This window comes from Camellia sinensis, chromosome 3, assembly GCF_055761805.1.
Source record: "Camellia sinensis isolate YWXY chromosome 3, ASM5576180v1, whole genome shotgun sequence".
NCBI lineage: Eukaryota > Viridiplantae > Streptophyta > Magnoliopsida > Ericales > Theaceae > Camellia > Camellia sinensis.
Window position 1 is genome coordinate 31,770,752 of NC_138963.1, and position 72,089 is coordinate 31,842,840.

Genomic DNA, 72,089 nt, shown 5'->3' on the forward strand with positions numbered 1-72,089 from the left:
ATTACTTTAGTTGTGTTCATGAAAAAAAAAATGTATTAAACTTACAAGTATTTAACTTAACACAAGTATTTAATATTTTGTTATAAAAAAAAATTGTACCATTCAAATGTAAAAAAAAAAAAAAATTGTACCATTCTAAAAAGACTTGGCATTTTAACATTTATATGTAATATGGCAAGAGAGTTTATGTTCCTTTTTTTATCCCACCTTTTTAAGGGAGTATAATTGAATATGTTGCATTTCAAAAATTCTGGTCAATGCATATGTGTGTATTACTTTATTGCTTATAAAATGGCTTTCTTATGTGGTGATTTTTTATTTTTTTTGGCATAAATTTATGTTTGGAGTTTCCAAGTCATAAATGGTGAACTTGAAAATATTTATGATTATAATGGGTTTTAATTTTGGTTTTAATTTCATCTCTATAAAATTGAAGTCAGTTAAGAAAGAGAAAAGTTCAAATTCGGACAATTATTGTGCTCTAGTTTTAATTTATCATTTTAATGTGATTGTTAAAAAACATCTATTCTAAATGCTAGGTTGACTCAGAAAATGTGAGTTTGATTATGGGTTTCTCAAAGAATGTAGGGAGAGAGAGAGAGAGAGATATAGAGATAGGTTATTACGGTAAGGAACTATTTGTTTGGAGCTATTTAAAAAAAAATTAAGGGTGATTTATTTAGTTGATCTTCCTGCAACAAAAAAACTAAACTCATACTCAAAAAAAAATTATTTAACATTTTATTTGCTGTGTAATATATTTATTTGGTTGTACCATTCAAATGTAATATATTTGTTGTGTGATTTTGGTTTTAATTTCATATTTATAAAATTGAAGTCAGTTAACAAAGAGAAAAGTTCAAATTTAGACCATTTTATTGTGCTCCAGTTTTAATTTATCATTTTAATGTAACAGTTAAAAAACATCTATTCTAAATGCTGGTTTGACTCAGAAAATGTGAGTTTGATTATGGGTTTCGCAAAGAATGTAGAGAGAGAGAGGGGGAGGGGGAAGGGACTGTTTGTTTGGAGCTATTTAAAAAGAAAGTAATGGTGATTTATTTAGTTGATCTTCCTGCAACAAAAAAATTAAATTGACACTCAGAAAATTTTATTTAACATTTTATTTGTTGTGTAATATATTTATTTAGTTGTACCATTCAAATGTAATATTTATTTGCTGTGTGATTCTAATGTATAGATGATAAATATTTTTCATTTAATTTTTTTGTGAATATCTAGAGTTCCTAATTAAAAGAAAAATTTGAAAGACTTGGCATTTTAACATTTATGTGTAATATGGCGAGAGAGTTTATTTATTTATTTATTTTTTTGGCACCGTTTTATGGGAGTATAGTATTTTATGTTGGTATAAACTCAACATAATATTCTTCATGAACACAACATAGAATATTCTATGTGTAATATTCTATTTTTCATTTAACATTCTATGTTTTTTTTTTTTTGACACCTTTTTAAGGGAATATAATTTTGGTCAATCCTTATGTGTGTGCGTATTACTTTAGTTGTTTTCATGAAGAAAAAAAATGTATTAAACTTACAAGTATTTAACTTAACGCAAGTATTTAACATAAGGATTTTTGTTTTGAATCAAATTCACCGAGTATTTAACTTAACCCAAACAAATGTATTTAACATTTTGTTATAAAAAAAATTTTAAAAAAAAATTGTACCCTTCTAAATAGAGAAGGCACGTGCCTCTGGTATCTGTTGACCTTTTTCTTTTTCTTAGAAGTTTATTTTTATTTTTGCTCTTATTGTACCCTTCTAAATTCACCAAGTATTTTTATTTTTCTAAATAGAGAAGGCACGTACCTTTTTCTAAATTGTACCCTTCTAATTTTGCTCTTATTTTTTTTTTTTTTTTCTTGATTGTAACCCGTTAAGTATTTTCTATTCATGGCAGTTATTTATTTAAATAAAATTTTGAATTTTATTATTCGATTTGGTAGCAACATATTTGGAAATAACATTTCATTGCCAATGAAATCCATGTTAACTTTTATTATTGCTATTTTTTTGTTTCTTTGTGTCTAAAATTTTTAGGTTGAAGTACAACAGTTATGAACAATATCACTATTTTTGGTCAAGTAAGTTTTTTTTCTTCTTTTTTCTCTTCATATAAATTCAAGTACCTCTCTAATAAATTTAAGTACAACAGTTATGGACAACATCACTATTCTAATTATTTTTTTTCCTCATGCTTTATAGGTGGATGGGGACTTACACCGAACCGTAATATCTCCTCCCTTTACTAATTTTCTTATTTATGTGTATAAAGTTTTATTTATTACTCTAAAGTTTTTGTATGTATAGGTTCGATTTCTTCAAGAAAGAAATGTTAATGTTGTTATTTGTGATGAGCGTGACCTTAATACTATTCGCATTCATGAGGTAAGCATAAAAGTCACTTGAACATTGGACATGTATTTTTTTTATCATTTTAAAAATAATTTATAAATATATTCTACTTATTTTTTACAGGCAAAGGCAAAGGAAAAAGACAAAGCAATATCAAAGCAAACAAAAAAAGCTATTCCTTATGGCAAAGGAAAGGAAAATGCACATCCCATGGTATGGTTTCTCAACAATTTTTAAAAGTTTATTGAATGTGAAATGTTTTTCTGAAGCATGTTAAAGTAAGCATTTGTACAACATGCTAATGCATTTGTATGAACATTAATTTGAATTTTTAATATGTTTGTCTATTTGTATGATAAAAATATGTTGCATTTGTACAATATGTTGCATCTACAACATAGCATAATAAAAATATAATAGAAGAAAACGAAAAAGGAAAATAAGAAGAAAGAACAAATATGTGATGAAAAGGAAACTACATAATATAATTTTTTTTAATTTTTATTTTTCTTATAAGAAGTTCTTAAGGAAAGAAGAAAAAGACAAAAATGTATTTTAATATAATAGAAACAACAAGAAGAGAGAAAAGGAAAGTATAAGACATTACACGCTAATATTCACATTTTATGTACCCAATGATCTAATATTTACCTTTTCAACCTACATTTTGTAAAGAGATGGGTAGTGTCTTAAAACCAATAAGTGCGTGCATAGTGAGTTTGCAGTTTTGTGTGCTTAATGTGTTTTCAAATTATTTTTCCCTTCCTTTTTAAATTACATAAATACATGCATTGGTTCTTATATGACCAACAACTTAACCGAGTGAAGAGGAAAAGTTAGTTAAAAGGAAGAAAAAATACATGATGAAAGGGAAGCAAGTTAGTTAATCTTCACATTTTATGCACCTTCTTATATAATATTCTCATTTTAGGCACACAATGATAATGTGTTATCAAAAGCTGCATTGGCCCAACGTGCACGGCGAGAACGTGAAAAAAATCAAAAGCCATGTTCTGCATACCAATTGGGACAACGCCTGCGACGAGAACGAGAAAGAGAAAGATCGAAGGAATGTATTAACCCAAGACAACCTTCTTTAACACCAAATTGGTAAAAATAAAAAGAATTTTTTACCCAAGACAGTCTTAAATTTTTTACTCTTACTATTACCACTTTATTATATAGATTTTAATTTGTTCACAATCTATTTCTGTAGGCCTCCTCCTACAATTCCATGTAGAAATGTTGGTGTGGTCATCCGTGATGAGCACGACCTTAATGTTATCCGTGTTCGTGTGGTAAGTACAAAATCAAGTCAAACATTATATGTATTTTATTTATATAAGATTTTTTTAATCTTTTCAATATTTTATTTATATTTGTTAGGCAAAAGATAAAGAAAATGTCAACCCAATGTCTAAAGGAAAAGAAAAGATGGCTCCTTCCGGCAAGAGAATGACAAATGCATGTCATGTGGTATATATTCTTTTTTAAAAATATGATGCAAAACTAATCAAAATTTTGAATAGTTAAAATATATGAGTGTATAAAATGAATTTATTGTATTATGTTGTTTTTGTAGAATGATTGTAATATGTTTTCCTGTAACTTGCTATTATTTGTATGTGTTTTTCAAATTTATTTATTCTTATTTTGCATGGATACATGTGCATTTATAATCTACCGTCCATAAGTTGCTACTTATATAAAGAAAATAGGAAAAAAGAAACGAAGAAATAAAGAAAAAATATATAAAGAAAGGAGAAACTAAATAAGATAGGTTTTTAATTCTTATTTAATATATAAAATAGAAAACAAAGAAAGGGAAAGGGAAAGGGAAAGGGAAAGGGAAAGGGGAGAAATAAAAAAGATAGAAAGGGAAGAAATAAGAAATAAAGAAATAAAGATAACACTATTAAAGGTATAAAACAAATAAAATAGAAAACAAAATTAAGAGAAAGGGAAGAAATAAGAAGATAGAAAGGGAAGAAATAAGAAAAAAAGAAATAAAGATAACACTATTAAAGGTATAAAACAAATAAAATAGAAAGCAAAATTAAGAGAAAGGGAAGAAATAAGAAGATAGTTTCATTTTAAGCACAAAATATTCACATCTTTTGCTTCAATGATAAAATATTTTCTTTTTAGGCACAAAATGATAATGTAATATCAAAAGCTGCATTGGCCCAATGGGCACGGCGAGAGCGTGAAAAAATTGAATTTCAATGCTTGCAACGAGAGCAAGAGGGGTTAGAAGAATGTGTTCAACTAAGACAACATTCTTTAACACCAATTCGTCGCGATCGCACTCACTTGGAGTGGGAAACAATAACTGAAGATTCTCAGTCGGCACAAAAACGAACAATGGTTACCCATCATTCTACATGCTCGTTTTCTATGCCAAGCACATCTTCAAATTCACAAAGGAATCAGTAAACTACTATGTCTAATCTTGAAATACATACTTTTACTCATACCGTTTTGTTTTACAAAATCTTATTTATACACAAATATTCGTAGGTCTACTCTTACAAATCGATTTTTTCAACAAGATCTATGTACTGATGATGAATTAGAAGATTTGCCTACGAGTATATCAATTGAGGCCCGGGCACACAAAGATTCTTGCCGCCATTATCTTGGCAAGATGAATGTATTATGTCCTTATTATTCAGCCTTACATTGGATGGATGAAAAATTGACAGAATCATCTATAAAGCGTCCCTTATTCGGAACTTGCTGTTTGGAAGGAAAGATTAGGCTACCTTTACTTATTACACCCCCTCCACTACTTCAGGCATTGTATGATGGGAATAATGATCAATCAAAATCTTTTCGAAGTTATACTCGAGTGTACAATGCAGCCAATGCTTTTATGAGTCTTGGTGCTACATTAGATCCTAGAGTACTCAGTGGAAGGGGCCCTACATCATTCACAATTCATGGGGAATTGCGACATCGAACAGGATCACTACAACCACAACCAGGGCAGGATGCGAGTTATGCTTAGCTGTATATCTATGACCCTTATTCAGCTTTAGAAATTCGTAATCGTAGAAATCCTAACTTGAGAAGGGATATTCTCAAAACTATTCAGGATAGTTTGTTGCAAGTCAATGCATTTGTAGATAAATATCGCCAGGCTCATGCCATTTTATATCAATTAGACTCGGCAGGACACAATCTACCTGCTCATCTTCATTACAGTTCAACAACTGATCGACGTCGGTATAACCTACCAACTACAGATGAGATTGCAATTGTAATACCAGGTGATGGAACAGAGGTAAATGGAATGAGAGATATTATTTTACATTTCCGAGGAAATAATGAGTTGATGCAAATTAATGAATGTCACCCAGCATACTTGCCATTACATTATGTTCTATTATTTCCATATAGTGAGCTTGGATGGGAACCTAAGTTGAAATTGTGGAATGTTCAGTATGATCGACCTTCAACTGATCGACTTACTCAAATGAATTTTTATAGTTATCGTTTGTTTGAACGACCCACAGAGTATTCAACAATTTTGCGAGGTGGGAAACTATTTCAAGAGTTTTTGGTAGATGCTTGGGCTGCAACTGAGCAAAATCGATTGACATACTACAAGCTTAATCAAGGGAAACTTCGAGCTGAGCTTTACCAAGAGTTGTCAGATATGGATCCAGATTATGTGCAACCTGGACAAATTGGTCAAATGTTTGTTTTGCCATCTTCATTTACTGGTAGTCCTAGACATATGTTTGAAATCTTTCAAGATTCAATGGCTATCACACGATACAACCAACACCCAGATATTTTTCTTACCATGACTGCAAATCCCAATTGGCCAGAAATTACTTCAGCATTATTACCATATCAAAAACCTATTGATCATCCTGATTTAATTGCCCGTGTTTTTGAGTTGAAGAGAAAATGTTTGATGAAGGAGATAAAAACAAATAAAGTGTTTGGAAATAAAGTTGCACATGTTTTTACAATTGAATTTCAAAAACGAGGCCTCCCTCATATGCATGCACTTTTATTTCTCAAGAGTCCAGACAAAATTCGGACATGTGCTCAAGTAGACAAATTAGTCTGTGCAGAATTTCCAGACCCAAAAGATGATCCTATGCTTTTTGAAACTACCAAATGTTGTATGGTACATGGACCATGTGGTGCTCGAAATCCGCAACCACCATGTATGGAAAATGGTAGATGCACTAAGAGATACTCTCGAGCTTTCACAGAAACAACAACTATAGATCAAGATGGATACCCTATCTATCGTCGTCGCAATAATGGTCAAGTACATACTGTGAGAGGGCAAGAAGTTGATAACAGGGATGTCGTACCATACAATGCATATCTTTCAAAACTTTTCAACTGTCATATAAATGTGGAAGTTTGTGTCGGAATGAGATGTGTCAAGTACATACATAAGTACATTTATAAGGGTTATGATCGTACAACGATGGTGTTAGGAATGATAAATGAGATTCAAAAATATCTCGATGCAAGGTATATTGGACCTCCAGAAGCTGCTTGGCGAATATTTGGTCATCCTTTGCATGCAGAGATGCCAACAGTTGTACGATTGGCACTTCATTTACCTGGAATGCATCGTGTTGTTTTTAACCCAGAAGAGTCATTACAAACGATTCAATCTAGAGCTGGTCAACAAATGTCAACTCTTACTGGCTTCTTTGCATATTGTGCTGCCAGTGAAGATGAATGTCCATTCACTTATCAAGAATTTCCACAACATTTTGTTTGGCTCAAGTCAGAAAAGAGATGGAAATCAAGAGAAAGGGGATATGCAATTGGTAGAATGTACTTTGCAAGCCCTAATTGTGGCGAAAGATTTTATCTACGTTTGTTACTAACCGTTGTCAAAGGACCAAAGTCGTTTCAGTCTTTATGCACGGTCGATAATGTTGTGCATGATACATTTAAATTAGCATGTGTTGTAAGGGGGCTTTTAGAAGATGATGAAGAATGGATACAATGCTTGAAAGAGGCTGCAGTCATAAAAACTGGATATCAATTGAGGAGATTGTTTAGTATTATTCTCACCCAGTGTTCTCCACTAAATCCATGTGCATTATGGAATCAATTTTCAACGCATATATGTGATGATCTTGCACATAAGATTTGTACATTGTTTGTCATTTCTAAACCAACTGAGGCTCAAATTGAAGATTATGGTCTCCATCTTTTGAATCAAATGCTTCATGAATCAGGCAAAAGTTTAATTGACTTCCCACCCATGCCACAACCTACCGCAAATTGGAGTGCAGTAGTTGGTAATCGATTGATAGTTGAACACCAACAACTGCAGAGTAAGGCACAACATGAAGATCCACAAATTACTATTGATTGTCTCAATAATGGACAGCGGAATGCTTATAATACAATCACTTCTTCAGTTTTCCAAAATAAAAGAATTGTTTTCTTTCTGAATGTGGGTGCAGGAACAGGGAAAACATTTCTATACAATACGATTGCATTAAAATGTCGTAGCCTTGGGCATATCGTTGTTACTGTGGCTTCGTCTGGAATTGCATCACTGTTACTGGTAGGAGGTCGCACTGCACATTCAACATTTTCCATTCCGTTAGATGTATTGGAAAATTCACTTTGTGGATTTAGCAAACAATCATTACAAGCTGAGTTATTTAGAGAAACAAAACTCATAATTTGGGATGAAGTTCCTATGCAACACAGACATTGTGTTGAGGCGGTTGATCGTATATTGAGGGATATTTGTGATAGTGAAAAGCCATTTGGGGGTATTACTGTTGTTCTTAGAGGAGACTTTCGACAAATCTTACCAGTTATACCCAAAGGAGTTCGTGAGCAAATTGCGAATGCATCATTAAGACACTCTGTTCTATGGAAGCATATATATATATCTTGACTTTGGATTTGAATATGCGCTTGAATCATGAAGGCCATGAAAATGCTAATTTTGCAAATTTCTTGATGGAGGTAACACTACTTTAACCTGTATTATATAGATTATTTTAAATTAATAAATTGTGTTTACACTTACTTTTTTTATTGATTTCACTTTTTTTTAGATTGGGACCAATCCTCAAGAAATCGTTAACCTTCCATCAACAATACACAAATGTCAAGATTTGAATGAATTACTCTCTACAGTTTATCCACAATTGAATATGATAGAGACGTCAACCCCAACATTTTTAACTGAACGCACAATTCTGTCTGCGCGTAACGATGATGTTAGTGACATTAATACTACTGCGTTGAATATCTTTCCAGGGAGATTATATACTTATCTTGCAGCAGATAAAATGTCCGAAGATAATGAAATTGATCCTACCATTACAAATAGATATCCTAATGAATATTTAAATTTATTGGATCCTCCTGGGTTGCCAACTTTTAAGTTAGAGTTGAAAGTGGGTTGTCCTATAATATTGTTGAGAAACATTGCACCGAAAGATAGACTATGTAATGGTACAAGATTGATGGTTACTAGGTGCGGCACTCGCATAATTGAAGCTCAAATTTTAACTGGAGAAAAGTTTGGCAATTTGGCATTTATACCAAGGATATCTTTGACACCATCTTCTTCAGAAATGCCTTTCCAAATGACAAGACGTCAATTTTCAGTCCGATTGGCATATACCTTGACCATTAATAAATCTCAAGGACAATCTGTGAAATTTGTTGGGGTTGATTTGCGTATACCAGTGTTTAGCCATGGGCAATTATATGTGGCATTCTCTAGATGTACATTCTTTGATCGTATAAGTATTTTCCTCCCTAAAGATAATTTGGATTCTACTACAAATATTGTTTATCCTGAAGTATTGCTGTAGTATTCTATACAGATTAAATGACGTTTTTTTAGAAGGTAACCACGTAGATTTATTTCTGTTGATTATATAACTTTTTAAAAAATTTCAATTTAATAATAATTTGAAATTTGGACTTTTGTAGGATTGGACCGAAAAATCCATGGAGCTTAAAAGGAGAAATACGACTACCTTGCTTCGATGGGGATGTAATAAGGTAATTTCAATCTGAAATATTTTTACATGTATATTTCCAACAAATGTACTAATTTATATTTTTTTTTGTTTCCACAAATTACCAGATTGTTGTGCATATTCCTCATTGGGGATACATAAAAGTTGATACAAAGACTTTTTGGAAAGTAATGTGGAGGAAGTTTGGGCAAACGCATATTTGAAGACATGTTATTGACACATCTTTTGTAAAGCATACATATTTTTGGTGTATGACAATATAATTTTTGGTGTATGACATCTTAGTGACACATCTTTTGTAAGGCATACATCTTTTGTAAAGCTTTAACCCACTTTTTGTAAAGTTTTAACCTACCCTTTTGGTGTATGACAGTATAACTTTATTTCTGTTTTTTATTCAGTGTTTACACTTTTTTTTACTGCCTTTTATATTTTGATATGCAATATAACTTTAAATCTTATATGTTTGTTTCTTAATTTGCATTAAGATTAGGGAGAGTTGTTATTTTATTTGAGTTTTGTAGAGCGTGTAATACAAGCAAAATTGTTATAAGTGTTGGACAATCTTCACTGTATTTAATTAAGTTAAATTCTGTTGTGTACAAAACAACAACAAGAATATAAAGAAATAAAGAAAAGGAGAGAATTTGTTTGATTACAAAAATCAAACTCGAAATAATAAATAAATAAATAAAACCACAGATTTTATTTTGTTACAAAAATAAAAATAAAATCTGATTAAATAAACAAATAAAAACAAAATAAACTTAAACAACTTACTTGGTTAATTTATCTGAATAACTTTTCTGATCAAGTCCAGTGTTTAACACTGTGTCCTTAAGACAGATTCGTCCTCTCCACGGTGCTTTCAGAATTTGGACGTCTATCTCCCAGGATAAAATGATCTACTACAAACAATAGCAGCACTACAAATTGTTTGCCTAACGAACACACTAAGTGTTTATACTCTCTCTAACAAAAAAATAATGCAGCAAAATGAAGAGGATGTTTGCAGAATTATGAAGGACGAAAATTAGAGTTACAAAATCCAAATGAGGGTTGTCCTATTTATAGATGTAAATGTGGCTCTTGGTTTTAAATTGAACGGGTATGATACCTGTTGGTTTTGAATTCAAACAGATTTAATAATTCAAACAGATAGCAAAAAACGGGAAGGGCCCTGTTTGGGTGTGCACTAATTCCAAACTAGTTTATTTCTGTTTGAAAACGGGAAGGGCCCTGTTTGGATGTACAGAAAATCCAAATCAGTTTAATTTGAATTCTGGATTTTATTTTACCAAAAATAAAATTAAATTGAAATGTTTTTGGCCCAAAAAAATTAGAAGCCCAATCGGACGGCGGCGGCGGCGCGCGTGTGTGGTGATTTTTGGGCTCCCTCTAAAACACTTGGGTACCCCTTGGGGCACACCCCAAGTATCTAACCCAAGCTTTATAAACCCTTTCAAAACTTCCCACCAAATCAATGTGGGACAAGCCAATTTACAACCTTAAGGAATTTCCACCAAAACTCAATTTCTACGGAGCACACTTTGGCTTCAATTTCCCATTCACTCGGTAATGGTTTTGAGCAACCAAATATACCACGTGAATCACAACGCGGCATAGAACGCGTTACCACTTTGACCCGTGAAAATCGACGCATGGGACCCACCTAAAAAATACACCGAACTTAGAAAAAATTCTGATTTTACCCATAATTTATAACCATTTCCAACAATAAGTTCTTTAAGAAGAAAAATATTTCAATATATTTTTTCAGTATCTTTAACAAAAAATGAAACAAACTTTATAAATCTTAACATAATACGTATAAATTATAACTACATTTTAATGTTAAAATTATTTACACCGTGCCTTTAGGTACGGGCATACGTTAGTATATATATATAAGAAAGTAGTTATATTATGAGAGTATGGTTCAATCCTTCACATGTAAATTAATTGTTGGTGAGTAATAGCAGGTGTCAATGGTAACCTTATATCACCGTGATATTAAATTTTTAATCTGTTTGAAATAGTTTTGAAAAATAATTTTTGAATCTTTTGTTTTTTGTGTTGCTTGACTTTGGTGAATATTTTAAATATTATAACTGGTGTTTTTTTTTTTTTTTTTTAACTTTTTAGATTCACTTAATTTAGATACATTTACAAAGTATAATATTTGTCATTTTTTAAATTTTTACTGAATATAAAAAAATATAAAAATTCAATATATTTTTCACAAATATTTTTATTTTTTAGGTGCATTTTAAAAAAATATTAAAATATAAAAAAATCAATAAAAGACAACAAAATCAAAAAAATTATTTTTAAAATTTCAAAACTAAACAAAATAAATATTGATTAGTTTAACAGATTTTTATTTTTAAAATTTATAAAACTCAACTTTATAAAGAGACCATTATGTGTAAAAATTTCTAGAGTAGCTACCATGCATTTTGGGAGAGGTTAATTCCATTGCTACTGAGTTTGTGGACCCCATTTTAGGTCACACATCTAGCATGTGAACCACACACTCCTTTGAGATCTATGGCCGGTTTGTTTTTCTTTGTCACAGTTCACTCCGAATTGTGAATGACGGATAGTAAAAATGCTTCATATTTATTTTAGTTTTGGAGTTTCGGGTTCATAATACCCTTTGGACTGCGATAGGCCTTGGTTAGAGTATTGTTAGTCTCGATGAGGAGGTAATACTAAAAAATAATCCATTGGACTTAAGATGTTACCGGTCGTCTACCCAGACTTCTGGTCAGTCAACCGGACAACTGTAATTTTTTTTTTTTTTATATGTATGTTGGGTATTTTTTTTAACATTAATGCTTTATGTTTTTATATTTTTTGTTAAGTAAAAATCATAATTTAATTTGTTTTATTATTTTATATTTATTTAATCTAACAATCCCTGTACTAACGACTATCACCAAAACAAACACAATTTTACTAAACCCTCACTATCAATCTTCTCATTATTAATCTCTTTTATTCTACCTCTAAAAGAAACCGGACCCTATGTATATAATATATTTCCTTTCTGGAGCACCCAAAAAAAAAAAAAGAGTATATAAAAATTGTAATTATATAATTTTATTAAATTTAATTTGTAAAAGAAAATAATTTATTTCAAATTTAGATTATCATTTTATTTTGTAAGATATATCTGATTAAATTATGTAGCCACGATTAATACTCCACTTTTTTTTCCTTCTATGTTTATGATATACACAAGGATCTAAACTAATAAATTATTCAAATCGTAAAATCAGTCCCATAGGACTAGCCCTCTTTGAGCTTCTTGGAATTAAGCCTCAGGTCAAAGGTTTAAGGGTTGGTACTAAAAAAAAAAAAAAGAAAGAAAGAAAATTAAAAAAAGAAAGTTCCCATAGGCTACAGTGGACTGAAAGTCAGATTGGTAGATAAATGTGTAATTGGATTGATAGGCATTTATAAATAAATTATATATCCATGATTTATGAATTATTTAGTTTTATAAATACTCTTATAAATTCATAAGTCTTATCTTATTATATTAAAATGTCCCAAATAAAGCATATCTACATTTAGAAATGTAACAATAACAAGACAATACTATACACTTTAGAATGATGTCACATTGTTACATTTTAAGAGTCACACATTTGACAAAAGTCTAATAAGATAATAATATACAAATGTCCCATTGTCACCTTTTAAGAAGAATGACACATTTCACAAAAGTTTAATAGCACAATAGTACACACATTATAATGATATCCCATTGTTACATTTTACGAATGTCATAATTGACAAAAATTTAACAACCATGCTACGTAGCTCGAAACCGCGGCTCGACACCAAAACGACGTCGTTTTGGTGTCGAATTTTTTTTTTTTTTTTTTTTTCTGTCTTTCTTCCCTGGTTTTTTTACAGAACGAAGAAGAAGAAGAAGAAGGGAGAAGAAGAGAAGGGAGGAGGAGGAAGGAGGGGAGGAGGAGGAGGAGGGGAGGGGAGGGGGCCATAAAAACCGGTTGGAGGAGGAGGGGAGGCTGGGCAGATGACGGTGGTGCTGCGACGTCGGCGGGGTTGGACAGATGACCGGGGCTGGGCGAGGCGACGGTTTGCTGCGACGATCGGCGACGACCCACGGCGACGAGCCCTCTCCTCTCTCTTTCTCCCTCTCTCCTCCTCCTCCCTCTCTTTCTCCCCTCTTCTTCCATTTTCGAGCCGTTTCGAGCTCGACCCTTTCGAGCTACGAGACATTTTCGAAAATTTAATAAGACAATAGTACGCAAATGAAACATATATTTGGAATATTCAGGAAATATAGTGAAAGGAGTTCACTGTGTACATTTTCAAATTCAGTGGACTTAATAGTCTATAAAAAAAATTATGAGATTTTTCGGTACATACTTTTCGGGGATGAGACTTTTTCTTGGTAAATTTCTCTTGGACTATTTTCTTATAAATCTCTTAATTTTGTAATAATATTTTACAATTGACCCGGATCATAAATATTTGTAGTAATATAATCGGATATTTTAGTGATTTATTCATTTTTTTAATTTTCTTCTAAATCATTTCTATGTTCTTCTCTTCATTCAAAAAATATTAGATTGCATTTATGACAATTATTATGAATATCTTGGCTATACGCCAGTTACAATATTTAAAATTAAGAATTCTTTATTTAAAATTCTTTATTATTATATTTTAATTTACTCGCAGCTATTGGATTATATAAAAATTTTGAGATACAAAACATGATACAAGGATGTGAGTTATATGAAACCAAAAAACAAAAAAGGAGAAGAAGAAAAAGGATTTTTGAAACAGAAGGTGAACCCACATTTATGTTATACTTCCTTTAAATAAATTGTTAAATTTTCACCTAATCCAATTGTAATAGAGTGAATAAAATATGCTCATTTTTGAGGATGCACACAGCAACTCTGGTCTTTAATGGTGTAGCCTACCATGGACATGATATGAATAAACTATGCCCCTTCAATTCATCACCCATGTCCGTATTTTGCTCTTTCTTATTCAGAGTTTGGATAGGTTGATTCTATGTTTGGGTTGTTTATGGATCCGATTAAAGAAGATCAGATTGGTTATTGAGAAAGGCCCATATCTCTGTCTCTCTCTCTCTCTCTCTCTCTCTCTCTCTCTCTCTCTCTCTCTCTCTCTCTCTTCTAGTTTTGCTTTGGGCTTTCCTTCTTTTGTTGGATAGTGGAGATGTGATCTGAAAAATGGGAGAGTCTGAAAAATGAAAAATGTGATCTGAAAAACACATGATCAATTTTGTGTTTACCCTTTTGACAGATAAATTGGACAAATAAAAATTACCAAGGCAAAAATTTCAACAGATAGAAATTATAGATAGAAATTTCACAGAAACAGAATTTTAACAGATACGAAATTTACACCAAAAGAATAAAAATTTCAGCCGACAAGGGAAAAAAATAAAACAAATAGATAGTAAAAAAAAGTTAACAGATAAATTAAAGAGTAAAATTGAAAATAAAATATTCTTTAAAACAATAAAATGTCTCGATATAATGTTTTACAAATGATGAATTTCTCACTAAAGAAAAATAATCATAAGACCTAATGCCTTGTACCCTCTCTAAATTGAACTTCTCAATAATTTTCTCTTAAATAAATGCAATCTAACCCATTTATGAAGTGACAAAAATTATCTGCTGAAGTTCAAAATAATTTGCTACTTACTCCTAGTGCAAAACAATTTAAATTTATCTTTTCAAAACTTTTCAATATATTAATATTTGACAAAAATAAAAATAAAAATAAAAATAAAAATAAAAAAACTAATCGTTGAATTACGTATTTTGTCCCATGCTAAACATGCACACCAAGCTCAGGCCCATCATCAGCAATTGAAAACTATCTCAACCATATATTCACAATTTATTTTTATAATATAACATATTTTAGACGCTCTTTGATATCTAATTGACCTAAATATTGGTATGCTATGTTATCATATAATTAGTTTTGTAAAATATGATATTACAAATATATATATATATATATATATATGATATTTATCCTAACCACTAAAAAGTATTATTGTTTTCAAAATAGCGCGTTGTTGTGTATGCAACCAATAGTATTTTGTTTTTTATATATTTTTTTATTTTTTTTAAACCAGGTAAGTACCAAAAAAAAATTATATTAGGTAGGGGTATAAATGAACCAAAAGCTCGAGCTCGACTCGTGTTCGGTTTGTTAAAAATTCGTTCAAACTTAGTTTGTTAAATAAACAAGTCAAGTTTGAACACATTTTAGAACTCGTTAAAATTTTCAAATCAAGCTTGAACAATCAATTGATTATTCGACTCGGTTTAATAAGCCTAAAATTATATAAAATATCAAATTCCTTGAACTTGACCTGATTCGTCTGAAATCGACTCAAAAGTTTAATGAATCCAGTTTAAATAAGTTTTAAAACTCGTTAAAATTATTAAACCAAACTTGAAGAGTTAACTGTTCAGTTCGTTCAGTTGATTTATCACCCATTATGGGGGACACTGCAGTTCCAGAAAACTAGATAATCATTCCAAAATAATAGTAAACTCTAGGCTCAGCCCGATCTAGCCCATGAAGTAAAATAGTAACTCACGTACATAAGATATAAGGTATATATCATCGATTTTTATCACTTTGTTATTACACTACCCAACAAGATATAATATGCCTCCTCCTTTTTTAGCAATGCTACATTCATACAAAATTCTCACTCACAAATCCTCCTCCCCCTTAATAACGGGACAAGATTGACTGGAAGATTTTGAAAAAAGAAAGGAGTGTAAAAACTTGAGTCATTAATTTATCTTTTTATTATCACATCATTCAGGATTAAGGGTCACTGCTGTGCTAAAGACACAGCACCCTTAATCCCATCATTCAAGGGGGATTGTGGGAGAGAAATTGTGTAGATGAAACTTTTTTTTCTTTGTATAATTACTTCCAAATATGAAACCAATCACAAGCATTTAATTAGGTGGTGACATAACAAAAATCCATTGACATAAAAACAAATTTGTTCCTTTTTTTATTTAGCTGACTAGAATATAGAAGATAAAAAAGAATGAAAACTATTTAAGATTAACATGCAAGGCAAGCAACCGAAATGGCATTATTTGATATTTATATCATTTTCTATATATATATATATATCGACTTTTAACAATTATTTTTTAATAAAAAAAATGAGAATAGTAAGTTAAAAACTCGTCAGTATTCGTAGAGCTTGAAACAAAAAATATGATACAATATAAAAGTAACTTGTGAATGATATCAATGTATTCTATTTTGATATGTATATACGTATATCTAATAGAAGTTGTGGCACATACTATATGTGTGCAGAAACTAAAAGCAGTTGTAATCGTCATATGAAATGTGAGCTTTGCTTAGTTAATCGTATTAGGAGCGGATATTACAAGATTATCCTCATTTGATAAAGAAAAACAAATGCGATCAAATCTTTTATAGAGAACAAAAAAAAGCGTGACAAAAGTTCAAAAAAGGGTTCACACCAAATTGATGTGTTGACATAATTATATGTACAACTTCGAAAATGAAAGGAAAAGCCTCCACAAAGAGAGGAGTCGAACCCCTTAACCTAATAATGAGATACAAGTATTCTTGGCCATCTGAACTAATCATACAATTGTTGCCTTCTCCTGTATTTCAATCAACTTACAATCCATCCTGAAAATTTCCTTTGGGTGAATTAGACATGAACTTATAGTCAAGAAGGTACCTCACAGCCAATGAAGCATGCAATGCAGCACCATATGAAAGCACATCTTCAATCACTGTGAAGAATGGGGTCGAAGCATATCTTTAGCGACATTGAAGTAGTATTTGAATTTAATGGTTGCATTGCATCTTTGTACAGCTGCTTGTCCTCTCATAACCCGACACTTGCATGAGATTTTAACATACTCAATGTAAGCCCGAATGATTTTGATTTTTGGAAATTTTGCGCGGTTTTACCTCTTCAATTCAATGTTTAAGTTGTGCCAAACTTTCTTTTGAACATGCCCTGAAAGTGCTGCCTTCGAACTTGGCCACTGACACTACCTGCAAGATCATGATATTCTAATCATAAATTTTTACGAAAGAAACAAATATCCACTAATGTAATGGTTTAAATTTCAACAAAAATGACAAGCACAAACCATGCTGTGAGCGAGAGTGTTGTGTACTGAGTACAGCCATTTTTAACACAAATGATAAGCACAAAGTCATCTCTGATGCAAGAAAATTATGCAAACTGCAATATTTCTTACCATATGCCAGCTATAATAACGACATATACCCATCAAAAAAGCTTTGAAACTTTAACTGTGTAAACCTTACACTACAAGAAATGTCATTTTTGGCTACCAAAATATTGATCGCCAAAAGTCCAAAATTTGGTCGCCGAAACCATTTAGCGACCAAAATTTTTTGTTGCTAAGCTCGTTGCCTTTACCCTGTCGGCGATAGTATTGGCGACTAAAATTTATTTGGTCGCCGAAAGTGTACACATTTGGCTACTAATCTTAGTTTAGTCGGGAAAAGGTATGTTTCTGCCACTAAAGTATTAGTCGCCGAATGTGACTTTTGGCTACTAACATTCATTTGGTCGGCGAATGTGTTACTTTTTGCTACGAAAGAATTAGTCACCGAAAGTTAACATTTGGTTACGAATCCATACTTAGTCGGCAATAGTGACATTTCGGCTACTAATTTTTTAGTCACTAAAAGTTCTACATGAAAATTTTAACCAACTATTCATTACTTTTTGCTACCAAATGTTTTAGTCGCCAAATGTTTTTGCTACTAAATTATTAGTAGCCAAATAATTCCAACTATGTATTTGGCTACCAAAATATTTGGTGGCCAAATATTTTCTGTTTTTTTTTTTTTTTTTTTTTTCCAAAAAAATTCTAAACAACCTACATCCATGTTTAATACAACCTGTACGTACATAACACAGGATTCAATATAACCCAATATAACCCATCAAAGTTAAATATATTATCAAGCATTCAACAACGTGCACACATTCTAGTTCCAACCATCCAAAACATTAAAAATAAACGTCCAATTCTATATATAATACAAATTCCATACGAACCAAGTCTAATCTAACGTCAATAATTTCATTTCATACATAATACAGGACTAACCAAATTAATTTCCAAAAAAGACAAATGTACCACAACATGTCCTAATACATATTTTAAGAAGATTATATGAAGGCTTATAAATACTAGACTAGGCACAAGTGCAAAAAAATAGTGAATGTTTCGATTTCTCCCAGCATTATCAAACCAAAGAATCTTTCTGAATCATGGCAGTGCAGCCATCATTGTCCGTTTTGCAGCCTCACGCTTCATCTCTGCTGCTTTGCCACTGCCACGGAAGTACATGTAAACATCCTGCATAATATAAATAAAATGAAAAAATAATAAGATTAATACCAAGTGTCCATGAAAATAAAATTAAAAAAATAGCCATTCAATTCTAGGTAAAACATAGTCGGTGAATCCCCTGTTTTTGGCGACTAAAATTTTGGTCGCCAAAGGTATTTTATAATATTTTTATTTTCATTCGGCTACCAAACTATTTAGTAGCCAAAAGTAGTCCTTTGGCGACTAAAACGTAATTTAGTCGGTGAATCCCCTGTTTTTGGCGACCAAAATTTTGGTCGCCAAAGTTATTTTATAATTTTTTTTATTTTCATTCGGCTACCAAACTATTTAGTAGCCAAAAGTAGTCCTTTGGCGACTAAAACGTAATTTAGTCGGTGAATCCCCTGTTTTTGGCGACCAAAATTTTGGTCGCCAAAGTTATTTTATAATTTTTTTATTTTCATTCGGCTACCAAACTATTTAGTAGCCAAAAGTAGGTCTTTGGCGACTAAAAATTCTTTTAGTCACCAATTGTGATATGTTTAGCTACTAAAAAATTTTTTAGTCGCCAATTGTATTTTTTTTAGCTACTAAATTTTTTTTAGTCGCCAATAATCAACATGCCCCTACTAAAAAAAATTAGTAGCTAAAATGTTGACTTTTGCCGACTAAAATTAATTTTGGTAGCCAATTCCCACACTTTTGGCGACTAAATTTGTTTTGGTAGCCAAAAATGATCAACAAAAATGTATTTTCTTGTAGTGATAAAAGATTTGATCGCATTTGTTTTTCTTTATCAAATGAGGATAATCTTGTAATATCCGCTCCTAATACGATTAACTAAGCAAAGCTCACATTTCATATGACGATTACAACTGCTTTCAGTTTCTGCACACATAGAGTATGTGCCACAACTTCTATTAGATATACATATATACATATAAAAATAGAATACATTGATATCATTCACAAGTTACTTTTATATTGTATCATATTTTTTGTTTCAAGCTCTACGAATACTGACGAGTTTTTAACTTACTATTCTCATTTTTTTATTAAAAAATAATTGTTAAAAGTCGATATATATATATATATATATAGAAAATGATATAAATATCAAATAATGCCATTTCGGTTGCTTGCCTTGCATGTTAATCTTAAATAGTTTTCATTCTTTTTTATCTTCTATATTCTAGTCAGCTAAATAAAAAAGGAACAAATTTGTTTTTATGTCAATGGATTTTTGTTATGTCACCACCTAATTAAATGCTTATGATTGGTTTCATATTTGGAAGTAATTATACAAAGAAAAAAAAGTTTCATCTACACAATTTCTCTCCCACAATCCCCCTTGAATGATGGGATTAAGGGTGCTGTGTCTTTAGTACAGCAGTGACCCTTAATCCTGAATGATGTGATAATAAAAAGATAAATTAATGACTCAAGTTTTTACACTCCTTTCTTTTTTCAAAATCTTCCAGTCAATCTTGTCACATTATTAAGGGGGAGGAGGATTTGTGAGTGAGAATTTTGTATGAATGTAGCATTGCTAAAAAAGGAGGCATATTATATCTTGTTGGGTAGTGTAATAACAAAGTGATAAAAATCGATGATATATACCTTATATCTTATGTACGTGAGTTACTATTTTACTTCATGGGCTAGATCGGGCTGAGCCTAGAGTTTACTATTATTTTGGAATGATTATCTAGTTTTCTGAAACTGCAGTGTCCCCCATAATGGATGATAAATTAACTGAACGAACTGAACAGTTAACTCTTCAAGTTTGATTTAATAATTTTAACGAGTTTTAAAACTTATTTAAATTGGATTCGTTAAACTTTTGAGTCGATTTCGGATGAATCAGGTCAAGTTCAAGGAATTTGATATTTTATATAATTTTAGGCTTATTAAACCGAGTCGAATAATCAATTGATTGTTCAAGCTTGGTTTGAAAATTTTAACAAGTTCTAAAATGTGTTCAAACTTGACTTGTTTATTTAACAAACTAAGTTTGAACGAATTTTTAACAAACCGAACACGAGTCGAGCTCGAGCTTTTGGTTCATTTATACCCCTACCTAATATAATTTTTTTTTGGTACTTACATGGTTTAAAAAAAATAAAAAAATATATAAAAAAGAAAATACTATTGGTTGCATACACAACCACGTGCTATTTTGAAAACAATAATACTTTTTAGTGGTTAGGATAAATATCATATATATATATATATATATATTTGTAATATCATATTTTACAAAACTAATTATATGATAACATAGCATACCAATATTTAGGTCAATTAGATATCAAAGAGCGTCTAAAATATGTTATATTATAAAAATAAATTGTGAATATATGGTTGAGATAGTTTTCAATTGCTGATGATGGGCCTGAACTTGGTGTGCATGTTTAGCATGGGACAAAATACGTAATTCAACGATTAGTTTTTTTTTTTTTTTTTTTTTTTTATTTTTGTCCAATATTAATATATTGAAAAGTTTTGAAAAGATAAATTTAAATTGTTTTGCACTAGGAGTAAGTAGCAAATTATTTTGAATTTCAGCAGATAATTTTTGTCACTTCATAAATGGGTTAGATTGCATTTATTTAAGAGAAAATTATTGAGAAATTCAATTTAGAGAGAGTACAATGCATTAGGTCTTATGATTATTTTTCTTTAGTGAGAAATTTATCATTTGTAAAACATTATAACGAGACATTTTATTGTTTTAAAAAATATTTTGTTTTCAATTTTACTTATTAATTTATCTGTTAACCTTTTTTTACTATCTATTTGTTTTATTTTTTTCCCTTGTCGGCTGAAATTTTTATTCTTTTGGTGTAAATTTCGTATCTGTTAAAATTCTGTTTCTGTGAAATTTCTATCTATAATTTCTATCTGTTGAAATTTTTGCCTTGGTAATTTTTATTTGTCCAATTTATCTATCAAAAGGGTAAACACAAAATTGATCATGTGTTTTTCAGATCACATTTTTCATTTTTCAGACTCTCCCATTTTTCAGATCACATCTCCACTATCCAACCTAGATTAACAACAAAGAAGGAAAGCCCAAAGCAAAACTAGAAGAGAGAGAGAGAGAGAGAGAGAGAGAGAGAGAGAGAGAGAGAGAGAGAGAGAGAGATATGGGCCTTTCTCAACAACCAATCTGATCTTCTTTAATCGGATCCATAAACAACCCAAACATAGAATCAACCTATCCAAACTCTGAATAAGAAACAGCAAAATACGGACATGGGTGATGAATTGAAGAGGTGGAGCGAGATACTTTAACCGAATCAAAACCCACAAGGAGTCAAACATGCCCAGAACAGATAGGTAATCTATATGAAGATTTGGGGCACCGAAATGCCAACCCTTGTAATACGCAGCAACCTCAAACCCTAGTAACAAAACAGAGATCGATAGAAAGGCGGATGCGATGGATAGGCTAAGATAGATCAGAGAAACGGAGCCTTAAGATCCATCATTCGTCCGCGGTGGAGTCGAGCATGGAGGACACCTCGCAAACTCTAGCAAACCCTCAATTTTCGAACAACATGAATAGGAACCATCGTCGAATTGAAGATGACGACAACGATGAAGAATCCAAAGGCAAAAAGGGTAGAGACAGATCATGCGAGGGACAGTGGTGGGAGATCTGGCGACGACGGTGACCTAGAGTTTTTATCCTAGCTTTCCTGATCGAAAATTAGTCATGGTGTAGATAGAGAAGACGATGTTAAGGAAATGGAGAAGAAGTTCCTGGATTGAAGGAGAGCGGAGATGGTGGTGGTGGTGGTGGTGGTGGTGGTAGTGGGAAACGAATCACCGGATCTCGATCTCGCGGCGGCGGCGGCGGTGCATCTGGATCTAGATTTCAACGCCAGTTATGGTGAAGCTACGAATCCGGATCTCGCGGCAACGGAGAAGCAACGGTTGAGAAGCAAAGACGGAGGAGAGAGTGGCGTTTGACAAGAAGGTACATTCCCTATTTAGGTGCTGTTTGGCAACTGGGTTTGGGATTTTTTTTTTGGTTTTTTTTACTAAAAGACAAATTTTTTACAAAATAAAAAAAAAATGCATTCAAATAAAATATCACATCCAACTCCATAATCATTTCACTTTTTTTCTCACAAACATTACATTCAATCACAAAAAAATTCAACTATCTTCTCAAATACCAAATTTTTTTTATTTAATAATATCCTACAACTAAAAAAACCTACATAAAAACTGACTTTCCAAACATCCACTTAGCAATAGGCTCAAATTATCATTATTTTTTTATTTGTTTTTCTTCTTTCAATTTTAGTAATAAAGTCATATTTTATATAAGTTTTTAATGGTACTTATTTTTTTAATTTTATTTCATTCTTAAAAATTCATAAAATCAAAATTTTCTCAAAAATCAAAATTCCCAAATGTTTTGTTGATTTTCGATATTTTAGATTTTCTTTCGGATCGATAGCGCTGTTTGTTTACTTCTGCTGGATCAATAGTATTGCTCATTGATTTTTTAGACATTTTTTTTCTCTTTCATAATAACTTATATATAGATTCAAATATTTTGAAAGATCTTATGAGAATATTCCTTTTATATGATTTTTTTGGTATAAATGTATCAGTATCATTCTGATCTTTTTAGTCTTTTATAGTTTTTGCAGTTTGGTCAATAATCATAAAAGAAGTTCCAAATCTTTTAATAAAATTTTATTTTTAATTTGTAAGAGAAATTTCTTTTATTCTCTTAATTCTTTAGATATTTCAATAATTATAATATAATATTTTGATTTGTGTAAATATTTTTTAAAAAATTACTCACATCCATTAAATTATTTAATAGTCTTGTGATTTCAAATTTACTATTTCCGTTATCAAGATATATAAAATTTTTTACATCTATTATATCTTGTATTAAACATTGAATTTCCATGTCTAAAATTTTTCATAAATTCGATTTGTAGGCTACACTACAACAAATTACATTTTTGGTAACCAAAAAAAATTTAAAAGTTGTGAAATTGGAGATCAAAAATTATATTAGTTGGAAAAAGTACAATATTTAGTTATTAATTTTTTTAATCAGGATATATTGATTATTGACTACTAAAAAAAAATTTATTCTCTAAAAATGCCACAATTGGCAACTAAAAAAAAATTTTTAATCGCTATATAGTTAGTCTTGGCTATCAAAATTATTTAGTTGTCTAATGAAAAACAAAAATTTACTTTTTATCTTTGGTTGCCAAAAATTTATTTTCAAAAACTAAAAAATATTGGTCGCTAAAAATTTTAGTTTTAGCTACTAAAGTTATTTAGTTGCCGAATGAAAAAAAAAATTACTTTTTTTATCTTTGGCGACCAAAAAATTGGTCACCAAAATTTATTTTCAGAGATTAAAAAAATTTTAATCACCAAAGAATTAAAATATTTAAAGGAAGATATTTCAAATTTTAAAAGGATTTATAAAATTAATTGACGACCAAAATATTTAGTCGCCAAGCCATATATATATATATATATATTTTGTTTTCAAACCAAACCCTAAACAAATCACTCTCTCTCTCTCTCTCTCTCTCTCTCTCTCTCTCTCTCTCTCTCTCTCTCTCTCCACTGCTCCTCTCTCACCACCGCTGCACTAGCCACGGAATAGATCTCCTCCGCCTCTCTTCTTCGCGTCCGTCGACAATTGGAGCACCGATTTGCCTCCTTGTTGGCAACCGGAACAACTTTCTTCATAGTGTACACTATTTGGTTTGGAACTCTAACAGCGTTGCCCCTTCGTGTCCCTCTCTCGCACAGTCGATCACGAGCAGCGCCGATCGTGACCCTCTCTCTGGTTGCTGCCCTCTGCCCTCTCTCTGTTGTTCGATTTTTAAGCTGTGGACTTGCATTCTAGCATCGAGCACCTACGCTACTTCTCCTACTCCTCTCTTCCTCACGACCTCGTCTTTGTCTCCGGCCTCTTTCTCGCTTCCTCTCAGCTTCGCGATCCATTTTCCTCCTCCGGCTCCATCCTCTACTCTCACCACTCATACACATACAAACATCTATATATATATAATATGAAGTTAAATTATTTGATAAAACATTTCTTAAAACTCTATTACACATAATTGTGGGCTTTGAATCTAACCTGCTTGATAAAACACTTCTTATAACTCCAAAACACATAACTGTAAGATTTGATTTGATGGTGAAAGAAATAAGAGTGATATTAAGAGAGTAAGAGAAACTCTTGTATATTGAATATCTGAAGTTGTAAGAAGGGACTCAATTTATAGGAGTTGTGTGATACAACATTATGATGAAAGTGGAGCATAAAATAAAATAAAGTAGCCGAAAGCAGCCGAAAGTGAGGCACTGCTCTGGCATCCTATAACTATGTATGATTAATATATGCATTACATTAGTATAATATATATATGCTAATATAATATAATATTATGATACATACATATTAATATAATACATTAACAGCCCCCCTCAAACTCAAGGAGGACAAACATCAACCAACTGGAGTTTGGAGACAAGTTCAACGAAGCGGCTAGGAGAATGAGCTTTGGTGAAGATATCAGCAGGTTGATCAACAGAAGAAATCGGATAGAGATGGACTGTACCACGAGCGACGTGTTGACGAATAAAATGGCAGTCAATCTCAATGTGCTTGGTGCGATCATAAAAAACATCATTGTGAGCAATTTGAAGAGCACTGTGATTGTCACAAAAGAGGTCAGTAGCACCAGAGGGGGTAACACCCATGTCAGCGAGAAGCCAACGAAGCCAGAGAAGTTCTTGAGTAGCATCAGCAAGAGCACGGTATTCGGCCTCCTTCACCATCTTCCCCACAGAAGACACCTATCTGCAACTACTGTCAAAACCGCAGTCTTCCATCGACTCATCTTCTGGTTAATTGTCCAGTTCGTCTTTGTCGGTTTTGCAACAAGACTGGTCCTGGTCATCTCCAGCATGATTGCTTCCGCAACCCTGCCCGTGCCTCTCGCAATGGTCCCTCCCCCGGGCATTTTTCCCGCAACAACTCTCACCGTTCTGGGCCTCCGTCTAAACCAATGCCTGCTCCACGCACTGCTGCTACTGCCTCCGAGGATTTACCTGCCTCTGTCCCTATAGATCCTTCCACTCCAGTCTTCTCTCACACAGATGTCGACGCCATGTTTCACAATTGGCAGAATTTTGGTACTCCTCCATCTCCTGCTTTGTCTGTCACCGCAGGTAACACTTCCTGGTACTTTGACTCCGCTTATTGTAATCACATGACCTTTGACCCTACTATTTTTACTCCTCTCTCTTCTACTTCTCCTGTTCCTTCTATCCATACTGCTGATGGGTCTCTTCTATCTGTAAGTCATGTTGGTTCTGTTTCCACCTCTCACTTATCTTTATCTCATGTCTATCTTATGCCTGCTCTCACTTTAAATCTTATATCCATTAGTCAATTATGTGAGCATGGTCTAACTATTACCTTTTCCCCTTCTGGTTGTTTGGTGCAGGACCCTCGGACGGGGCAAACTCTTGGGATCGGCCGTAAGCATGGACGTCTCTACGAACTTATCCATCTTCATGTTCCGGATTCCTCTCAGATCACAGCTCCTACCACTGCCACCACTGCTCCTCCTTTATCTCCTTTTCAGCTTTGGCACTGTCGTTTAGGCCATCTTTCTGTTAGTCGTTTAAAATCTTTAATTTCTCGTGGTCATTTAGGTCCTGTAAGTTCTGATGCTTTAGATTGTGTGTCCTGTCAACTTGCCAAACAACCTGCTTTGTCGTTTAATAAAAGTGACTCTGTTTCTCTTGCACCATTTGATCTCATCCATTCTGATATTTGGGGACCCTCTCCTACTCCCACTATGGGCGGCGCCCGCTATTTTGTTGTTTTTGTAGATGATTTTTCTCGTTTTACATGGTTGTTTCTTATGAAAAATCGATCTGAGCTCAAACAGCTTTATTACAATTTTTCTGTAATGGTTAAAACACAATTTTCTAAAACTATTAAACTTTTTCGTTCCGACAATGCCATGGAATATAAAGATTTTGACTTTCTTTCTTTTCTTTAGAGTCATGGTACTCAACCTCATCGATCCTGTCCCGGCACGTCTCAACAAAATGGACGTGCTGAACGGAAACATCGGCATATTCTCGACACTACTCGCGCTCTTCTTTTGTCTTCCTCTTGTCCGGAACATTTTTGGGGAGAGGCAACTCTCACTGCTGCTTACACTATCAATTGTATCCCTACCCCTGTCATTCAGAATCACACTCCTTATGAGCGTCTGCATGGCACCCGTCCTCCCTACACCAACCTTAGAGTCTTTGGCTCTGCCTGTTTTGTTCTTCTCCAACCTCATGAACGTACCAAACTTGAACCTCGTTCCCGCCTTTGTTGCTTCTTGGGGTATGGTATTGAACATAAGGGGTATCGTTGTTGGGATCCTCTCTCCCAACGACTTCGTATCTCTCGACATGTGGTCTTTTGGGAACACAAAATGTTTTCCTCTCTCTCTCTCTCTTCCGTTTGTCCGTTCCCTCACCCTCTCTTTTTTTTACTGACCCTTCCACAGATTTTTTTTCTGATGACCTTTTCTCCACCACCCTTGCCACCCTCTCTCGAGTTTTCTGATCTGTTTGCTCCACCGCCCCTGCCATCCTCTCTCGAGATCGCCTTGCCTACCGGTTTGTCCCCTGCACCTGCTCCCTCTGATGGTCCTGCTCTTGCTCCATCGGGATCCTCCTCTCCTACTGAGTCTCTTCCTCTGGCTCCTCCTCCCTCTGCTCGACCACATCGGGTAACCCAACCTTCTACTCGTCTTCGTGACTTTATTGTTGGTTCTACTGCTTTTTCTACTTATGAACCGACCTCCTATCGTGAGGCTCGCTCTAATCCTCTTTGGCAGCAAGCCATGACTGATGAATTGCAGGCTTTAGACAAAACTCATACATGGGACATTGTTGATCTTCCTCCTGGCAAGACTGCCATTGGCTGCAAATGGGTATACAAAATCAAGACTTGTTCTGATGGATCTATTGAGCGTTACAAAGCCCGCCTTGTTGCAAAAGGCTTCAATCAAGAATATGGTATTGATTATGAGGAGACCTTTGCTCCTGTTGCTCGTCTCACCTCTGTTCGCAGCTTGATTGCTGTTGCTACCGCTCGCCAATGGGATCTTTATCAACTGGACGTGAAAAATGCTTTTCTTAATGGTGTTCTTCTCGAGGAGGTCTACATGCAACCTCCCCCTGGGTCTGCTTATCTCCCGCATCAAGTCTGCAAAATTCGGCGTGCTTTATATGGTCTCAAACAAGCTCCCCGTGCTTGGTTTGCCAAGTTCAGCTCCACTATTCAGAAATGTGGTTTCACCTCCAGCTCTTATGATATTGCTCTTTTTATCCGAAAAACAGCTCAAGGGACCACCCTGCTTTTACTTTATGTAGATGACATGATTATCACCGGTGATGATATCGATGGTATTCTTCGCCTTAAACAGTTTCTTAGCCATCATTTCGAGATGAAAGATCTTGGTCCTCTCAGCTATTTCTTGGGTCTTGAAATCTTCCATGATTCTACGGGTTCTTTTCTCTCTCAGGCTAAGTATACCTCTGATTTTCTTACACGTGCTGGTCTTACGGATTGCAAGACTGCCTCTACTCCCCTGGAACCTCAGAGTCGTCTTACACCTCTTGATGGCACTCTTCTCTCTGATGCTACACTCTATCGTCAGCTGGTTGGCAGTCTTGTCTATCTCACAGTTACTCGTCTTGATATTGCCTATGCCGTTCATATTGTCAGCCAGTTTATGTCAGCTCCTCGTACCCCTCATTATGCTGCCTTGCTTCGTATCCTTCGGTATCTCAAAGGCACCCTGTTTCATGGTCTTCATTATTCCGCCCGCTCATCTCTTCAGCTTCGTGCTTTCTCAGATGCTGATTGGGCTGGCGATCCTACTGACCGGCGCTCTACTACTGGGTTCTGCTTTTTTCTGGGTGATTCTCTTATTTCTTGGCGCAGCAAGAAACAATCTCTTACTGCTCGTTCCAGTACCGAGGCCGAATACCGTGCTCTTGCTGATGCTACTCAAGAACTTCTCTGGCTTCGTTGGCTCCTCCCTGACATGGGTGTTACCCCCTCTGGTGCTACTGTACTCTTTTGTGACAATCACAGTGCTCTTCAAATTGCTCACAATGATGTTTTTCATGATCGCACCAAGCACATTGAGATTGACTGCCATTTTATTCGTCAACACGTCGCTCGTGGTACAGTCCATCTCCATCCGATTTCTTTTGTTGATCAACCTGCTGATATCTTCACCAAAGCTCATTCTCCTGGCCGCTTCGTTGAACTTGTCTCCAAACTCCAGTTGGTTGATGTTTGTCCTCCTTGAGTTTGAGGGGGGCTGTTAATGTATTATATTAATATGTATGTATCATAATATTATATTATATTAGCATGTATATATTATACTAATGTAATGCATAAATTAATCATACATAGTTATAGGATGCCAGAGCAGTGCCTCACTTTCGGCTGCTTTCGGCTACTTTATTTTATTTTATGCTCCACTTTCATCATAATGTTGTATCACACAACTCCTATAAATGGAGTCCCTTCTTACAACTTCAGATATTCAATATACAAGAGTTTCTCTTACTCTCTTAATATCACTCTTATTTCTTTCATGTTAATGTATTATATTAATATGTATGTATCATAATATTATATTATATTATATTAGCATGTATATATTATACTAATGTAATGCATATATTAATCATACATAGTTATAGGATGCCAGAGCAGTGCCTCACTTTCGGCTACTTTTGGCTATTTTATTTTATTTTATGCTCCACTTTCATCATAATGTTGTATCACACAACTCCTATAAATGGAGTCCCTTCTTACAACTTCAGATATTCAATATACAAGAGTTTCTCTTACTCTCTTAATATCACTCTTATTTCTTTCATGGTATCAGAGCACAGGTGTATTGCCTAGTCTCTTCTGCATCGCATTTTTATCTTGAGCAAATTGTTGCATATTTCGTCCTTATCTGAATTACAGATTGGACCACACCAAAACCTTCGTCTCCTCACGACGAATCCAACGCCACCAGATTCATCATCATCCGACGTTCCACGCGCCGCCAGAACTTTCATCCACGCGCCTCCTCGCCTTTCAGACGCGTTCTACGCGCCTCACACTTGCCCTGTGCTATCGTGCGCCACGGCCTCATCTGCTAACGTGAGCCGCGTGTTTTTGACGTCAGCTGACGTCAGCCCTGGCTGCTTCCGTGCGCCGTTTGCTTCCTTTGCTATCGTGCGCCGCGCCTGTCTGTGCTAACGTGCGCCGCGCCTGTGACACGGCAGTGACGTCATCTTGACCAGATTGTGACGTCATCTTTGACCAAAATTGTTGACCAAGTTTGACCAGCCAATTTAGTGCCTTCTGGTCATCTTTTTTTTGGTCCGTTCACTAATTTCCCACTAATTTCAGCCCTCTGAATTCACTGGTACCCTCAGATTTTTCAGATTCGGCTTCGATAATACTACTTTTTCCTCATGGATCGCTTGGACTCCTCCAACCACGCTATTTCCGTTGTTCTTGACGGAACTAACTATGTCTTATGGGCACAAGCTATGTCTGGGTTCCTCAAAGGCAAGAAACTTTGGCGCATCATCACTGGGGATGTGTGCAAACCCATCCCAGCCACCACAGAATCCGCTGCCACCACGGACTCCGTTGCCAAATATGCTGACCGTCTGGAGGATTAGGATAGCAAAAACTATCAGATCATCACTTGGCTCCGTAATACTTCTATTACTTCTATCAACCTTCAGTTTGGTCGGTTCCAACTTGACTCTGCTTCCTCTCCAGCCAAAGCCATCTGGGATTTTTTACAAGAACGCTACCAGACTACTGGCCTTGCTCACCAATATCAGCTTTTGAGTCAACTTCACCGTATGCGCCAAGACACAACTCAAACCATTAATGATTTCCTCTCACAAATGTATTATGTTTGGGATCAGCTCGCTCTCTCTGAACCTCCCTGGGATTGTACTAAGGATGCTGCCTTGTTCACTACTTACCGTGACCAACAACGCTTGGTTCAGTTTCTCATGGCTCTCACTCCCCGTTTTGAGCCAGTCCGCGCATCTCTCCTTCATCGCACTCCTTTACCCACTCTTGAGCAACCAATTTCTGAACTACTGTCAGAGAAAACCAGGTTTGGTACTCTCCATCCACACCCTGTGGACTCTGTTCTTGCTACTCCCCAGATTCGAAGTTCTCCTTCACCATCTTCCCCACAGAAGACACCTATCTGCAACTACTGTCAAAACCGCAGTCTTCCATCGACTCATCTTCTGGTTAATTGTCCAGTTCGTCTTTGTCGGTTTTGCAACAAGACTGGTCCTGGTCATCTCCAGCATGATTACTTCCGCAACCCTGCCCGTGCCTCTCGCAATGGTCCCTCCCCCGGGCATTTTTCCCGCAACAACTCTCACCGTTCTGGGCCTCCGTCTAAGCCAATGCCTGCTCCACGCACTGTTGCTACTGCCTCCAAGGATTTACCTGCCTCTGTCCCTATAGATCCTTCCACTCCAGTCTTCTCTCACACAGATGTCGACGCCATGTTTCACAATTGGCAGAATTTCGGTACTCCTCCATCTACTGCTTTGTCTGTCACCGCAGGTAACACTTCCTGGTACTTTGACTCCGCTTGTTGTAATCACATGACCTTTGACCCTACTATTTTTACTCCTCTCTCTTCTACTTCTCCTGTTCCTTCTATCCATACTGCTGATGGGTCTCTTCTATCTGTAAGTCATGTTGGTTCTGTTTCCACCTCTCACTTATCTTTATCTCATGTCTATCTTATGTCTGCTCTCACTTTAAATCTTATATCCATTAGTCAATTATGTGAGCATGGTCTAACTATTACCTTTTCCCCTTCTGGTTGTTTGGTGCAAGACCCTCGGACGGGGCAAACTCTTGGGATCGGCCGTAAGCATGGACGTCTCTACGAACTTATCCATCTTCATGTTCCGGATTCCTCTCAGATCACAGCTCCTACCACTGCCACCACTGCTCCTCCTTTATCTCCTTTTCAGCTTTGGCACTGTCGTTTAGGCCATCTTTCTGTTAGTCGTTTAAAATCTTTAATTTCTCGTGGTCATTTAGGTCCTGTAAGTTCTGATGCTTTAGATTGTGTGTCCTGTCAACTTGCCAAACAACCTGCTTTGTCGTTTAATAAAAGTGACTCTGTTTCTCTTGCACCATTTGATCTCATCCATTCTGATATTTGGGGACCCTCTCCTACTCCCACTATGGGCGGCGCCCGCTATTTTGTTGTTTTTGTAGATGATTTTTCTCGTTTTACATGGTTGTTTCTTATGAAAAATCGATCTGAGCTCAAACAGCTTTATTACAATTTTTCTGCAATGGTTAAAACACAATTTTCTAAAACTATTAAACTTTTTCGTTCCGACAATGCCATGGAATATAAAGATTTTGACTTTCTTTCTTTTCTTCAGAGTCATGGTACTCAACCTCATCGATCCTGTCCCGGCACGTCTCAACAAAATGGACGTGCTGAACGGAAACATCGGCATATTCTCGACACTACTCGCGCTCTTCTTTTGTCTTCCTCTTGTCTGGAACATTTTTGGGGAGAGGCAGCTCTCACTGCTGCTTACACTATCAATTGTATCCCTACCCCTGTCATTCAGAATCACACTCCTTATGAGCGTCTGCATGGCACCCGTCCTCCCTACACCAACCTTAGAGTCTTTGGCTCTGCCTGTTTTGTTCTTCTCCAACCTCATGAACGTACCAAACTTGAACCTCGTTCCCGCCTTTGTTGCTTCTTGGGGTATGGTATTGAACATAAGGGGTATCGTTGTTGGGATCCTCTCTCCCAACGACTTCGTATCTCTCGAGCATCAGAACTTACAGGACCTAAATGACCACGAGAAATTATAGATTTTAAACGACTAACAGAAAGATGGCCTAAACGACAGTGCCAAAGCTGAAAAGGAGATAAAGGAGGAGCAGTGGTGGCAGTGGTAGGAGCTGTGATCTGAGAGGAATCCGGAACATGAAGATGGATAAGTTCGTAGAGACGTCCATGCTTACGGCCGATCCCAAGAGTTTTCCCCGTCCGAGGGTCCTGCACCAAACAACCAGAAGGGGAAAAGGTAATAGTTAGACCATGCTCACATAATTGACTAATGGATATAAGATTTAAAGTGAGAGCAGGCATAAGATAGACATGAGATAAAGATAAGTGAGAGGTGGAAACAGAACCAACATGACTTACAGATAGAAGAGACCCATCAGCAGTATGGATAGAAGAAACAGGAGAAGTAGAAGAGAGAGGAGTAAAAATAGTAGGGTCAAAGGTCATGTGATTACAACAAGCGGAGTCAAAGTACCAGGAAGTGTTACCTGCGGTGACAGACAAAGCAGGAGATGGAGGAGTACCGAAATTCTGCCAATTGTGAAACATGGCGTCGACATCTGTGTGAGAGAAGACTGGAGTGGAAGGATCTATAGGGACAGAGGCAGGTAAATCCTCGGAGGCAGTAGCAGCAGTGCGTGGAGCAGGCATTGGTTTAGACGGAGGCCCAGAACGGTGAGAGTTGTTGCGGGAAAAATGCCCGGGGGAGGGACCATTGCGAGAGGCACGGGCAGGGTTGCGGAAGCAATCATGCTGGAGATGACCAGGACCAGTCTTGTTGCAAAACCGACAAAGACGAACTGGACAATTAACCAGAAGATGAGTCGATGGAAGATTGCGGTTTTGACAGTAGTTGCAGATAGGTGTCTTCTGTGGGGAAGATGGTGAAGGAGAACTTCGAATCTGGGGAGTAGCAAGAACAGAGTCCACAGGGTGTGGATGGAGAGTACCAAACCTGGTTTCCTCTGACAGTAGTTCAGAAATTGGTTGCTCAAGAGTGGGTAAAGGAGTGCGATGAAGGAGAGATGCGCGGACTGGCTCAAAACGGGGAGTGAGAGCCATGAGAAACTGAACCAAGCGTTGTTGGTCACGGTAAGTAGTGAACAAGGCAGCATCCTTAGTACAATCCCAGGGAGGTTCAGAGAGAGCGAGCTGATCCCAAACATAATACATTTGTGAAAGGAAATCATTAATGGTTTGAGTTGTGTCTTGGCGCATACGGTGAAGTTGACTCAGAAGCTGATATTGGTGAGCAAGGCCAGTAGTCTGGTAGCATTCTTGTAAAAAATCCCAGATGGCTTTGGCTGGAGAGGAAGCAGAGTCAAGTTGAAACCGACCAAACTGAAGGCTGATAGAAGTAATAGAAGTATTACGGAGCCAAGTGATGATCTGATAGTTTTTGCTATCCCAATCCTCCAGACGGTCAGCATATTTGGCAACGGAGTCCGTGGTGGCAGCGGATTCTGTGGTGGCTGGGATGTGTTTGCACACATCCCCAGTGATGATGCGCCAAAGTTTCTTGCCTTTGAGGAACCCAGACATAGCTTGTGCCCATAAGACATAGTTAGTTCCGTCAAGAACAATGGAAATAGGGTGGTTGGAGGAGTCCAAGCGACCCATGAGGAAAAAGCAGTATTATCGAAGCCGAATCTGAAAAATCTGAGGTTACCAGTGAATTCAGAGGGCCGAAATTAGTGGGAAATGAGTGAACGAACCAAAAAAAAGATGACCAGAAGGCACTAAATTGGCTGGTCAAAGTTGGTCAACAATTCTGGTCAAAGATGACGTCACAATCTGGTCAAGATGACGTCACTGCTGTGTCACAGGCGCGGCGCACGTTAGCACAGACAGGCGCGGCGCACGATAGCAGAGGAAGCAAGCGGCGCACGGAAGCAGCCAGGGCTGACGTCAGCTGACGTCAAAAACACGCGGCTCACGTTAGCAGATGAGGTCGCGGCGCACGATAGCACAGGGCAAGTGTGAGGCGCGTAGAGCGCGTCTGAGAGGCAAGGAGGCGCGTGGATGAAAGTTCTGGTGGCGCGTGGCGGCGCGTGGAACGTCGGATGATGATGAATCTGGTGGCGTTGGATTCGTCGTGAGGAGACGAAGGTTTTGGTGTGGTCCAATCTGTAATTCAGATAAGGACGAAATATGCAACAATCTGCTCAAGATAAAAATGCGATGCAGAAGAGACTAGGCAATACACCTGTGCTCTGATACCATGAAAGAAATAAGAGTGATATTAAGAGAGTAAGAGAAACTCTTGTATATTGAATATCTGAAGTTGTAAGAAGGGACTCCATTTATAGGAGTTGTGTGATACAACATTATGATGAAAGTGGAGCATAAAATAAAATAAAGTAGCCGAAAGCAGCCGAAAGTGAGGCACTGCTCTGGCATCCTATAACTATGTATGATTAATATATGCATTACATTAGTATAATATATACATGCTAATATAATATAATATTATGATACATACATATTAATATAATACATTAACAGATAGAACTCTTCTTAGAACTGTAAAACATATAGCTCACATATAGCTGCGAGCTTTGAAGCCAACCTGTTTGATAAAAAGCTTCTTAGAACGGTTATATGTAATATTTATACTTTTGCTGATGCCGAACTGTAATGACTACTACTCGGTGTAATAATGCTTGGTTAATCTGTTTTCAAAATTGTGCAGCCTCATGTGGAAAGTGCTTCCCAGCAGAATCAATTAAACCACTTGCTTCTAATAGTGACGGGACTTGTATAGTTAGAGGAGGTGTTTCTAGGAAAATATATTTATGGAAGGTGAATATTTTATTCTCTTAATATATTTTCATATCTTGTCTTTTACAGATTTATGTAATTAGCATTGAAAAGAGTTATGAATTTTGAATTAGCGTTAGCTAGACTTGGGTTTGTGTAGTTTATATTGATGTAAGATTTGTTTACGTCTCTACCATTAATAAAGTGGCATTATTGTTACTACTAGCAACCAAAAGTAGTAGCAGATAACCTTTGCCCAACTATTAAAAAACTTATAAATGCATGGTTGTTTGTCTTTGTAGCAGGTCATACTGTGTGTGCATCATCCAAAAATCAATTTCTATCTACAAATACATAACAAATCGTCAATTGATATATGGGTGTATGCATCTACAAATAGAGAACTATTCCGCAATTTATAGTAAGTCAATTGTTACTGCTTGTGTGCAAATTTTTATTCTTTTTGTTTATGTCTATTTGCTCACTTAGTTGTTGATTTTTTGTTTTGTTTTTTTTTTTTTTTAATTTGTAATTTGATGATATGTTGAATTTTTTCTTTTTGTGGTGTTTTTCCCAAAACTATTTTGAGGCTGGAAGAAAGAGGACCCCTCCTTATTGGGATGCTTAGCGAGTGGGCTTCCTTTGAGATGAGCTCCTTTTGTGTTTTCAGAGCAATAACCTCCTGGTATGCAGCTTTAGTTTTACTGCTAAAGCATTAATTTTATAATTGTTATAATTTCAAATGTCAATTTTTTTTTTTTTTTTTTTTACAAATTGCTTTTGCAAGGGCTGTTATGGATATTTATTTTTGTATACGAAGAGCATTTGTTTTGTATATGGATGACATTTATTTTTGTACAATCCTCTGTTTTGGAAATCCAGTATTGTTGTATGTAATATTTAATTTAGATGGATTATACTTGGTTGGTATGGATTTATATAATATTTGGAATATGATGTTACAAGTTAAAGTTTTTGGATAGTTGATAATGAAATGGGTATTATTGATAATGGATTTAGATTATAATATATAGATGTATTATTCTATATATGTACATGTTACAGGTTTTTTTGACAATGGAATGCATATAATATAGAAATTAATGAAAAATATTCAATTTGTGAATTTTGAAAAAAATTAATAAATAGAGCTTTTGGCAACTTAACATTTAGTAGCCAAAAAATAAAAAGGGAACTTGTTGGCGACTAAACAGTTAGTAGTCCAAAAAAATGAAAGTTTTTGATGATTAAAAAATTAGTAGCTAAAAAGGAGTACCATTATTTTATGGATTAAAAAATTGGTAGCCAAAAAAGAGAGTCACGTTTTTAGTGACTAAATAATTGGTAGCCAAAAAGAAACCAACGATTTTAGACGACTAAACATTTAGGCCTTGTTTGGGAAGTTAGCTATTTTAGTTAGCTTTTTGATTATTTTAACCTGACTAAAAAAATTTATATTTGGGAAGATAGTTGAATTTTTTTGTAATTAATTTGATGATTGTGAGAGAAAAAATAAAATAATTATGAGTTGAATGTGACATTTTGTCTTATTTGATTATTTTAACCTATTTTATCTTTATTGGTTATTTTAGTCCAAATAGTCCTTCCCAAACAAAGCCTTCGTCACTAAAAGAAAAAAAACACATTTATTAAAAACTTTGGACAACTAAATTTTTAGTCTCCATTTGGCGACTTTTGATGACTAAAAAAAATTTAATCGCTAAACAATCATTCAGCGACAAATTGGTGATCAAAAAATTTAGTCGGCAAAATGTTTTGGCGATTAAAAATTTAGTCGCCAAAAGTGTAATTTGTTGTAGTCTGATATCAAGATTGAGGGTCTCACAATGTCTTACAAGTGAAAATTAAAATTTATAAAATTATACTAAACTTAACTACTTAACTATAAAATTATACCAAAATTTAGGATCACTTTATAATTTATGAAACTTGAAGTTAGTAGGAAGATAAGTGGAATTGTATGGTAAGTGGAATGGTGATGTGGAATGCCACCTAAATAGTGGTCTTTTTAAGGATGAAGAAATGGTGACCTCATACTTTATCTATTTATATTATTAATTTCACTCATTCTAGGTTCGCATATGTCACTATTCATTTAAAAAAAAATAAAAAATCAAAAAGTTAAGTTAAATTGATAATTAAAATCACATGATTTTCACTAATTTGTCGATAGATATCCACGAAGCCCTTAATTTTGCTTCACTAGGGTTAGGACATTTGGCTCTTATCAGAACTAATGAAAACAAATGGTAGAAGACAATATTGAAATCCCATTTTGTTGTTAAGCTCGTCTAATAGTGACTTTACACTTTTAAAATTGAATAATCAATTCGTTATATTTGTTTTTCAGTTCCTCAAAATCATATTTATTATTCATTTTAATAATGATTAATTAGAAGAAAAGCCTACCATGTGAATCGAGTGTATCAGGTATGCACCTCAAAATAACGGGAAATTATTTAATATTTTTAAAGTATCACGTGTTTGTATTTTTTAATCAATTATTATTCAATATGTCCTTTCATGTTTTTCAATCACCTAACACAATATCTACCAACCTTTTCCATCAATCATACTATTATGAAATATTACGTGTCTATACTCTGCGATTACTGAATATCCCAAAATAACACCACAAAATTTCTTAGCATAAATTATAAAATAGCATAATTTTTCTCAATAATTATATATATATATATAACTTTTTATTTATCAAAAACAAAAACAAAACTTTTACGACAAAATATTATAATTTTGAAATCCACAACTCTAGAGTACACACTATAACTTTGTCATTCATAACATTGACTAGGGCGGCCAACCTTCAACGAGGCCTAAAGCAAATCTCAATTAGTGAGTTTTCTTATTTTTTTTTAAATTCTTTTATTTTTAAATGTTTTACAATTTATAAATTTTGGGAATTATTTAAAGCCTTTATGAGGGTTATGAAATGAAAAGAATTGAAAAGTGCAAACTATCAAATAAATATAATTTATAAATTCAAAGTGAAGATCATGTCAAGAAAAAAAAATGTGAAACTTGAAAATAAACTTGTATAATACATTCTAAATTGCTAGAGGCTTTTTTCAAAGTAACTCTTTTTAAATTAATAGATTGGATAATTTCAAAATTTGTTTAACTTCTTTTCAATGTGAACCTTTCAAAAACAAAAATAGTGAGTACTTTATACAAACATATAACAAACGGGTAGAGGGCTTTTTTTTTTTCTCTTTTTTTTTTTTGGCAATATGTATAACATGTATTATATACATGGGTTGAGGTCTTTTTATTATAATGTTTCAAAATAAACCTTTTAAAAATATACATATAATTGTAATTTCTTCAAATTTGGAGGCCTTCTTCACAAATTGGGCCTAAAGCCCTTGCTTTAGTGGCTTAGCGATTAAGCCGGGCATGACATTGACAACAAAATTGCACAACACACACGTCACAAATATTCATAATTTTTTCATTATATGTATTTTTTTAAGGAGGCACATAGCAACATTTACTTAGTTGTAGATACTATGTTCATTGAATCGATTTTTTTCTTGTATAATTTAAGAGAAACTATCATTCAATGGGAGATGAAGAAGGTCTGCAACTAGAAACAGAATAAGAATTTCATTATCAGAGCAGTCAAAAGAAAATTAACTTTTTTCACCATATACACAAAATACACATGTGTATATATATATATGATATATAAATTATATATACATTAAAAAAATTTTAAATACCATAAAAATAATTTCTAATAGGATGAATAAGTTTTTTTTTTTTTTTTTTGATATAAAATAAAAAGAGAATTCAAGATGGAAGAAGAATGATATATATTTTTTATATTGGGGGGTCATTTTGTATAACATATATATATATATAATTGGGTATATTACATTTACCTTCCTGAGGTTTCTGACAAATACAAGGACCTCCCTTGTGGTTTGAATAATTACAGTAATCCCTCTTACTTTACCTGACAATGGCAAGATTCCTCCATTCAGTCTATTTTGCACAAACGACGTTAGTATCCAATAGAAAATGACCATGCTACCCTTGCTTTTGGTTGCGAAAAGACAAAAAAGCCCTTTGTTCACAAAATCCCTAATCAAGCTATATTCACAATACAAATCGAATTCTTCAGAGAAAAAAGAGAGAGAGGGAGACGACAGTAAAAACGTGAAGCAAGGTTGATCTGTGTGAAGAAGACGAAGAAGCTATTCGATTTTGGACCGATCGTCGTTGCCAGTGCACAATGTAAATGAGTTTCATCGATGAGAAATTGTTGTTACGGCTTCCAGGTAAGATTTCGAACTCTGTATGCTTCGAATATGATTAATTTGAGTTGATGATTTTTGATTTTTTTTTCCATCTTTTTTCTTACAAATTTGTTTCTATTCTGTGTTTGATTTGATGAAATGTATGTGAAAAGGGTTTTCTTCGAAAATATATATTTAGGGCCTGTTTGGTAACGTTTACGTTTTTAGTTTACATTTATAAAAAAATTATAAACTGGTTTTTGTTTATTTTTTGTTTATTTTTAGAAAAACAGAAACTACAAACGCGTTTGGTTTAGACAAAATGTTTAAAAAAATTTAAAAATATAAAAAAGAGTAAGAAATGACAAGTGGTGGCGGGTGGTGGGTGGTAGCGAGTGGGTGGTGGTAGTGGTGGTGGCGAGTGGTAGGTGGGTGGCGGATAACGGGTGGTGGTGGGTGGTGGCGGCGGGTGGGTGACGGGTGGTGGTGGTGGTAGTGGTGGTGGTGGTGGTGGTGGTGGTGGTGGTGGTGGCGGCAGTGGGTGGTGGTAATAGGTGGATGGCGGGTGGTGGTGGCGGATGGGTGGTAGGTGGTGGATGGTGGTGGCAGGTGGATGGTGAGTGGTGGTGGCTTGCGGTGGATGGTAGTGGCGGATGGGTGGCAGGTGGGTGGTGGGTGGTGGTGGGTGGTGGATGGCAGATGGGTGATGGTAGCGAGTGGTGGTGGCAGGTGGGTGGTAAGTGGTGGTAGCAGGTGGTGGTTGTGGGGGGTGGGTGGTAGTGGCGGAAGACGGTGGTGGAAAATGGTGGCGGGTGGTGGCTAGTGTTGGGTGGTAAAAAAAAAAAAAAAAAACTGAAAACTCAAAACGTAAACTCATTTTTTGTGTTTTTATTTTTTGGCAAAATTTATAAACTGAGACCATTGATTTATAAATCAAAAATTTACCAAACAAGTTTTTATTTGAGTTTTTAAAATTTTTGTAAATATAAATAGAAAACTGAAAACGTAGTGTTACCAAATGGCACCTTACTGTTTATATTTTATTTGCAAAATTTCTGACTGAAAAAAAGGAATTTGTTGAATATTACTATAATAATAGTGTAATGTAGGGATTTAATATAAATTTCTGATTTTTTAGATTTTATTTATGAGATGTATGTTTACATGTTTAGGGATTTTTGGATTTTATTTATTTGAAGCAAACATGTTTAGGGCTTTTATTTGATTTGCAAAATTTCTGATTGGAAAAAAAGGAATTTGTTGAAAATTTATGAATTTCTGATTTTCTGGGTGTTATTCATGACATGTATGTTTAGGATGAATATCTAATTTTTTGGGTTTTACTTATGATTGTTTAATATTAGTATAATTATAGTGTAATTTGGGGATTTCTTCATGTTTTCATATTTTCTTCAGTTAATTGTATGGGCTTGCTTATTTTATTAGGGCTTTTCTTCATTTTTTGTTCTTTCCTTCAGTTAATTGTTGAGTATAGTACATGTTAGGAATTAATTGGTACGTCATTATGATCACGGTATGGTAGCATTTCCTTATTTTGATTTAATCATCAACTACAAAGGGAAAGTGGGAAGAGTGTATGATGTGGACCCAAATATGTATTGCTACATTGATGCCTTGAAGGATGCAATTGCAACAGTCCTCTCTTACATTTCTTGTAGCGAAGCAGTAGCAATCACATTGCATTGTGATATGCCTGGTACTGACACAAGGAGATTAATAGAAAATGATTTTGATATGCTAGACATGTTTTATGTACAAGGTAGGAGTAAAACAATTAACTTGTATGTAGACATAGAATATTCTATCGGAATGAGTGATGGTGGACATAAAAGTGATGTTGGAAATAAAAATGGTGGTGGAAATCATGGAGTAGATGTTGTAGATGTAGAGCAAGACTACATTACTCTAGATATAGATGAAGAGTACCATGAGGACAATGTTTGTGGGTTTAGTGATGAGGATAGGGGTTGGAATGCAACTGTTGAGGATCAAAACCAATCAGATGGCAATGAGATTTTGAGTGATGATGATAATAAGTGCTCAAGTGAAGATGATGATGCTGAATTTAGTGATTACCAATCTGGTGATGATGAAGTGGCTTATTCTACTACTGATGATGATTATGATGATGGAGCAGATTGTCTAGATGATGAAGATATGAGGTTTCCAGGCACGAAGTATGATGGTACCTACAATGGGAAAGAGCCATATATGAATCAAGATGGAGAAGTTGTATTGGAAGAAGGGATGATTTTTCCAGAAGTGAATACTTTCAGGGCTACATTGAGGGACTATACAGTGCAAACTGGTTTCAAGATAGTAAGAGACAAAAATAAGAAGTCTAGAGTAACAACCCATTGTGCTGCTGAGGGCTGCTCTTAGAGAATTTATGCATCTCCACTTCCAGATGGGATCACCTACAAGATTAAAACCTTAGTACCTACTCACACATGTAGTAGGATGAACACAAACACTGAAGCTACATCAGCTTGGATTGCTAAAAAAATGGTTGAAGGTTTTAAGGACAATCCACATATGGGCTTAGATACTATGCAAGTGAAACTAAATAAAAAGTTTGGGATTGAGGCTTCAAGAATGCAACTGTATAGAGCCAGAAGGAGGTGCAAGAAGGAGCCGGAGGGTGATCATGGGAGCCAATATGTGTTGTTGCCAACATATGCTGAGGAAATCAACAAAACAAACCTTGGTAGCTTGGTGGTAATAAATTATGACCTAGACTTACCCTCTACCCCAGTCTCAGAAGATGGAGAAGAACCAAACCCTACTATTTATCAATATCCATTGTTCCAAAAAATTTTCATATCATTTGATGCAATGAAAGCAGGGTTCATTAATGGATGCAGGCCATTCATAGGGGTAGATGGTTGTCACTTGAAAGGTCCCAATGGTGGTGTTTTAATTTCAGCAGTTGCCTTAGATGGAAATAATGGCTTGTTTACATTGGCATTGGCAATAGTAGAGGGTGAATGCAAGGACAATTGGTTTTTTTTCTTGCACAACTTGAGAACAATCATAGAAAGACCATGGACCATCATGTCTAATCAACAAAAGGTACTTTACTAACATATTCAACAACTACTTTACTTACATAATTATGCTCGATTCTCTAATTTTAAACTTGTAATGGTTACTAATGTTTCATTGTTTTTGTATACAGGACCTTGACAAGATTGTGAGTGACATTATACCAGAGGCAACTCATAGAAGATGTTGCATGCACTTACATAACAATTTCAGAGCCAAATTTCATGGTTTAATTTTGAGGAAGCAATTTTGGAGGGCAGCAAGGGCTTACAATCAGATGGAGTATAATCAAGCTATGCAAGCCATTAAGGACCTGAACAATGATGCTTTCATTTGGTTGTAGAAGGTTCTAGTTGAAGGAAGGTCTAGGCATGCATTTGATGGTAGGATTAGGAGTGATCACATCACAAATAACATGACAGAGTCCTTTAACAATCGGTTAGTGTTATCCCAGGTAGGCAACCCAAGAGGGGGATGAATTAGGTTATTTAAATTTTTTTTACAATATTATAATTTATAAACACAATATTCAAAATTTTAACAAATAAAAAACAGAATAATAATTATCAATATAAAAAAATAGGAGAGATAGGGAGAGAAAATCAAACACTGAGATTTATAGTGGTTCGACATGCTAGGCCTACGTCCACTCCCCAAGGAACCTCCTTGAGAATTTCTTTACTATCAAAATGAATTAATACACCACCAAGTCTTCACCAAGCTTGTGGATTTTGCATAGAACTTACTCTTATCTATTAAGCCTTACTTAACAATAAACGTCTCACCCTTACAAAAATCTCTCACAAAAATAATGAATAAAAATAAGTGGTACTTAAACCCTCTTTTACAATAATTCTCTCACAAAGAGTAGATATGAATGTGTAAGAACAAAGGCTACACTTAGATTTGAAAGTGAAAGAGCAGAATACAATATACTCAAAATTTTAGAGCACACATAAATTTTTGTCTTCAAGTTCTTAATTTTTCTCCACACATAACACTTTTATTTATACACAAAAATATACCCGTTGGAAGTAGGACGCTCCTTGCTGACGTCATGGATTACATGGGCATGCTCGTTGATTCAAATAGTCAGCAAATGATAATTTTCTTTTCCTTTTTTGTTTTGTCAAACATGGAACCACCGTTTGAAGGCAAATTGAATAATATAATACAATTATCACATCTTTGAATTCAAATAAGCAAATGATTTTGTTCCATTATTATGGGTTCCTTGAAGTCAAAAGCCACATGAAAATTGTGTCTATTTTGTAACATTTTATTTTTTTCTTTTTGCAAGCAAATTCAAACCAACTTACAATTTTTTTTTTCTTTTTCATTCTGCAGGCAAAACATCTTCAAGGATTTGTTTACAATAAAAAATTAAATAAGTCTTCTCCTGCAATCATTATAGTATATCAATTTCAAGATTTTGACTATATATATATATATATATATTACTGATGCACCACACAAGTTCAAACTTGAAGACTTTTTCTTTTTATTATATCAATATATCTATACGTAAAAAGTGCATCACATGGCACCGTCCGCACCCCCATACTTATAATTAATATTGTGTGAGTGAATTTTTGTTCACACTGCCAACTCAGTATTCAGCTGGAGAGCACTAGCAGAATAGATGGCACCTGTCTGACCTGCAACAGAAAGAGAAGATTCCGGCGGTGGTTCGTCCACCCGGGGGCACTCCGACGATCAGGTCAGTATATCTCTCAAAGATAATCAATAGTGCTAAACTCACTGTTCAGAATGTAAATTGCGTACTTTAGACCCATCGGGGGTGCCTTTCTTTTAAAGTTAACTCAATCCTAGTCCCCATAGAAGTCTACCTTCAATGGACTTCTACTCAGTGCTTATCCTGGACTCTCCAAGAGATAAAGATAAACTCCCTAAGAGCTTTATCTTTATCCAGGCTGAGTCCCCTCATCATTCTAGGACTCTTGTGCCTTTTCCGCTTATCTCGAATTCCGATATCTTCAGAGATAACCTCGGCCTTGCCGAGATAACCTGGGCGTCATGACTAGGACACGTGGCACCTCGACTGACACGTCGGCGTCACCTTGGCCACGTGTTGGTACTCAGAAAATATATCCCCACAACTGCCCCCCTAGGTTCTATTACCTCGGCATTCTGAGGTGATGGGACCTATATCGGTACTTCCTGCCAGTACATCGGCTTAGAGATTCCCAGCCGACATGTCTCTTTGAAGATAAAAAATTTCAAGAGCTCCCTCATGTGTATGAGTTGTCAAGCATAATACATCAACCGTCTTAACCACGCGTTTTCCCCCTATTGGATCGTACTCCGTACGCGCTTGTGAGTCATCTCGCACCTGCGTGCGCCGTCTGACGCATACATCATTTTAGGCGCATTAATTGCTTTCTTTTTGCCGCCATTTCAAGTTTTAACAAAACCTCTTTCTCCTTCCGTCTCTTCACTTTACATCGTTTCTGAAGCTCTCTCTCTCTAGCTTTCTCAAATCCTCCATTGTTCAAACTTCCATAGCTCTACAACTTGCTCCGTTTACCTCTTCCGACGTAATTTTCACCGATCTTCCGCCTTTGCAACCGTCGTCAGACTTCGGCAATCCCCATTCCGGCTTTTCCCTTTCTGGCAAGCCACTGTTCCTCCTGGTTTTATTTCTTGTTGCTCTCCAAGAAGTTTTTGCTTCATTATTAATCGCCATTGCTGTTTTACTCGAGTATTTGATTTATGAGTCATGTATCTGAGTGTATTTACTTCACGACTTTGCTCTTTGCCCATGTCTTGAATACACGCACTGCTCAAAACTTTTCTGCGCTTTTGCCACTGTTCTTGACCTTATACCCTTTGTACTTACAATGTTTTTGATAGTCCATCTTTGTTCTTGATTCTGAAGCGCATTCTTGCTTTTCTGTTTTCCAAATTCATGCCTTCAATCTCCGTTTCCATAGATTTAGGTTTGGGATTTGTTTGTAGAACCCACAAATTCTTAGGAAAAATCGAAAAATGATCCCCACAATTTCTTACCCCACAAATTTTTAGGTTTTTGCCGAGGTCCCAATAACCCTTTTAAAACACCTTCTTTCTGAAACCCAGTTACTCTTAGTTAGGCCGATATCATGGGTATGTAGAAACATAGGGTAGACACCCCGACCAAGTTAGATCACTTTAGGCGTGAGTTTGACATCCCTGCCGACGTCCATCTGAGGATGGTTGGGGAAGATGACTCCATTATGCCTACAACTGATTCTATACCCTTCCCTGTGGTAGCTTTTATCGAGTGCGGACTTCAGGTCCCACTAAATATCCTTTTCCGTGAGATACTTCATTATTATAAGCTGAACCCGATACAACTTGCCATCAACTCCTACCGAGTCATCAATGGCATAATAGCCTTAGCCAAACAAGAAAATGCTAGGGTTACCTTATCCGATATCCAATACTGCTACACCATGTGTGGCCTCAAAAAAGATACAGGCTTCGTTTACTACCTTAAGCCGAGGTCCACGGAGTACAAAATTGTTGCCGACCTCCCTGACTCTAACAAGGGAGCTGGGGATGACTATTTCATTACCTCAGGAAACTGGGAGTTCGCTCCAGACAAGGACCTTCATCTCTACCCTTTTCCTCGATCAGTTTTTGTAGAGGGCAATGGTAAGAGCTTTGTGTTCATACTAACTTGTTTTTAAAGTCTTCAATACTTTGTTTGTTTCTTATGTTTGTTTTTTCTTGCAACTCTTCCAAAACCAGAAAAAGACTTCCGCAAGTTTTTTTACCCCAGCAAGGGTCTAAAGAAGCTACTAGACCTACCAATCCACAAGCGTAGAGCTCCTCTGGTACTCAATTTCATTCCCACCTACAAATCAGTACTCCCCGACGTTCCAAAAAGGAAAAAAAGAGTTTATCTCCCCCTTCTGCCACAACTCCTCAAGCTTTTTCCACATCTCGGCCAGATCAAGGATCAACTTCTGATCCAGTAGAGCAGCCGTCAACCTCGGCTCCATATCTGATCCCGCCATCTCAACGCGTAACGTCGGTAACGAACGATTTTTGCTGCTAAAATGGGCCGCCAAAAAGCACTCGTTAAGGATCTTTTGGCCAATATTCCTGATTCAGTTGATGCCCAACCAGTGCCAACCCAGCCAAAGCCAAAGACAAAAAGGATTAAGAAGACTCAACCAAAAGCAACGATGACTCAGATCGATTCTAAGGACACCTTGCCAATTTCAAAATTGGCTGAGGGTGAGAAGACCACCTCTATCCTCGAGAAGAGGTCTGCTGAAACACAACCATCCAAATCCACCAGATCGAAAAGGCCGGGGTCATCCTCTGCAACCACCTCGGGGTCCCTAAAACATGATGCCCCCTGGGCCCCCAAAATCGTATTAGAGAACAAGCCAGTTATGGCTGGCGACAGCGCTGATGACATTAATGTTGGCGTTGCCCTTAGTACTGCTCTGTTTCTTCCCGGCAATCTCAATCGAAACGCCGAGTTGAGTGAATATGAAAACTATGCACTGATGCTCCAGCGCTCTGTGTAAGTAAGTGTCTTTATTTGGTAATTTCTCTTTCTTTCTCTTCATAATATTTTCTAATAACTCTTGTTCACTTTCAGGCCATCCAGCATGCTCATTCTTTCTCAGTGCAAGCTTTTGAGAATCGGCAGGAACTGGCCGACAAAAAGAGAGAGGCTACTAGTCTGCAAAAGACTAATAAAAACTTGCAATCAAAGATGAAGACTTTGGAGGATCAGGCCAAGGCTGCTATCAAAGCTCAAAATGATGCCGAAGGAAAGGCAAATTCCCCTGAGGCCATCAAGAAGGTTCTTGAGGCCGAAAAGAGAGAGGCCATGGAAAAGACGGCCCAGGCCCAAAAAGAACTGCAAGAAGCCTTGGCCAAGAAGGACGCCGAGCTCAAGGCAGTCGGTGAGAAGGGCTACAATGAAGGGGTGGCCGATGTCACGGCTGACTATGAAAAGCAAGTGAAGCAGGCATGCAACAAGGGTTTCACCCTTTGTTGGATGTCTCTTCTAAAAAAGCTTGAAGTCCCCGATGACTCGCCCCTCAGGAACGCTGACGCCATTCCTTTTCCATTCCCTCCAACTCCAACTCAATCCGTCGACGAATCTGAGTCTGAGGAGGAGACCTTAGTGAGGAAATCAAAGGAGGCTGCCGGGAACAAGTCCCCTTCTCTGAACGAGCAAGTCCTGGACTTGACTCAAGATGAAGAGGGTGAGGAAGTCCCCAAAGATGCCACTCTTGAGAAGCCGTCATCGGGCGTGCCTCTTGCCGATAAAAGCCTCGATCTAACCCTTTAAGAAATTGACGCTGAGCTTGCGGCTGAGAAGGCCGTCGAGATGTCTTCTCAGCAGTCCTCCGAGGTCCAAACCTAGCCTGCTAATGATGCTGAAGAGTCTTAATTTCATGTTTGTCTCTTTCTTCTGTGCTCTGTACTTTTGTTTTCCTTTTGAAACAGTGTAAGCTCTTCATATTGCCGAAGTGCCTTCTTATAAATACAACTTCTTTGTTTTGAACGTTTGTATGTTTGCCTTCTTTTTACTACTCTTTTATGATTCTATACTTAGAATATTTTTCATATCTTTAATATATACTTCAATCTTTGTGCAACCTTCTCGGGGTGACACACCTCGGTTATACAAACTGATGATTTACCTCGGCAAGTACCCAAGTACGCATAACCTTGGTTTCAGCTTGCAAATTTTTTTTATAAAATTTCAACAAGTGTTTAACTTTAGTCTAACTCCAACTTGTAAACTTTTTAAGTTTCAACAAGTGTTAAACATAATCTCGGTTTAACTTCAACTTGTAAACTTTTCTCAAGTTTCAACAAGTGTTAAACATGATCTCGGTTTAACTTCAACTTGTAAACTTTTTAAGTTTCAATAAGTGTTAAACATGATGTCGGTTTAACTTCAACTTGTAAACTTTTCTCAAGTTTCAACAAGTGTTCACTACTACAAAAATAGTTAAAGATCACACTTTGACAAAAAAAAAGATCTCACTTTTATTGGAAGTGTGATAAAAAAAATTAGATTGATATTTTAATCACACTTAATTTGATTGAGTGTGATAATATTTATTTTTTATGTCACTTTTCAATTAAGTGTGATTATATATATATATTTTTAATCACACCTTCTAATTAAAGTGTGATTATATATACACTACTACCTTTTAATCACACTTTTTAAACAAGTGTGATTATATATATATTTTTTAATCACACATTCTAATTAAAGTGTGATTATTTATATATTTTTTAATCACGCCTTCTAATTAAAGTGTGATTATATATACACTACTACTTTTTAATCACACTTTTTAAACAAATGTGATTATATATATATTTTTTAATCACACATTCTAATTAAAGTGTGATTATTTATATATTTTTAATCACACCTTCTAATTAAAGTGTGATTATATATACACTACTACTTTTTAATCACACTTTTTAAACAAGTGTGATTATATATATATATTTTTTAATCACACATTCTAATTAAAGTGTGATTATTTATATATTTTTTAATCACACCTTCTAATTAAAGTGTGATTATATATACACTACTACTTTTTAATCACACTTTTTAAACAGGTGTGATTATATATATATTTTTTAATCACACATTCTAATTAAAGTGTGATTATTTATATATTTTTTAATCACACCTTCTAATTAAAGTGTGATTATATATACACTACTACTTTTTAATCACACTTTTTAAACAAGTGTGATTATATATATATTTTTTTAATCACACATTCTAATTAAAGTGTGATTATTTATATATTTTTTAATCACACCTTCTAATTAAAGTGTGATTATTTATACACTACTACTTTTTAATCACACTTTTAAATAGGTGTGATTATATATATATTTTTTAACCACACATTCTAATTAAAGTGTGATTATTTATATATTTTTTAATCACACCTTCTAATTAAAGTGTGATTATATATACACTACTACTTTTTAATCACACTTTTTAAATAAGTGTGATTATATATATATATATTTTTTTTAATCACACATTTTAATTAAAGTGTGATTATATATACATTACTACTTTTTAATCACACTTTTTAAATAAGTATAATTATATATATATATATATATTTAATCACACTCCCCAAATATGTGTGATTGTATAAAATATTTCAATTTGATTTTTATATAAAATATACAATTCCCAAATCCGCGCCTCTATTCTACCCATGAATGATAGAGACGACTCACTACTAGAAAATGAGGCGTTAGACGCGGAACTTTTTCACCCATTTTTTCATCTTCCTATCTCTCTATCTCTGTCTCTCTTCTCTTTCTCTCTCACTCATCACTCTTCTCTGTCTGTCTGTCTCTCTCTTTCTCTCTGTGTCTCTGTCTCTCTTATTTTTCTCTCTCTCTCATTCATCACTCTTCTCTATCTGTCTGTCTGTCTCTCTCTCTCTTTCTCTCTGTGTCTCTCGTTCATCTCTCTTCTGTCTATCTCTCTCATCTCTCTTCTCTCTCTGTCTTTCTTCTCTTTATCTCTCTCGCTCGTCTTTCTCTGTCTCTCTCTCGTTTATCTATTTTCGCTCTTTTTTTTTCTCTCTCTCTTTGTCTATATCTTTTTACCCATTTTTTCATCTTCCCCTCTCTCTTCTCTTTCTCTCTCTCACTCATCACTCTTTTCTTTATGTCTATCTGTCTCTCTCTTTCTCTCTGTGTCTCTCACTCATCTATCTCTTCTCTCATCTCTTTTCTCTCCCTATCTCTTCGCTCATCTCTCTTCTCTCTATCTCTCTCATCTTTCATCTCTCTCTGTCTTTCTCGCTCATCTCTCTTCTTTATCTCTCTCTCTGTCTCTCTCGTTCACCTCTCTTCTCTCTATGTCTCTCTCGCTCACCTCTCTTCTTTCTATCTCTCTCTCTCTGTCTCTTTCGTTAATCTCTTTTCTCTCTCAGTCTCTTTTTCTGTCTCCCACTTTCTATCTCTTTATCTTTTTGTCCCTTTCTTTCTCTCTCTCTTTCTTTCTCTCTCTCTCTCCCTCTGTGTTCGCGTTGCTCACTCTCTCTCTTCCGTCTTCTCTATTTACTGAGCTCCCTCTTGATTTATCTATCTACTACAAGAAAATGCACTTTTAGCAACCACTTTGTCTCTCTCTCGCTCATCACTCTGTCTTTGTCTCTCTCTCTCTCTATCCTCTATCTGTCTCTCACTCATCTCTCTTTCTCTCACCACCCATCTCCTTCACCATCTTCACCACTATTGCAAACGCCATTCCACTACCATCATTATTACCACTGTCACCACTTCACCTCTACGACTACCATTACTACTACTATTGCCACCACTACCATTACTGCCACTACTACTACCATTACCTCTCATTCACCCTTGCCACTTCATCTACTCTACCACTACCACAACTTCACCACTAATCTCCTTCGCTACCACCACCACCACCACCACCACCACCACCACCACCACCACCACCATCTCTTATCTACCACCTTCACCATTACTGCCACTACTACTACCATTACCTCTCCTTCACCCTTGCCACTTCATCTACTCTACCACTACTACAACTTCACCATTAATCTCTTTCGCCGCCGCCGCCACCACCACCACCACCACCACCATCTCTTATCCACCACCTTCACCACTACTACTACTCCCTCTCCTCTACCACAAAAAATTAGTTCATGATTTTTAATAACAAAAAAAAAAAAATAGGCCGTAGAAAAATATTTTTCATTGACCACAGAAAATTATATTTTATTTTAGTGGAAAATATTTTTTATTAAAATATTACCCCTACTTCTACCAAATAGAAAATAATAATATTTTTTTCATTAAAATAAAAATGAAACAAATAAATTTTCAATCTTAGTAACTAAAAAAAAAAGATTTTTTTTTAAAAAAAATTCATTAACTACAAAAAAATATATATTTTAACAAAAAATAAATTTTTTTGATGACGACAACCCCGTCGCAAAAAAAAAAAATAAATTAAACGACATTATTTTATTATTTAAATTTTATTTTTGACAAAAAAAAATTTATTTTTTATTCCCGCCCCGCTCCCCTCCCCACCTTTTTTTTTTCTATTCCCGCTCGGCGGAGGAGCAGTCGAAAGGGCAAACGAGCCCTAGCAGTCACTTGAACCAGTCCAAACCCAAACCATGGATCAAACTCTCATCCTTCTCCGCCCATAATACGCCCTCCCTTCCTCCCTCCCTCAAACCCCAAATCTAGGGCTATGTTTTGGAGAAGATTGAGTTGTCACCACCACCGACCACCCGCCACCACCATAATACGCCCATAATACGCCCACCATCCACCACCCGTTACCACTATCACCACCATACACTCACTACCACTCACCACCCGCCACCGTCACCGTCACCCACTCACTCACCCACCATCACCACCCGCCACCTACCTGCCACCACCCGCTACACACCTGTCACCACCACCGACCACCCGCCACCACCACCACCACCAGCCACCGTCATCCACCCACCCATCCACCGCCACCACCGTCACCCACCCACCCGCCACCACCACCCGCCACCTACCTGCCACCACCATCGACCACCCGCCACCACCACCACCACCACCCACCCGCCGCCGTCACCCACCCACCCGCCCGCCACCGTCACCCACCCATCCACCCACCACCACCACCACCGTCACCTACCCACCACCACCACCACCACCGTCACCCACCCACCACCACCACCACCACCACCGTCACCCACCCACCACCACCACCCGCCGCCACCACCTACCACCACCTGCCATTCCGCCACCCACCTGCCACCATTGCCCATCACCCGCCACCACCACCACCCACCCGCTACCACCCACCACTACCCGCTACCCACCACTACCTCTACCCACCACCCACCGTCACCACTTTCCACTGCCATCTTCCGCCGCCACTTGCCATTTCTCATTCTTTTTTATATTTTTAAATTTTGTTAAACATTTTGTCAATTACCAAACGTGTTTGTAGTTTATGTTTTTCTAAAAACAAACAAAAACCAGTTTATAAAATTTTTGTAAATATAAACTGAAAACGTAAACGTTACCAAACAGACCCTAACCATTTCATTTTCAGTTTTCAATTTATATTTACAAAAATTTTAAAAACTGTCATAAAAACTTGTTTGATAATTTTTTTGATTTATAAATGGTTGTCTCAGTTTGTAAATTTGAGAAAAAAATGTAAATTCAAAAAATAAGTTTACGTTGGTTTTTAAATAGAAATTTAAAAATTTTACTAGCAAAATTTTTTTTCAATTAATTTTTTTTTCAATTAACTTTTTTTTTGGTAAATTATACTAACACCCCCCTGAGGTTTATGTTTATTACAGTTCTCCCCTCACCTTTTGGAAATTACATTTCCCTCCTAAGGTTTAAAGTTTCATTACAGATTTTCCCCTTTAGCAATTTAATTTTTTTAAATACTAATTTTGCCCTCAATGGATAAATTACATTGACACCCTTCACATTTTAAAAATTAATTACAATCCTCTCCCTAAGGTTTAAAGTAGCATTACCAATTGCCCCATTGGTTAGTATCAGTTACACAAAAAATTAATTGAAAAAAAAATTTATTAGTAAAATTTTTAAATTTTTGTAAATATAAAAAAGTATCGAACAAGTTTTTATGACATTTTTTAAAATTTTTGTAAATATAAATTAAAAACTGAAAATAATGGTAAAAATATCATAAAATTAACAAATCTATCTAATAAAGCAGAACGAATTTTGAAAATGTGTTAGACACAATTGTCCTACTAGGACATTTCAAGAGTCAGGATTCATTTGTGTATTCACATGAATGGCTCAGATAACCCCTTTAATTTTATATCAATCCTAAATATATACCTTCCTGCCCAAACATGCCTCCTCCTTACCCACGTCTAGGGATGGCAATCTGAAACCGGCCCGACGGTGACTCGAGCCCCCGACCCCGAATTCAGTGGTTATTTACCGAAAAATATCCCCTACGGGCCGGGAATGGTATTCAAAAATTCATCCCTGATGATATCCGGGTCGGGGACGGGGATAGGTGTTTCAGACCCGGCCTCGGCGCCGCCTCCCGGCCCCGGCACCGCCACCGCCCCGCTTAGTCCCCTAGCTGAAATTACGATTTTGTCCCTGGATATATATATGCTTGATTTTTGTTTAGGTTTGACACAGACACACACATTCAAATTAGGGAGCTTATGCATATGTTTAATGCAATTGATTGGCATATGCTATATGAAAAGGCTAATTTTCTAGAATTAAAAATTTAGAACAGCATTAAATGTTTGAAAATGCCCTCATACCATTACCTCTCCTTCACCTCTGCCACTCCATCTACACTACCACTACCACAATTTCACCACTAATATCTTTCACCATCACTACCACCACCACCATCATCTCTTATCCACCACCTCCACCACTAATGTCGCTCTCTTTCCTCTACCACAAAAAAATAGTTCATAATTTTTAGTAACAAAAAAAAATAGGCTGTAGAAAAATATTTTTCATTGACCATAGAAAATTAACTTTTATTTTAGTGAAAAATATTTTTCATTAAAATATTACCCCTACTTCTACGAAATAAAAAATAATAATAATATTTTTTTAATTAAAATAAAAATAAAACAAATAAATTTTTAATCTTAGTAACTAAAAAAAAATGAAATTTTTTTCATTAATTACAAAAAAAATTATTTTAACAAAAAATAAAAATTTTTAGCAATAGTAACCCTCGTCACAAAAAAAAAAAAAAAATTAAACGACATTGTTTTGTTGTTTAAATTTTATTTGTGACCCTAAAAAAAAAGATTTTAATTTTTTTTTATCCACCCCCGTCTCCCTCTCTTTTTTTTTTCATTCCCGCTTTTTTTTTTTCCATTCCCCCCGGGGGCCCAAAACCAAAAATCCCTAATCTCTTAAGATTTGTTAAGCCTCAAGGAGATTACATAGAGCTTCACAGGAAGAGAAATGGCTATCGCCATGATCATTTCGAGCGCAAACGAAAGAAAGAGGCTCGTGAAGTCCACAAGCAATCTCAGATTGCTCAGAAGGTTCAGTTTCTTCACTTTTCTATTGAGGATCTTGTTTACTGTTTCGGAAAATGAAATTACTATTGAGGATCTTGTGGACTCACAAGTCACCAGATCAATTGTCTATAAATTCCTGGGATGTTTTGGGGGCTTTTTTTTCTTTTTGGGTTGTCTTTGTTTTTTCATTTGAATAGTATCAACTTTTGGAGTGGTTTCTTTTTGATTTTGACTATTCTTTCTCTTCTTTGGACCTAAAGATTCATCAGATTTGGGTAATAATCTCAATTGGGTTTTCTGTTTCTTCTTCTTTGTATTGTAAGAGATTGGATGGTCAGTCTGTCAGTTGCTTAATGGTCTTATTTGTTTCACTCTCAAATTATAAAATATCATTTTTATAAATTTATTTTCTATTTTTGTTTTTGTTTTTGAAGGTTTGTAACTGGTGATTATGATGTTCATACGTTTTGATCTTGATATCGGAAGATGATTACTGTATTGGGCTTTTGTATTAGTCCTGAATTCCTCTTTATTATTTTTCTCTCTATTTCTTATCAAGATTTGATGATGTTGAATATTTGGATTCTCACAAAAACAAATAAATGTGGACAATTTTGATCTGAGCATTTGAATGTGGCAGTCATGACATCTAATAGATTTATGAATTTGGTTTTTGAATCCTTATTGCAGAATACTATTTTTCTTTTCATTAGTTTTTATTTTTATAAATCTTCATTTGGTGTTGGTAATTCATTTGGATTTTGTTAAATGCTGAGAACCGCGAGTTTCTATTTTTATTTTTATTTTTATTTTTTTAGGATGTATATATATCATTCTTCTTTTAGGATATATTTTCATTTTGTGGCTTTTATTCCCTGGAGAAAGCAGCTGCTCATGCATCATCATTGCTTGGAAGAACAGGGAAACATTTATTCTTGAGAGATGGTGATAATGAAAAACCTCCTATTTTACTTCAAATGGCCAATGATACTGATGATCTTCCATTACGTGAGCCCTCGTGAATTTAATAGATTCTGATCAGAAGTCAAACAAATGTTTCTTTGTGACTACAAATGATATAGAACCTATCTTGACTCCTTGTCTTGTCTCTGCAGATCTACTCTACGGTCCTTTAGGCGTCGGGTTGCCTACGTTAATGCACGATATGATCGTATCCTGCCATACTATATACATTTGTTTATTATTTTTTACTTGTTTATGTAGGAAAATATTTGGAGATAAAATGTCAGGACATTTAAACATATGCTCAAGCAATACATGAAAAACTAGTTAGGCTGTTCCAATTTTCTTCTTTTTGAAATCCTCTAATTTATGTGAAGAACTTAACACTTCCTCTTAGATCTTGTTGGATGGAGTACATCATCACTGCTGCGTCGAAGTGAGCTCCCAAAGGTAATTCTTAATCTTTATGGAGCTTTAGAATTGTGTTTCCAATTTTTCTTACTTTTTTTTCTTTATTTTTTTTCAGCGTCAAAATCTATCAAGAATTGACAAATACCCGCATGTCGTAAATGTGGAGTTAGCAAAACCTGTGAATACTCAAGAAGAAATGTCTTTAGAGGGCCAAGTCAATGTATGCAAGACCATTGATATGGAAGGTTAGTTACCAAATTTTTGTCAATGTTATTCATGTTCTACAGCACTAATATTACAAGATTCAAGAACCATTACTTCCCATTAAAAAACCAAGTTAAAAATTAAAATAAAAAAGGTTTTTCCTTCATTTTAAATGTAGATTTCACTTGTATATTTAGTTTTTCTGGAATTGTGAAAGAGAGTAAAAAGTTACCGGCAATATTGTGAATCCCGCTCAACACCATGTTGTACCAGCTGGTACATACCATTTTAACAGGAAACTGGAATAATGGAGACTCAACACAGTTCCAGTTAATTTTCTGGTTTGTACTGGATTATTTTAGGTGTATCGGGCTAGCTCAATTTCCAAGCATACAGACTGTTCTAGCATATACCAGTTAGTGAAAGAATGAAAGAACTGAAAATGAATTTCAGTGTGAAACAAGGTTGGGCTTCGAACTAGCATGTCTTGGTTTAGTCAAAACTGGAAGAAAAACACACACACACACACAACACACACAACCTGATTTGTTATAGCAAGTGGAAAGAAAATGGAAAAGAGAAATTGAAGAGGTAATACTAGAAGTTCTAGAACAGTTATTTGGTGAAGAACTTTATACAAGTAAATGAAATTTTCATTATGCTCTTGAGGATTTGAAGTTCAATATGATTTCATTACCATCATTTCAAATTGTCCAATTATTCTGAGCTCTATATGTAAGTAAAATATTTATTCTTGATTATTCCCTAATTTTCACACTCTTTCCTCATTGCGTCCAATTGTAGAGGCAATGATCAGGGGTCTCACAAAAATGAGCTGGGAAAGGGTTGATATTGACTTCAGTGGAACTAAACAAAGACTTTTGGGGCACAGTACTATTCAGGCAAGTTTCTTCTTTCTCTTTACTTTAACTACAGAATCAAGGAACAACATAATAACCTCAATGAGTAAAATGCAGTTTGGAGGTCAACCTCTTGAAATGGATTGGAACTCTCTAGTTTGAATTCCCCTCCAGATGAAAGAGGGTCAGCACAATCAGATTTCAATCCATTTGGCAAAATAGGAGAGAGGTAAACAAAGAAATGATAGTAGTACTAGTTTATCTTCTTCTTGTTTGGATAGTATAAGAGTGAGATAAAAGAGAAAGAAAGTAGTTTATCATCTCTTCTTGTTTGGGAAAGATAGTAGTATCAACATTTCTAATGAGTGACCTTTTTCTTTTGTTCTGCTCGTGCAGGTAAAAACTTACCGTGTGAATTCCGCCGGAGCTGATGTGATACAACATATGATCGACAATTTTCTGTTATAGGTGTCACCAAATTACATTTATTTATGCATCAATTTATTTTATTTTATTTTTCAGTTTCTTCCATATTGAGATAATGTAAATATGCACAAGCAATCCTTGAGCATTTCGTTCCTTTTAGAACTCTAATTTTTAAAATTTCAGAAACACTGGAGGGAGTAATTTTCCCTGTTTTAGAGTTATATGTAACTTTCTGCCTAACATGCTATTTTAGTAATTTTTTTTTTTAATTTTTTGACAAAAATATAAGGTAAAAAAATTATATTTGGGATCACTTGTTAACCTTTTACAGAAAAATGTACAAAAAGTATAGAGAAAACACAATATTTGACCTTTTTTTTTTCTTTTTTTTTTAAGTTGTTGATTTTTTTGATTTTTTTAATGATTTTTTGATTTTTAAATTAAAATATTGAGTTAAAAGTGCCAAGGAATAGTTTAAATTATAGTGCATTTGCGAAATGTTTGATTGGTGGTTGTGCGCTTGTAATTTCAGTTCGTGGATATTATTTTAGTGTAATTGGTATACTGGATGGTGTCCCGATTACTTTGACAACATGTGTGTGGAACCTAAATGTGGGCTCTACGTGTGGAACCTGAATATATTTTCAAATATTAATAAAATGAATTCATCATTTGTATTTCTATATTCTACTATTATTTTGCATTCTTTATATTGCAATTAATGGTCATGTGATTGATATATTGATGTTTTTAGGTTATGAAATTTATAACCTTTTAATTTTAATTAGTGTTATTTTGTTTTTTTTATTACCTCTGAATAAGCTATTCACATAGTTGACATATAATAAATTTATAAAAGTATAATTTTTAAAAATGTTCCAGACATATCGTGTCGTGCATTTTTTGAAAATCAATGTGGCCTTGTGTCAAAGCGGTGCCCTTGTCACGTGTCAGTGCTACTTAGAGCACAACACAACAAATTATTTGGGAGAAACCAATAATTTAATTTGTGTGTGTGTGTGTGTGTGTGTTTCTCCACCAAGTTTATTTGGATTTGATGGTTTGAATTACAATTTTAACTTCACATTATGTAGCACTAATTGAGGATTGGAAAGCACCTGTAGGCTGCAGCACTTATATAGTTTTCATAACTAGCATTTGTTTCAATTTGTTAGGGGAGAACATATGTACAGGTGTAAAACTGAATAGATCACACTCCAATTGTATGAATCAGTTAAGTGTTCATTATTTTCTAATGCATAGATTTCTACCTTTGCTTGTTCCGAATGTTGTTCTAGATTCATTTCATTTGACTACTTCAAAGTTTCTTTTTATCGTTGTTGTAACAATTGTTATTCTCAACAGGGATGAGTAATTCTCAACGGGATGAGTAAAGCTTCTTGAGATATTTCTGACCAGACCATCTAGTTCTGTAACTGCTCTCTTCCTTCGCTTTTATTTGTTTATTTATTTTTTGAGGTTTTCTCTTCATTTTGACTCATTTATTTGTGTTTTTTCTTATAGAAAGAACATACTTGTTTATACTTCATAAAGTAAATCATTGTAATTTGAAAGATATCTGAAAAGGAAACACACTTGCACTTCCTTGAGTGCAGTAGGATTGGGATTGTGTTCTTAATTGCATTTATTCAAGAACCATAACAGTTCTGTGGTGAATCCAATCAATGATTAATCCTACTTAGAGGTGTGATATAAGAGATGATATGTTAATTCTATGATTTTTGGAGATTGTTGAGTGTTGCTGAGCTCTTTCATCTCAAGTCTAGAAGAATGAGGTTTACCATGATCAATGAAAGAGATGGGAATCGACACATTTAGTAAAGCCACTTAATTTGTTCATACATGTCAAAGGTGTTAGCAATCCATAATGCCTAACTATAATCGGTAAGACTCAAAACACAAGAAGAACAAACACACAAGAAAGAACACACCAACTTGACCTCTATGTGACAATGCTTTAAGGCTAGGGAAATTAACAAAGAGTAAATTAGATATGAAAAATAACAGCAGAGAAAATAATATATAGTTTTAGTCATTAGGTGATCCAATCCATTATTAGATAAAGAAGAAGAAGAAATTATGGACCTAAATAACAGCAGAGAAGAAATTTAGAGAAATTCTTGATGGGTTTCCTAAATATTTGATTTTTGTTTAAACAAATCTTTCAAATTTTGAATTAGTAAGATAAGAGAACCCATTATGGTGTTTGAATGAAATTCTTGAATGGGGGGCTTTAGTGTTCAAATGATTCTATTACAATGTTGAATTTCTTTTTCTTTTTAATCTTTTTGGGTATTTTTCCTGAATGTGGTATTTGATTTTTAAATTTTTTTTGGTGGTATAAATAAATGGGTAATGTAGGGTGGTATAATATCTCCAAGTAAATTGAGGATGAAGCTAATAGGGGCAGCTGCTCAGCATAAGAGGAAGAAAGATGGATCAAATAGTAACTCAGCAAGAACATCTCTTTCCAACCTTGAGGATTCTGAGTTTGTCAACAACAGTTTGTTAGCCACCATGACTGCAGGAGACTTTGATGACCATGGTATTTTATGTGACTCTGCTCCACCTTTGTTTTCTCATTACATCCATTGGTAATTAGTATTTAACATTATAGTTTACTCTCAAACTAATTTTCTGTTTCTTCTTTGCAAACAAAAAACAGGAAACATATTGTCCCAAAAAAGAAAAAAGAAAAAAGAAAAAACTCAAAACATGTTTAATATACACATGTTTTCCAAACAAATACTAACAAAAATAAGAAAACATGTTTGGTGAGTTGCAGGAAAGGTGAAGTAGTCGCCGGGAAGGGAAAGGGTGGCTAAAAGGGGTGAGGGAGTGGCTGGAGGGGGGATGGAGGAATAGTGTTTTCAAAGGCTCAAGGAACCCCAAGGCACCAAAGGTTTATTGAGTTTTTATTTATTTATTTATGGGTACCTAAAATTATGGTTCAACAGTAATAATAATATATATTCACAAAAAGATCGTACACAAGCTGTATTGAGATTTATCATTTTTAAATACTGTGTTCATTAGTGACCTCCTAATTACAATGTCATTGACACTGAGCTGCTATGGCATCTAATTGTTAACAGGGAAGTTACTTCCAAAATGATTAAGATCAAACAGAAATGATTAATGTTCCTATTTTAGTTTGTTGAATTAACTTTTTAGTTTATTCATATGCATCAGTGGTTTTTGGATTAATTTGTGTTTTCATTTTTCAGGTCAGAAATTTTTTGGAGAGATGCAAAATATGGTCCAAGAATTAAAGAACTTAGTTTTTTAAGTTTTTTCATTTTTTAATAGATGTAAACACAGTTAATTTTTTTTTATTTAATTCTTTTGTATATACTTTTGAATATTTAATTTCCATTTATGAAATATATGACGTTATTTTATTCAATATGTGGTTATGATTCAAAATATAATATATAGTGTGTATTACATTCTTCAAATGTGCATACAAAAATAATATTGATTATTTTTCAAATATGTCGAATCCTTTTTTTATCACATATTTTATTAGTTATTAATTACACTTAAAAGATGTGATGTAAATATTTTTAATCACACTTAAAAGATGTAATCTAAATGTTATTAATCACACTAAAAAAGTGTGATTAAAAATGATTCTTTTTAATCACACTTCCAAAGATCACACTTAAAAGGTGTGATCTAAATATTTTTAATCACACTTAAAAGGTGTGATTTAAATATCTTTAATCACACTTAAAAGATGTGATCAAAATATTTTTAATCACACTTAAAAGGTGTGATTTAAATATCTTTAATCACACTTAAAAGATGTGATCAAAATATTTTTAATCACACTTAAAATGTGTGATCTAAATATTTTTAATCACACTTAAAAGATGTGATCTAAATATTTTTAATCACACTTAAAAGGTGTGATCTAAATGTTATTAAGCACACTTAAAAAGTGTGATTAAAAATGACCCCTTTTAATCACACTCCCAAAGATCACACTTTGATAAAACTTAAAAGGTGTGATTAAATAACATACATCACACAAAAAAAGTGTGATCTTTATCTATTTTTGTAGTAGTGGTTAAACATGATCTCGGTTTAACTTCAACTTGTAAACTTTTTAAGTTTCAATAAGTGTTAAACATGATGTCGGTTCAACTTCAACTTGTAAACTTTTCTCAAGTTTCGACAAGTGTTAAACATAATCTCGGTTTAACTTCAACTTGTAAACTTTTCTCGAGTTTCAACAAGTGTTAAACATGATGTCGGTTTAACTTCAACTTGTAAACTTTTTAAGTTTCTACAAGTGTTAAACATAATCTCGGTTTAACTTCAACTTGTAAACTTTTCACATGTTTCAACAAGTGTTAAACATGATCTCGGTTTAATTTCAACTTGTAAACTGTTCTCAAGTTTCAACAAATGTTAAACATAATCTTGGTTTAACTTCAACTTGTAAACTTTTTAAGTTTCAACAAGTCTTAAACATGATCTCAATTTAACTTCAACTTGTAAACTTTTCTCAAGTTTCAACAAGTGTTAAACATAATCTCGATTTAACTTCAACTTGTAAAATTTTTGAGTTTCAACAAGTGTTAAACATAATCTCGGTTTAACTTCAACTTGTAAACTTTTCTCAAATTTCAACAAGTGTTAAACATGATCTCGGTTTAACTTTAACTTGTAAACTTTTCTCAAGTTTTAACAAGTGTTAAACATAATCTCGGTTTAACCTCAACTTGTAAACTTTTTCAGTTTCAACAAGTGTTAAACATAATCTCGGTTTAATTTTAACTTGTAAACTTTTCTCAAATTTCAACAAGTGTTAAACATGATCTCGGTTTAACTTCAACTTGTAAACTTTTCTCAAGTTTCAACAAGTGTTAGAACCGTTTTCCAACTCTCTGCCCCCTAATGTGAACTTAAGTTCCACTTGGGTTCTCATTACGCATGTATTCTAGAAACATCAGCAAGTATCTTATCAGTCATAAATGTAGAAGAATTTTGCTAAAATTTTATTCATTACGTCGGCAAAAAACAAGGAAAATCTAATGATAGAAAAATTTCAGATTACAAGTATTCCAGGGTCTTGGCAACTCTTTGCCCTCATTATCTTCAAGCCGATATGCCCCATTGCCTGATACCGAAATGATTCTGTAGGGTCCTTCCTAATTTGGGCTAAGCTTGCCCTCCCTGAGATCCTTCTTGTTGCCGACGACTTTTTTCAAGGCTAGGTCACCGACTTGGAACTCCCTTGGGTTAACCTTTTTATTGTAAGCCCTGGCGAGCTGCTGCTGGTATGCTGCTAGCTGAATTGTAGCTATCTCCTTTCTTTCTTCTAGTAGATCCAGATCTCGGGCTAAAAGTACATCATTAGTCCCGTTCTCTACTCCCTGGGTTCTGATCCCTGGTATGCCGACCTCCAGCGGAATGATAGCTTTTGTGCCATAGGCCATGGTAAAAGGGGATTCCCCTGTTGATCTTCTCGGCGTAGTCTGATATGCCCAAAGTACACTTGGCAGTTCATCCACCCATTTTCCCTTTGCTGCTTGCAACCTCTTCTTAATCCCATCCAAGATGACTTTGTTGGATGCTTCTACTTGTCCATTGCTTTGAGAAAAACTCGGGATAGAAAAGTAATTCTTGATTTTGAACTTTGCACAGAAGCTCTTGATTAGCTTACTGTCAAATTGTGTTCCATTATCGGCAACTATTGCTCTTGGAATCCCAAATCTGGTGATGATGTTTCTCCATATGAAGTTCTTCACGTCCACATCTCGGATCTTGGCTAGGGGCTTAGCTTCTATCCACTTGGTGAAGTAATCTGTTGCTACCAGCAGATACTTCCTTTATCCAGTTGCTTGGGGTAGTTGCCCAACGAGATCCATGCCCCATTGGGCAAACGACCAAGGACTGATACTGGGTTCAGGTCTGCTGCTGGTTGTTGTATTAGAGGTGCAAACCTTTGGCACTTTTCACACTTCTTCACATAGGCTTCTGCGTCTCTCTACATGTAGGGCCACCAATACCCTTGTGTAATGGCCCTATATGCAAGTGATCTTAAAAGGGATCCAGTAAAGGATCTTCTGTAAAGATGTCCTTCTACTGTCAGACTGAATCTTGCCGACTTCAATCTGATCTTGTGTGCCTTCTTGTGGTTATTTGGCAGCTTTCCTTCTTTCAGGAATGCAATAATTACATCCATCCAGCTTAGTCCCATGTCCACACACATTGCTTCACGCTTTGTGATTAGTGGCTCGATGCTTGGGCCCGACAAGTAGTCGACCGTTATCATCCTTGCTTTTCCAGGTTTTATTGCACTAGCTAGGTTGGCCAGTGCATCAGCGTGACTGTTATCATCTCGGCTAACCTGATGTAGTCGGCAATTCCGAAACAAGGCCACCAACCTATTGACCTTTTTTGCGTAGGCCGACTTCCTTTCATCACGGGCTACAAACTAGTGAGCTGGGAGTCGCAGAAGACTATTACTTTATTTGCTTCAGCTGCTACTGCCAGCTTTAGTCCTGTAATCAATGCTTCATATTCTACTTCATTGTTTGAGGCCTTGAACCCCAAACGAATGGACTGTTCCACTATCTGTCCATCTGGAGATACCAGTACTACTCCTGCCCCCGCTCCTTGTCTGTTTGAGCTCCCATCGACAAACAGTCGAAAGGAGTCGCCGATATAAATGTTGTAGGGTCTGAGTTTTTTTTCCTTCTTTTGTTCTGTTGCATTCAGCTGGGCTTCTCCTTGCTTGCTTGGACATCGTTCACCTCGGCTCAACGGAGCTCGATGTACGATAGATTCTAGTGTGAACTCGGCCACGAAGTCAGCCAAAACTTGGCCTTTGATTGCTGTTCTGGGTCTGTACTCCAGGTCATACTGTGCCAAGGCCACTGCCCATCTGGCTATTCTTCCTGTTAGGTCTCCCTGCTGTACTAGGGACTTCAATGGATGTTCAGTTAATACCACAATGTTGTGGGCTTGAAAGTAATGGTTCAGCTTCTTTGAAGCCATTACTAGTAATGGTTCAGTTTCTTCTCTAGGGGTAAATACCTGGTTTCTGTATTAGCCAGGGTTTTGCTTACATAATAAACAGCCATTTGTTCCCCTTTTTCTTCTCGGATTACCACTGCACTTACCGCATGTTCTGAAACTGCTGGGTACAGGAACAGCTCCTCTCTAGGTTCTGAATTTGAAAGAACTGGAGCTGTGGTCAGATACTTCTTCAAGTCGGCCAAGGTGGGTTCGCACTCCTCGGTCCATAAGAAGTCTGTGGCTTTCTTCACAGAGTTAAAGAAATGTTTGCACTTGTCTGAGCTTCTGCTTATGAACCTATTCAGGGTTGCGGCCTTTCCAGTCAGCATTTGTACCTGTTTTGCTGACGTCAGGCTCTTCAACTCCAGAATGGCCTTGATCTGATCTAGGCTGGCCTCAATGCCCCTTCTGGTCACCAAGTACCCTAAGAACTTACCAGATCCAACTCCAAATGCACACTTCGATGCATTGAGTCGGAGCCGATATGTTTTAAGGATTTCAAAGACTTTTTTTTAGGTCGGCCAGATGTCCCTCAGGTTCTTTGGTCTTCACGACCATGTCGTCGATGTAAACTTCCACCGTTCGGCCAATCAGGTGTCTGAACATCTTGGTTACCAATCTTTGATAAGTTGCTCCTGCGTTTTTCAACCCAAAGGGCATCACTCTGTAGCAATACAGCCCTTTTGGGGTGATAAAAGCGATCTTCTCTTCATCTGGGGGGTACATGGCTATCTGATGATACCCCCCATAGGCATCCAGGAAGCTCATCCTTCCATGCCCTGAAGTGGCATCCACCAGCTGGTCAATCTTGGGTAAAGAAAAGTTGTCTTTCGGACAGGCCTTGTTTAGGCTGGTAAAGTCAACGCAGACCCTCCATTTTCCATTCTTTTTCTTCACCACTACTGTGTTCGATAGCCATGTCGGGTAGTTTACCTCTCGAATGGCCCTGGCATCTAGAAGTCTGTCTACTTCCCCTTCCACTACCTCGATGTGCATCAACGTCAATCTTCTTGCTCGTTGGATTACAGATTTGACCGACTTGTCAACATTCAGTTTATGACAAGTGACTTCAGGGTCAATGCCAGGCATTTCGTAAGGCGTCCAGGCAAACACTTCGATGTTTGTTCTTAGGAAAGCCTCCAACTCTTTTTCCTCTTCTTCGGCTAAGTCTGAGCCGAGAAGGAAGAAGCGTTCTTCATCCCCTTCCTAGACGAGGATTTTCTTCAGTGCCTCTTCACTCTTCTCAGCTGGTTCCTTACTGACATCCTCTAGGACCTCCACGTCCTCGTCTTCGATCTCTGCCTTCTCTGGTTCTCTTATGCTGTAGGTGGATTTCATTGCTGCCATAGAGCAATTCTTTGCTTGCAGCTGATCTCCTCTGACTTCTTCAATCCCATGTTTTGCTGGGAACTGCAATAGTCGATGCAATGTTGAGGGAACAGCCCCCATTGCATGCAACCATGGCCTTTCCAAGATGATATTGTAAGGGGATGGTGTGTCGATTATGGTGAACTCCGTTTTTATCTTGTTCGTGCTAACTTGCACATCTAAGCTTATTGCTCCCAGTGGCCATGTCGGCGTTCCATTGAACTCAACCATTGGGCCGTTGGATTGCTCCATATCGTCTGGGTGAAGGCCAAGCTCTTTGTAACACCTGACATACATGATGTCACAAGAACTGCCTTGGTCAATCAAGATGCGCTTCATTTGGCATTCCCCACCTGGAAGGATACTACCAAGGCATCGTTATGTGGATGATGCACCATCTCAAGGTCGGCTTTTGTAAAGGATACTACTGGTCCCTGGCACTCCTCTGCCCGATGTCTCTTCTCCCCGACTTGGTAGACATGCTGAAAGTGCTTTACTTTCTGAGTCTCCCCCCTAATTTCGTTCTCGTTGACCTTTGAGTGAATTACATTAATTACCCGAGGTCCTCCTGCCTGAGGTTGTTGTGCTTGGAGAGGCGGGGCTGTTGGTGCCTGAGGCAGTCTTGCCTATTCTTCCCTTGTCCTGGCCGCATCGACAAGGTCTCTTAGATGGCCTTGTCTCACCAAGTCTTCTAAGTGTGTTTTTAGAGCTCTACAACCCTGAGTCGTGTGCCCATCTTCATTGTGGTAAACACAATGTCTGCCAAGGTTTCTTCCCATAAACTCTCCTGGTGCCCTTGCTGGCGCTCTAAAATAGGGTTGGTTCCAAATTTTATCCAGGACTTTGTGAATTGGGATTCGGAACACAGTCGTAATTGCCTGAGTAGCCCTTAGTCCTATCTCTTGCTTGCTAGATCTATTGTTACCTCGGCCTCGCTTTGGCGAGCTGTTTCCTTTTTCTTGCTTTGTCTCCTTAGTCCCCGATGTATCTTCCTCAGCTCTGGTATACTTCTCGATTCTAGCCATGAGCTCTTCCGTGCTTTTTGGCAATGTCTTTGCCAAAGATTTTCGTAGTGGACAGTCATCTTTTAGGCCGTTCTTCAAAGACACGACCGCCACCTTTTGATTACACTCTGGTATTCGGTTGAACACTTCATAGTACCTTTTTGCATAGGCCCTAAGGCCTTCATCCTTACTGATCTTCAGGGCCATCAATGCGTCCACCCTTAATGGTTGCAGCTTGTTTGTCACGAACTTGGCCACAAACATCTCGGCCAGGCCTTTCCAGGTCTTCACACTTCCCTTTGGTAGTTTGTGAAACCAATCTGATGCAATCTCTCCGAAGGATGAGGGGAACACTTTGCAGAGCAACGGCTCGTTCCCACTATACAATGCCATTGAGTTCAAGTATAATCCAACGTGAAAGTTGGGGTCTGACTTACCATCGTATATTTGGAACCTCGGCATACTGAATCTCTTCGGTGCCTCAAATTTGTCTAATTCCACTAAGAATGGTGTTCTCGGCTTATCAGGGGAGGTTACTTCAGCATCGGCGTTTTGTTTCTTCCTCTTGAGGTAATCTCTCAAGTCTTCTTTGGTCCGACCAGAAGCTCGGCTATCTCTTGACTTCAGTCTTTTAGGTGCACTGCTTTCAACTTTGTTGTGAGCCCTCTTTGACCCTTCTCCATGAGTTGTATCGAAGCATAGCTTTTGCCCTTGAACATGCCGATGTTCTCTGGGGTCTGCTTCTTTAGTGCGATGTGTCCTTCGTGACTCTTCTCTCATCGACTCTCCTCGCCCGACCTCCCTGGAAGGCCGGTGAGAATGTTTTTAGCTTCTGGTGTACTGAGGAGCTATTGGGATTGGTTTCTGCCCTCCCTTCTAGGCATTGGCCGCTGGAATCGGCGTGTCTTGCAGCGGGAATGGTGGCTCCATGACGTTATTTTGCATCATAAAATTGATGACCGATTGTAGGTCTACCAACTTGTTTGCCATCTCTTTCACCTCTTTGTCCCTCCGCAGGCATCTATCCTTCCATACTTGGAGGTCGTCATCGTTGTAGTATCCACTTCGATCTGGTTTCTTTGGCACGTCGCCATCCTGGCCGGCGTCTTTCTTGCCATGATTCTGGTTCTGAGTCTCCTCATTGCGACCATCTTCCTCCACGTTTGGGTCAACGTGTTTTCCACTTCCAGCAGGGATTTCATCCCCAACCTTATCCTTCTGTCCGTCGCTGGCCATCTATTCTCCTTTCTTTCCCACAGACAGCGCCAAATTGTGTGAGTGAATTTCCGATCACACTGCCAACTTAGTGTTCAGCTGGAGAGCACTGGCAGAATAGATGGCACCTGTCTGACCTGCAACAGAAAGAGAAGATTCCGGCGGTGGTTCGTCCACCCAGGGGCACTCCGACGATCAGGTCAGTATATCTCTCAAAGATAATCAATAGTGCTAAACTCATTGTTCAGAATATAAATTGCGTACCTTAGACCCATCGGGGGTGCCTTTTTTTTATAGTTAACTCAATCCTAGTCCCCATAGAAGCCTAGCTTCAATGGACTTCTGCTTAGTGCTTATCTTGGACTCTCCAAGAGATAAAGATAAACTCCCTAAGAGCTTTATCTTTATCCAGGCTGAGTCCTCTCATCATTCTAGGACTCTTGTGCCTTTTCCGCTTATCTCGGATTCTGATATCTTCGGAGATAACCTCGGCCTTGTCGAGATAACTTGGGCATCATGACCAGGACATGTGGCACCTCGGCTGACACGTCAGCGTCACCTTGGCCACGTGTTGGTACTCAAAAAATATATCCCCACAAATATATTATAAATAACATACAAGTAATGTATGTATATTTTGAATAAAAAGTATGATTTGCTATCAAACACCACTTGAGTATGTTATACAAATCAAATATTTTTGTGATTGCTATATAGATTTTAAATATACCAACCATCCCATGTGAGTATATTAAATTTGTCAAAAGATGACAACTCACTAAAAACACATTTGTCAAAATGATATAACTAATCAATTTTAATTTTGTCAAAAAGTGAATAGTGATCAGCCAACCAATTAATCGATTTTGTCAAAATAATACAACTAATCAATTTTAAATTTTGTCAAAAAGTGAATAGTGATTAGCCTAATTATTCAAAAAGTGAATAGTAAAAAAAATTATTTAAATAATATTTAACAAAGTATCATACAATATGTTTAAACAAATAATATTTTATGTCAAATAATATGTATATTAAAAAATTTTAAATTTTTAAATAATATTTTAGACATCATCAAAATTAAACAATATGATTAACAATCTCCCCCTTTTTTATGATGGCAATATTTGTATGGATTTGACACAAAATAAAAATTAACAAGTTATTTGATAATTTTGCAACATAAGATATTTAAAGCGCATGCATGCACAGCAATTCAAAGTCATATTTTTTCTCCCCCTTTAACATCATCAAAATAAAATATGGAGATAGAAAACAAACACAGTTGGTAAAATATACTGAGATGTCAAAAATATAATAATGGTCCGAAGGTCTTGTTGAGATCATTGTGGGGATTTTGGAGCATCTCGATTGCACAAAATGTTGATAAACAAAAGATTTGAGCAGATATACATTGAGGATTGGATCGATAGAGTGTATAAAAAGTGACAAGGATGATAGGCAAAGAGACGAAAATATCAAGTGTTGGAGAGAAAATTTTGTTTGACCTTCTTGTGTAATCATGTCATTCCTTACCTTAGCCATCAATGGTTCGGACATGCATGAGATGCCTATAATGCAATTAAATGAGAGGGTACTAGTGGTGCAGGCACATACTACTCCGATAAATGAGGGTTTTAGTGTTATTGGTAATCGAAATGATATCGATGCTATTAATAATACTATGGCTCTTAATACACAGGCAATGATTGCAGTTTCCAATATGGAGCAACGATTACAAACAAGAGTACAAGAAAATCAGCAATGGAGAGATGAGGTGTGCTTGTTAAAACAATAACTAGTTAATATGTGTAAGGAGAATAAAGAGCTAAAAAGGAAAAATGCACAGTTGGAGAATGCGGTGCAATATTATGCAACGGTTATAATGCCAAGACTCACAGAAGTCAAAAATAGAGAAAGGCATGTAAAAGAGGCTCATAAAAAATTGTTGAGAGAAGTGAAACGGAAAAAATCTGTGAAGCTTTTTGAAAACTTACATGTAGTCGAGTAATATTTTCTCTTTCTGAAATAAAATAGCAAGCATTTCTCCTCTATCTTTTTTTTTTAATTTATATAAATTTCGTCTTTGCAAAAAAAAATTGGAGGTGCAGACAAGAAATAGTGCAGATAAGGGAAAAAATATATATATACTCCCCCTAAAATTATACACACACTCTTTTTTATTTATTTATTTATTTTTATATAATAATTGTTAATCTCAAAATATATGAGTCTCCTCTTAAATTAATGCACTAAAAATTACATAAATTTGAATAAACAAATTACCAATCTATAATACCAATGGCCATTAAGATCAAGCCATAAATAACTACAGCAAGTGCACTAGCCTAAAATGAGAAAATAAAAATAAAAATAATTTATTCAGACAAGGTAGAAGCAATCATTATTAAATCCAAGAGAGTTTGGACCACATACAACAAGTAAAAAAAATATAACACAGTGCAAAAAGAATTTTAACATGTTGATCGGTAATGACCTTGATGATCGAAAGAAATGGAAAAGGTTGTGTAGATCGGTGACAAATTTTTGTAGATCGACAATGGATCTTGATGGATCAGTCACGAATCTAGATGGATCAGTCACGGATCTTGATGAATCGGTAATGAGGGTGATGCAGATTTTGGGTAGAGTAGTGATGGATCTCGGTAGATTGGTAAGGAATTTGGGTGGATGATGGTAATGATGAAAGTGATGGATAATGTTGTAGATGGTGGAGCTGGTTGTAGACGATGGTGAGGATGAAGATGGTGTCAGCTGAGAATGAGAGGAAGAAAGGGAGAGCGAGAGAGCAAGAAAAAGAGAAAACAGAAAGTAAGGGAGAAAGCAGGTAATTTATTATTATTATTACTATTTATAATAATTATTATTATTACTATAGTTATTTTATTTAATTATTATTATTATTATTATTATTATTATTATTATTATTATTATTATTATTTATAAATTTTTTTTAATATAAACATTATATTAGAGTATTCATCATACCAAGTTCAGTTTTAATATAACAAAATTGTTCTTCATTTAGAGGCTTGGTAAGTATGTCAGCTAATTGACAATTTGTAGGCACAAATTCGAGTTCAATGTCACCTTTGAGTACATGATCTCTTAGAAAATGATGCCTTATTTCAAGGTGTTTAGTGCGCGAGTGTTGAATAGGATTTTTTGAAAGGTTAATGGCACTTGTGTTGTCACATTTTATAGGAATATGATCATAGTGAAGTCCAAAATCTTAAAGTTGTTGTTTCATCCAAAGCAATTGTGCACAACACCCAGCAGCGGCAATGTATTCTGCTTCAATAGTTGACAGAGCCACTGAGTTTTGTTTTTTGCAAAACCAAGAAGTAAGTGAGTGAGTGTCCAAGAAAATGACAAGTGCCATTAGTGCTTTTTCGATCAAGTCTACATCCCGCAAAGTCGACATCTGAGTAATCAAAGAGTTCAAAGGTGGTTCCCTTAGGATACCATAATCCTAAATTTGGAGTGCCAACAAGATATCTGAAAATACGTTTGACTGCCGTGATGCGTGACTCTTTTGGTGCGGACTAAAAACGTGCACACATTAAACATTATATCGAGTCTACT

General features: G+C 35.7%; 1 protein-coding gene and 3 long non-coding RNA genes across 6 annotated transcripts; all 4 read left to right on the plus strand.

Moving 5' to 3' along the window:
• The first annotated feature begins 3,613 nt into the window (after nucleotides 1-3,613).
• LOC145820947 (uncharacterized) lies at nucleotides 3,614-4,044 on the plus strand. Its single transcript, XR_014362990.1, has 2 exons — nucleotides 3,614-3,680; nucleotides 3,769-4,044. It is a non-coding gene; the product is annotated as an uncharacterized LOC145820947 (long non-coding RNA).
• A 17,740-nt stretch (nucleotides 4,045-21,784) lies between these two features.
• On the plus strand, nucleotides 21,785-36,411 carry LOC145822439 (uncharacterized). 3 transcript variants are annotated; one of them, XR_014363717.1, is made up of 3 exons: nucleotides 21,785-22,799; nucleotides 35,483-35,592; nucleotides 35,853-36,411. It is a non-coding gene; the product is annotated as an uncharacterized LOC145822439 (long non-coding RNA). The 3 variants fall into 3 exon arrangements; XR_014363716.1 differs by having other exon boundaries at nucleotides 35,856-36,411; XR_014363718.1 differs by having other exon boundaries at nucleotides 21,786-22,799; nucleotides 36,140-36,411.
• Nucleotides 36,412-42,356: 5,945 nt separating this feature from the next.
• Nucleotides 42,357-43,239, plus strand: LOC114298077 (uncharacterized). Its single transcript, XM_082917919.1, has 2 exons — nucleotides 42,357-42,923; nucleotides 43,030-43,239. The coding sequence occupies exons 1-2, from the start codon at nucleotides 42,357-42,359 to the stop codon at nucleotides 43,237-43,239; spliced, it is 777 nt and encodes a 258-aa protein (XP_082774045.1).
• Nucleotides 43,240-56,158: 12,919 nt separating this feature from the next.
• Nucleotides 56,159-57,460, plus strand: LOC145820948 (uncharacterized). Its single transcript, XR_014362991.1, has 3 exons — nucleotides 56,159-56,392; nucleotides 56,469-56,598; nucleotides 57,362-57,460. It is a non-coding gene; the product is annotated as an uncharacterized LOC145820948 (long non-coding RNA).
• Nucleotides 57,461-72,089: the final 14,629 nt, after the last annotated feature.

What these genes read in the sequence shown, in the direction of transcription:
- LOC114298077 (XM_082917919.1), top strand. Translation starts at nt 42,357, where the DNA reads ATGGTTGAAGGTTTTAAGGACAATCCACATATGGGCTTAGATACTATG. An exon ending in TCATGTCTAATCAACAAAAG is followed by an intron (nt 42,924 to 43,029) that starts GTACTTTACTAA and finishes TTTTGTATACAG; the next exon opens with GACCTTGACAAGATTGTGAG.